This window comes from Zea mays, chromosome 3, assembly GCF_902167145.1.
Source record: "Zea mays cultivar B73 chromosome 3, Zm-B73-REFERENCE-NAM-5.0, whole genome shotgun sequence".
Taxonomy (NCBI): Eukaryota; Viridiplantae; Streptophyta; class Magnoliopsida; order Poales; family Poaceae; genus Zea; species Zea mays.
This window is the reverse complement of record NC_050098.1, coordinates 83,235,830-83,307,918: the sequence shown is the minus strand read 5'-3', so window position 1 is coordinate 83,307,918 and position 72,089 is coordinate 83,235,830.

Here is a 72,089-nt window from a genome sequence, read left to right as displayed (position 1 = left end):
GCTCTGGCGCGGGCAGAAGGCGTCGAACACGTGGAGGTGAGTTTCTTCCAGTGTTCAAACGTCTCCAGAGATCACAAACGTGCGAATCTCGCCATGAAACCGGCACAGACCTCCTCCTGGCACCTAGGGCTATCTCACATGTGTGAGTTCCAAGGGATGATACGCCCTAGATCGGGAGATAGACGGGCGCCAAATCTGGCTTGTCTCTCTGCCCACTCAGCGACAAAACTGATGTCAAGTGCTGTCAAACGTCTGAGTCTCGGTCTCAAATTTTTCCAGGGGGTGCCTTAAGTGGTATACCACATTTTTGGTATAGAACCCAAGTGGTTTTGGCGCCATCTTCAAAGTGAACACGGCTGGTCTTTGGATTAGGGCTAAAATGTGACTTAGAGGGAAATAGAGAGCTCTAGCTCTCTCTCCACTTGGAGATTTGAATTGGGGTTTCTCCAGGGGTCTTTTTGCAATATTTCCCTCCCTTAATTGATGGTTATAATGTTGCTTAGGGTTTGGGCAAAGGTTACACACACTTTGCACCCTTGTTCACTCTCTTTCCCCCCCCCCCTTACTTAGGGTTTTGGAAGATAGGGTTTAGGAGAGGTCTAGGGTTCTTCTCCCCTATTATCCAAGGTAGTAAGTGTGCAAGGATTAGAGTAATGCTTCTTTTGTCATTGGCAACTTGATTAGCACATGATCTCCAAAGTTCTTATGTGGTGCCCTAAGTCTTTACCCTTGTGAACACAGCTTCTAGTGCCAAAGTGGCTCTAGCCAAGGTAACACCTGGGGTGTTACAGCCCTCCCCCCTTAAAGGAATCTCGTCCCGAGATTTAGGTAGAGTCCCTTGGAGGGGTGCTTGATGGTGTGCTGGTGTTGTTTTTCCTTTACACTTAAGTTTCTCTTGTTAACTGCTCTTCGAATGTCATCCTCTTTGCAACTTCAGAAGGAAGCCCTTCTTAAGTTAATTCCACAACTTAGACTATCCTTGTTATCTAAGTTTTTCTTATAATTGATTTCAAAGGGCAGGTGGGGGTGGGGTTTTGGGGTTACATACCGACTCCTTTGGGTAGAAAGTCGGGGAAGCGAGAGCGTAGAAATTCCTCCGTCTCCCATGTAGCTTCTTCTGCTGAATGGTGACTCCACTGAACCTTGCACATTCTGACCGACCTTGCCCGAGTTGATCTCTCCTTTTGATCTAATACCTTGACGGGGTACTCTTGGTAGGACAAGTCTGGTTCTATCTCAATGTCTGGTTCCGGTAGCACTTCAGTGGGTAGACGAACGCATTTCCGCAGCTGGGATACATGGAACACATTATGAACTGCTGACATGTGAGGTGGTAATTCCAATTGGTAGGCTACGGGTCCACAGCTTGCCTTGATCTTATAGGGTCCAATGTAGCGAGGAGCTAACTTGCCCTTGATCCCGAATCTCTGCACACCCTTTGTGGGTGATACCTTAAGATAGACATGATCTCCCACCTCAAACTGTAGAGGCTTCCGCCTTTTATCATGATAGCTCCTTTGCCTAGCCTGAGCAGCTTCCAAGTTCTTGGTAATCACCCTGACCTTTGCCTCTGCCTCAAGTACCAAATCTGGCCCAAAAATTTCCCTTTCTCCTGCCTGAGACCAATTTAGTGGGGTCCTACACCTTCTCCCATACAATGCCTCAAAAGGTGCCATCTTCAGACTGGACTGATAGCTGTTATTGTAAGAAAACTCCGCCAAAGACAGACACTTGTCCCAATCCTTTCCATAATGTAGTGCATATGCTCGCAACATGTCTTCCAAAATCTGATTCACCCTTTCTGTCTGGCCATCCGTTTGAGGGTGATATGCTGAGCTTCGGATTACTTGGGTCCCAAGTGATTCTTGCAGTTTCTCCCAAAAGCGTGCCACAAATAGTGCTCCTCTGTCAGATATGGTCTTCGGAATACCATGCAATCTTACTATCTGATCAACATAAATTTCAGCGTACTTCTCTGTCTTGTGGGTGGTGTGTACTGGCAAGAAATGAGCAGTCTTGGTCAATCTGTCCACGATAACCCAAATAGAATCATGGTGCCTGGAGGTATTGGGTAATCCCACTATGAAGTCCATGCAAATGTCCTCCCATTTCCAAGATGGTATGGGAAGGGGTTGCAAAGGGCCTGCTGTCTTCAAGTGACTGGCTTTAATTCTCTGGCAGGTGTCACATTCGGATATGTACTTGGCAATTTCCCTTTTCATTCTAGTCCACTAATAAAGAGATCTGAGATCATGATACATCTTGTTGCTGCCAGGGTGCATAGAGAATTTGGAAAGGTGAGCTTCATCTAGGATCTGCTTTATGAGCTCAGGGTCCTTGGGAACAACCAATCGATCTCCAAACCATAGAATTCCCTTGCTGTCCTGTCGGAAACACTTGTATTTTTCTGCCTTTTGCTTAATCATATCCTTGATAACCTGAACACCCTTATCCTCAACCTGTGCCTTGACTATTTGTTCTTGCAACGTGGGCTCCACCGAGATATAGCTTAGGTCACCCGAAGAAACAACTTCCAGGTTCAATCTGCACAATTCATCGCACAGGGTGGTCACTCCCACATCCATGCTCATACAATTACACTGGGCCTTTCTGCTCAAGGCATCTGCCACGACATTGGCCTTCCCTGGGTGGTAATGCACCTCCAAATCATAGTCCTTGATTAACTCTAACCATCTCCTTTGCCTCATGTTCAGATCTGCCTGAGTGAAGATGTATTTGAGACTCTTGTGATCAGTATAGATGTTACAGTGAGCTCCCATCAAGTAGTGTCTCCATATCTTAAGAGCATGAACCACAGCTGCCAATTCCAGATCATGAGTGGGGTAGTTCTGCTCATGGGGCCTGAGTGCCCGGGAAGCATAAGCAATCACTCTGTTCTCTTGCATCAAAACACATCCCAAACCAGTACCAGAAGCATCACAATAAACTTCAAATGGCTTGGTGTTGTCAGGTTGGGCCAGCACTGGGGCTGTTGTTAGATGCTGCCTCAAGTTATGAAAGGCATCCTCACACTTTTGGCTCCACTCAAATTTGACTCCCTTCTTCAACAATTCAGTCATTGTTTTGGCAATTCTGGAGAAATCCGGAATAAATCGTCGATAATACCCTGCCAATCCCAGAAAACTCTGAATCTGCCTTACTATAGTTGGGGGTTTCCAATTCATTACCTCCTGCACCTTCTCAGGATCAACAGATATCCCATCTTGAGAAATTGTGTGACCCAAGAATTTAATCTCCTTCAGCCAGAACTCACATTTAGACAACTTAGCATACAATTGATGGTCACACAGTCTCTGAAGTACAATATGCAAGTGTTTGATGTGCTCGGCTTCATTCTTGGAATAAACCAGAATATCATCAATGAAAACGACCACGAACTTGTCTAACTCTGGCATGAATACTGAGTTCATCAAGTACATGAAATAAGCCGGGGCATTGGTCAGCCCAAAAGACATCACCAGAAACTCATACAGTCCATATCTGGTAGAGAAAGCCGTCTTGGGAATATCGCTGGCACGGATCTTGATCTGATGGTATCTTGAGCGAAGGTCTATCTTGGAGAATACCTTGGCTCCTACCAACTGATCATACAGAACATCAATGCGGGGCAGTGGGTATTTGTTCTTGATAGTCACCGCATTGAGAGGACGGTAGCCAACACACATCCTCAAACTCTCATCCTTTTTCTTCACAAATAATGCTGGACATCCCCATGGTGAAGTGCTTGGACGAATAAACCCCTTGTCCAACAACTCTTGCAATTGCTTCTTCAATTCTGCCAATTCCGCGGGAGGCATCCTATAGGGTCTCTTGGAGATAGGAGCGGTCCCGGGTTGCAATTCGATGGCGAACTCAATATCCCGGTCAGGTGGCATCCCTGGCAATTCATCCGGAAAAACATCCGGATAGCCACAGACCACTGGGATCTTTTCCACTGGGGATTCTAACGTAACAAAAGCACAAGATCGGGTACAACCCTGGTCAGGCAAATACAGTGTGGTCTCACCACAAGTTGGTGAGTGCACCTTAATGGCTCTGGCCGCAATATCCATCACCGCCTGATTTCTGGTTAACCAGTCAGTTCCCAATATAATATCCACACTCTCCAAACCCAAAATGAGAAGGTTGGCTTTAATTATCAGACTACCAAACTTTATAGGTACATTCTTGTTAATTTGGTAAGTGGCAACTCTGCCTCCTGGTGTTGAAATTGTAATGCCCCCATCGGTGTGGTGAAAGGGCAACTGGCATTTGGCACTAAACTTTGCACTGATAAAACTATGCGATGCACCAGAATCAAATAGAATAATAGCAGGATAATTCAAAACTGTAAAGATATGAGTCATGACGGGTGCTCCCTCTGGAATATCAGCCATGGTGGTGAAGTTCAGCCTGCCTTGCCTCACTTGCACCTTCTGCCTCTTGCCTTGGTTCTGATTAGCATTCTGCCCCTGCCTCTGCTGGTTCCTGGGGCAATTCTTGGCATAATGCCCAGTGTTGCCACCAGTGAAGCATCTGTTGTCATTTGCCTGGCGGTACTGCTGCTGCTGGTTATTCCTCTGAGCTGGAAACTGGTTGCGGTTGGGTGCCTGCTGCTGCTGCTGAGGTCGGATTACCCATCGCCCTTGCTGCTGCTGGGGTCCCATGCCCTGGGTGTCGGACACAATCCTGAAGCGCTGGGGCTGAGCTGAGGGTCCGGCCACAGGGGTCTTCCTCTTCTTCTCTGCCTGTCTAGCTGTAATGCAGTCCTCTTGGGAGATAGCCATGTTGACCAACTCGTTGTAGCTGTTGGCCCTGACGGTGTTGAGACGATCCCGGAGCTTAGTGCTGAGCCCCCTTCTGAATCTGTCCCTCTTCTTCTCATCTGTATCTGCATGATATCCCACATACTGGCACAAGTCATTAAAGGCCTGGGCATACTGCAACACTGCCCTGTTGCCCTGAGCGAGTGCCAAAAACTCATTGAGCTTCCTGTCCATGATCCCGGCTGGTATATGGTGTCCTCTAAAAGCTGCCTTGAACTCCCTCCACTCCACCTCTCGGTCCTCTGGCTGCATAGCAAGAAAATGATCCCACCAAGTCCTTGCAGGTCCGCGAAGCTGCTGGGTGGCAAACCTGACTTTGGTGACCTCTGAGCAAACTCCATGGAGCAGTGGGAATTTGGATTCCACTACTCGTAGCCACACATCTGCATCAAGTGGGTCCTCCGCCCTTGTGAACAATGGAGGTTGGGTGCTAAGGAATTCCTGGTATGTAGCTGCCGCGGGGTGACGCTGATGGTCTCCACCACCATAATGCTGAGGTGGGGGCTGACGTTGAGCCAGCTGCCTCAGGATCTCATTCTGCTGAGCCATGAGCTCCTGCAGAGTGGGAGGTGGTGGCGGCGGTGGAGGAACGCGCTCGTTCTGGCCACGACGCTGCCTCCCGGCCATCTGAAAAACCACATACATACTTAACACCACAGTTCCAATTTCAAGATTTTATCACGGGGAAAAAGTTAAAACAGCATGATAGACTCCGACTTCAACAAAAGGGGATTTTAAGAGGCATAAATTCCTCCTTCCAATTTAAACTGATAATAGCATACATCAAACAAGCTCCCAAGAGAGTTTAACACGATTACATCAAATTGTTCCAAAATGACTCAACTCTATCTAGCCTAGTACCCCAAGGGTGCAAAAGCTAAGCTAGCTGCGAGGAGTCCGACTATCCAACTTCTAAGCCTACCCTGGACACCTAGTGAGCGAACGAATCAACACTCGACTCGGGGGAAGGTGGTCTTCAAGAGCCAGCAGTGTCCACACTGGAGGCAGGCTCATCTCCTCCCTCAATGTCGACGTCCTCGTTGGCCTCCTGGTCCTGGATCTCCTGGTGGTGCATGTCCAGGTGCTCGTTAGCCTCAGCAAGCTGCTGCTGAGTGTTAATGAGCTGATCCTCTAGGACCTCGATGGTGTTCTCCCTGGTGCCTACCAGCTCCTCCAACTCCTGAATATCAGTGGATAGCTGCTCCACCTGCAAGTCCTTCTCCACCATTTCTTGAGATAAATCATCCACGAGCTCCTCTCTGTTATCTAGCGTGATCTTTGTTGCCTCCAGCAGTGCCATCAGATGGGACATTGCCTCACCACACATCACCTGCAGACGGTACAGAGCATTCATGCACCGTACTGTCAATTGCGCAGTCTGACCTGGGTAGATGGCCCAGATGTCCTTGGCATGCTCCACCCGATCCTTCCACATCGGGTCGTCCTCCTTCTCAGCGGGGAACAAGCCAATGGGGTGGGTAGCCAGCTCCAAGGGATGGAATCCGCAGAAGGTAGTCAATCCATGCAGAGCGATCGCCTCGATCGTGTCCTCTGCCCGGTACCCGAAAGACTCGGAGTCCAAGGAGCGCCATCCTGGCTGCAGGGGATGAGGCTCCAAGGTCATCCTCACCCTACAGCGAGGCACTCGGTGCTTCTCGAACTGCTGCACCGCGTACTGAGGGGGTGTCGTGTATCCGGCCCCCTGAAGTACTTCCCACAAAATGCGGGGAAAGCCCTCTCGTGTAAGTCCGTCAGTGTGGGTCAGTGCATTTCCGTCATTGGAGGATCCGTGGGAAGTCATCTGTGTACGATTAAGCGTAAGTAAAAGAAAAAGAATTATAAAAGAACAAGGAAAAATAAAACTCAGCCCTTCTTTAGTTAATGAAAAGGCACTGGAGACCTAGTTGGTTGTTATCTTGTTTTTAAGTCCTTTACTCAGTTATCCATTTGCTTAATCATGAATGCATGCATGCTCGTCCTAAACGACCTCACAATAAGATAAAAGGAATAGGGAGGAACTCCCATCCCGTAAAAGTGGCCTGTAGGGCCTAGTTAACTTAGCCACCTAGCTACCCTTTTATTAACCTAAGGCTTCACGTCCTAGGTCTATCCTGCTTGTCCTACTATCTATCCAACCTTGTTTCTATCAAGTTTTATTTAGAAAATTGATGGTATTTATATTTTATTGATTCCTCTGTGGTGGTACAAGCTCCGATACCAGCTGTGGCGGAACTGCCCGAATTATTCCAACTTAAGTGCCCAAGTCCCGCCTTAGAGGCTAGACCACACTTAAATGGGAATAACCCGTCAATCCCTCGGATCTAGTCCGACACGGCCACTGACAGGATCAAGTACCACAATCTCACTCGAAGGTGAGTCACAGAGCAAATACAATAAAGCATAAAACCATACATGTCACAATGTTAAATTATTACATCACCATCATCATCATCGGAGTTTTTGCAAAAGTAACCATCATTGTTCGAAATGCAGCGGAATAAAACTAACGGTAATTAAACAGAGAGATGGGGAAGCCTGTCCCATCACTCCTCATGCTCCTCCTCAGCCGAGGCAGGGTCCCACTCAACAGTCCAACCCGGTGGCAAGGTGGACGGCCAAGTTATCCCAGCAACCATCTCCTCCAGAGAACCTGTAAAAAATTATGCCACAAGCAAGGCTGAGTATACTAATACTCAGCTAGACTTACCCGGTGTGAGGAGTCTACTCCTCTACCTCTAGACATGCAGTTGTTTGGCTGTGGGGTTTGGTTGCCAAAAGCACTAGCTGAGTTTCTAAATCAAGATTTTAACTTAGTCAAAGTTAAGTGTGACTCTCTTAAGGCTAAAAGTGGACTATCTACTCATACATGGTAGCAGGCATTATTAGCAATCAACATCTTATCTCAACTCATCAGACTTCCACTTATTACTCAATGCAGTACAATGGATCAAGCAGTCTCATTAGCTGCGAGAAGCAGACGATTCGAATCGAGTTTTTATCCTTGCAAGGTAAACCTAAACACACGACATGCATGGGCACTCCGTCCCCACACACATCAACCGTCCCCATCGATTCCCTGGCAACAGATCAGGGCTCACCGCCTTGGCGTACAATGCCCCACTGACCCCGACTGGCCGTCGTGCAGTGACCGCACTTGTACCCACCATAACCGGAATGGGAGACCTCGTCTCAGGTCGCGTGAGGGGATATGTCTGCGGGCAGGTTCACTCAGGTACTAGGCTTACCGATTTACCATATTTCTCGGTATGTGTTTAGTACGTTCAAACGCTTGACACAGGTATCCGCACGTTAATCCTTATTCCATTTTCCATCTCGGGAACAACCAATCCCCATGGATTGTTGTCCACCAACTAGTATCATGACAGTGTGAAAGTGGGTACAATCAATTTCCTGATCTCGCGCGAGTGCTAGAAAAATCACTCGTCTTCTACCGAGATCCTAATTAAATAAAGCAACTACTCGACCTGTCATACTAGTATTCATCTCAAAAGGATTCCTGAGATCATGCAACTAGGGTTTCAAACAATTCCTACACCTAAGTGCACAATCAATCCTACAATCATTAAGTGAAGTAAAATAGCATAAATAACAGGTTATGCATAAAACCGGGGCTTGCCTTCCAAAGCAGTGGCTGGCAGGTCCTCTGGTGCAGACTCGGGTGCTGGATCTGGGGCTACCTCCTGAGCAGCTCCTTGCTCCGGCACGAGGATGTACTCTCCGTCAGCAAGATTACAGTCTATCGAAATGCAATGAACATGTATGTCATGATTATGCAAGATTTAAGAACATTAAGCTAAAGAAACTAAGTTAAGAAGTAACTTAGGGTTTTCTTAGTCACGCGGGGCTTCTAGTGGTATATATATATAGATACATAGACTTATGACCCTTTAAGCTTAGGTTTTCTTTTAGGATAACATAGTGGTTTGGTATTGCCTTGATACATTTTAGTGGACAGATTACAAAGGTTTTAGGATAACCTTAATTCACATTATTCTTTTTCCTTTCATTAATTCCCATTTAGGGTTTCTAGGGTAGGTTTGAACTACAACAGGGTTTTAATAATTTCCAAAAAAAAATTCTGTAAAAATTACAGTGGGTTGCCCTTTGCTATTCTAACTTGTTTTAAGAAGTTGAGGCTTTAAGTACAAAGGCTAGGCTTTAAACAAAAATAACAAGAGTTAGGCAAAATGGGCCACTTTACACTACACCTCTTAGTTAGGGGTAGGTTCTGTCCTAAAGGTTATTTTTGCTGGCATCCCATAGTAATAATAGGTCTTTGTGCTAAAAATCACAGAGAACTAAGGGGTGGTTATTTAGTTATGATTTTCTTAAGTTTAATGTCAAAAAGGCACTTTCTACTACATTATTATTTGAAAAATGTCAAACAGCAGATTTCATATTTTTCCTAAGTTCTCTCTAATAAAACAATAGTTATCCCAAGGGTGGGGGTGTTTTTACCTTGGGGTTATTTTTGTAGAGTTTTTCTAAGTTTCACTTGTTTTATTAAAACAAAAGAGATCTCACTTATTTTACACTAAAACAGGGTATGATATATTTTTCCAGTGAACTATATTGAATAAGTAACCTAACAAAAATAGAGGTACTCTCTGGTTCATTAATTAAATTACATTTTCTATTTTCCCTATCCTTAAGCATATTATAGAATAAGGGGTAAAACTAACTTAAATGGAGTGGACAGAGAGGTTCAACATTTTTAAACAGGTTAGTAGGTAATTATAAACTTCCCCAATTTTTCCTAACCCTAGTCAATTAGCCTAATTATTTTTCTTACTATTATTTAGCTTTTGGCCAAAACTAACATTAAATCAGAACTTTTAAGTTTTCTACAGCACCAAGGGGTTTTATATTTTTCTTAAATAGGTTACATTAATTGGAGTCTGACAAAATTTGTTTGACCAAATTTGGATGAACTAATCATAAGTTATGAATTTTTTTTAAAGCCTCTGTTCAATTTAAAATAGAATTTAAAAAGAGTTTCCTGGAAAAAACAGTTTACACCGAGGTCCCTGGGTTTAAACTAAATCCACCTTCGCAAATCTACCCCCACGCCACTATTCCCCTGTGTCTCTGACATTTCACAAAACCCCCTGACCTTCTCTCCCTCTCACCCGCAGTCCTTCCCCTTATGCAAACAGTAACCGCGGGAAAGAAAAGGGCGGCGCGGCTTACCGGCGGCGAGGGAGGTCCGGCGAAGGGTGGGGTTGGCTCGGGGAGACTCTGGCGGTCACGTCGAGGTACGGCTCGACGTCGGAGATGGCCGGAATCGCCCGGTCCACGCGTGCAGGCGGGTGTCCTCGTCGGCGGCGAGTATACCGGCCAAACCACGGCGAACTGGTTCAATCCGAGGGCACGGTGAGCTTCACGGGGTCACGCAGCGACTGTGTGCACAAGGAATCGAAGGATGGTGGAGTGGTTTACCCGGTCCACGTAATCCGGCGGGGTCGAGAGCTCCGGCGAGCGTGGACTAGCTTCTCCGGCAAAGTAAACTCCGATTCCTTGCTCGGGGAGCCTCACGGAGGTGTGCACAAGCTTCTCCGAGGGCTGGACGGGGTTGGGAATGGCTCTATTGGCCGGTCTATGGTGACAGAGGGATTGGGCGGCCGCGGACTCGCTGCGCACGGGCAAACGGCGACGAGCTAACTCCGGTGAGGTGTGGAGGGTGCGCGGAAGGGTGTAGTCGAAGCCTGGGAGGGCTTTATAAGCTCGGGCGCGGGCCACGGCGCGGGTTTGGCTCGGGCGCGGCGCGGGGCATGCGGGGAACGCGCGCGAGCGTGCTCTGGCGCGGGCAGAAGGCGTCGAACACGTGGAGGTGAGTTTCTTCCAGTGTTCAAACGTCTCCAGAGATCGCAAACGTGCGAATCTCGCCATGAAACCGGCGCAGACCTCCTCCTGGCACCTAGGGCTATCTCACATGTGTGAGTTCCAAGGGATGATACGCCCTAGATCGGGAGATAGACGGGCGCCAAATCTGGCTTGTCTCTCTGCCCACTCAGCGACAAAACTGATGTCAACTGCTGTCAAACGTCTGAGTCTCGGTCTCAAATTTTTCCAGGGGGTGCCTTAAGTGGTATACCACATTTTTGGTATAGAACCCAAGTGGTTTTGGCGCCATCTTCAAAGTGAACACGGCTGGTCTTTGGATTAGGGCTAAAATGTGACTTAGAGGGAAATAGAGAGCTCTAGCTCTCTCTCCACTTGGAGATTTGAATTGGGGTTTCTCCAGGGGTCTTTTTGCAATATTTCCCTCCCTTAATTGATGGTTATAATGTTGCTTAGGGTTTGGGCAAAGGTTACACACACTTTGCACCCTTGTTCACTCTCTTTCCCCCCCCCCCTTACTTAGGGTTTTGGAAGATAGGGTTTAGGAGAGGTCTAGGGTTCTTCTCCCCTATTATCCAAGGTAGTAAGTGTGCAAGGATTAGAGTAATGCTTCTTTTGTCATTGGCAACTTGATTAGCACATGATCTCCAAAGTTCTTATGTGGTGCCCTAAGTCTTTACCCTTGTGAACACAGCTTCTAGTGCCAAAGTGGCTCTAGCCAAGGTAACACCTGGGGTCTTACATCGTGCGCACGACCGAGTCCATCGTGTCACCCCGAAACCACCTGAACCCTTCCCCCGCGTCCCAGACCCTCGGCGTGGGTGCGCCCTTGCCTCTGGTGAAACTCCGCCGCGGGGTTGGGCGGCACTGTCGCTGGCAGCCAGGGAGACCCTGCCCAGGCTTGCCGCGGGATCCCAGTCGTCCGTCTGCGATCAAGTGGCCCATATTCGATTAGCGCAGATCTAATCCTACCCGTCCGATTCGGATCCGCTCCCTCACTCGCGCCCTACAGCTAGGCCTCGCCATTCTGATCCGCTCCCTCACTCGCGCCCTACAGCCCACGTGTCCGTGCGCGTGCTCCCTCGCTCAAATCTGATCATGACCGTTCGTCTGTGAACGAATGGATGAGATTACCCCGTACCCCTTCGCGTGGTAGTTTTGTTAAAGAGACCCTCAGTTCTTTTGGAATCAACCCACCATCCCTGGTTTTTGCGCATAGGCCCCTAAGTTTTTGCATAAAAGCCCCTAACCTTTTAGTTTCTCATAGAAATAGACCTAATTTTGTATTTTGAATTCCAAAACTTGTTTATTTCATATCTTTTGCATATGAACTCCAAATTGAGTGATTCAAATTGCAAAATGTTCATAAGACTATTCTTCATCTGTTTAAATTGTAATATTTCACTGTCTGCATGTATTAACTTTATGTCTAGACTATAGGTTAGTTTAAGTGATGGTTTATTTACTAATAGGAAAATAAAAAGGAAAACCCTAATGGTAATTAGGTGATTAACTTTGTGAAGTTAATATCATGTAATGTATGAACCCATCCCTGGTATAATTTTAAGAATTCATTAAGATAACTATAGTAGGTTATGTAATCCACTGAGATAAGCAGTACTTAGAGAACCACAAACCCCTAAGTGTATTTGTTTACCCTAGAATCTAGATTTCACTCTGGTGTTTGTACTTTTCTATTGAACTTGTGTTCACTTGATTGCACATGTTTGGTGTACTATTCCTTTGTCATTTCCCAAATGTGTTGAATGAATGATTGCTTTACGTAGACAACGAGTAGTCCGTGATTCCTAAGTGTGTTGCCGGAGACTTCCCTGAGCAACAACCTGGTGAAGGCAAGTGTCCTCTGACCCATTATGTCCTACTTACTTCATAATTCACTGTCCCGCATTACTTAATTGAAATCTAAGGATTGACTAGTTTGTATTTACCTTGTCCTTGATTACCTTTTGGGTTATTATGGTTAGCTTCATGCTATTGCTCCACTTTAATCAATAAACATGATGAGAATATTTATGATATGATGATGTTATCTTGATTATGATGATGATCTATGAAAGTTCAGGGAACTTAGGCTATTTCTTGAGTACCTCTCCGTAAGGACCTGTTCATTGAGAGACCACCCAGGATAATAGTACAACCATGAGGGTGGAATAGGACGCCCTTAGTGGATTAATTAGAGGAACATGAGGTGTAGTCAGCTTCGCCATAGGGCCGTCAATGGGGTCCGGTCAAAATACTTGCTCTGTCGAGGCTGGTTGTCGAGGTTCTTTCGATTTGGTTTTGTTAGTCACCCTTCCTGTGGGGAGAAGTACTGTGTTTATCAAACTGGAGAAACCTAACGGGCGGTTATGACCTCTAGGGAATCTTTGTAAAGGTTACGTAGTGTATCCCTACCCATTCACCTTGGTAGTGAAGACCGGGTCTTGAAAACCCAGGCTGGAAAGGGATCACGACTCGTTGGTAAAGTGTGCAATCTCTGTAGTGTTAGAAACTGGTATATCAGTGGTGCTCACGGTTAAGAGCGGCCTTGGGATCCTCTTTGATTATAGTAACTCTGGATACTTTTATGATGATTAATGGTGATGGTTATAATTATGGTTTCAGGTATTTCCTCTAAGAGCGAGTACTTTTGGGTAATAACTAGGTTTAGTACTAAAACTTGGCTTACTACTAGTAATAAATATCTGATCAACTAAATGCAACAGCTTTAACCTTAACTCCACATATAGCTAGTCCACTTTAGCCAAATGGGACATTTGCTGAGTACGTTGATATGTACTCACCCTTGCTTCAAAAATCCTCCAACTCCTAGGTTGTCCCCATTACAATCAGTGCTTACATGGAGGACTTTGAGGAGTTTTAGGACTACGATGAGTTCTAGTTGTGTTTAGTGGCAAACCCCCAGTCAGCTGCCTGTGAAGGCCTTATCCTCTACGTTTCGTTTTCCGCACTTTCATTATGACCAAATGCCAAGGTGAGAATAAGGGTATATAGTCCTTAGGGTGACCATTCTAGTCTAGGTTAGCGGTCCTACAGTCAGCAAGGCTTTGATACCACTTATGTCACACACTATTTTGGAAAGCAAACCGAATGCGAACCATATACGTGCCAGGATCAGAAACTCACGTACACAACGATTAGATAGTTGGACATCCTCACACATTGCTCAAAATAAATAGCGGAAATAGTATTTTATTACATCAAGATGTCCAAGACATCCACAGAGTCATTAACTTAACATAGTCATAATCATAATCAAAGTGCGAAAAAATGAAACAGTAGTTCTAGAGGCAGTTCCCTCAACAGCAGCAGCAGTACCTTCAGCACAACCAACTAGGAGGAAGTTGGTACCAGCGGTAGAGTAGCAAGGCACCTCGCCTTCCTGCCTCGCCACCAATTATAGCAACCAGGCAGCGCCAGCGCAAGGATGAGGTCGTGTATGTTTCCATTATGGGGAACAAGGCCACTGAGCGAATCATTGCCCGAAGAAAGCAGCTCAGCAACAGCCAGCTTCCAACACCTCAGCAAGACAAGGAGCACCACAACAAGCACCAGGAGGCCGTGGCTAGGCCTACAACCGTGGAAAGGTGAATTACTTGGAGGCTGAAGCAATCCAAGATGCACTAGATGTGGCAGTAGGTATGTTTCCAATCGAATCCCATCCAGCAAAAGTACTATTTGATACTGGTGCCATGAATTCTTTTATTTCTACATCATGAGTAGAAGCACATAAAATCCCCATAGAACCAATGAATGTTTCGTTTTCCGCAATTTGATTATGATTATGACTATGTTAAGTTAATGACTCTGTGGATGCCTTGGACATCTTGATGTAATAAAGTACTATTTCCGCTATTTATTTTGAGCAATGTGTGAGGATGTCCAACTATCTAATAGCTGTGTACGTGAGTTTCTGATCCTGGCACGTATATGGTTCGCATTCAGTTTGCCTTCCAAAACAGTGTGTGACATAAGTGGTATCAGAGTCTTGCTGATTGTAGGACTGCTAACCTAGACTAGAATGGTCACCCTAAGGACTATATACCCTTATTCTCACCTTGACCTTTGGTGTCACTTCAAAAATTGGTCATCTCGACCAATTTTATGTTATACTTCTATCTATATACTTAGCTTACAAAATTTTTATCTTACTTTGCTTTTGGTTTACTTGTTGGTCATATAGTTCTATTCTCACTCTTGTGCTTACGATGTCTTTTATAGATGGCCCGTCTTAGATGCACTTCACGTAAGTCGGTGATCCCTTTCTTGCCCTCTCTTCTTACAGAGCATCCACTACGCCGCATGGTGATAGGACAGTCGAGCCACCTGGAGAGGCTGCATCGCCGCCTGCATGAGGAGCAGGAGCACCGATGCCAGGAGCAGGAGCAGTAGGACTCTTCCCCCTCGCCTCAGTAGGAGGTGGAGTTTGGGAGGCAACCCTCCCATGCGCCTCAACCAGAGGTGCTCCCAGCACCACCACAGGGCACCCCAGATGCTGGAGGAGACCTTGACGGAGACGACGACGACAGTGGCAGTTCGAGCCACATCATGGAGCTTTCGGAGGAGTAGGAGCCAGAAGGATGGATCACCCGACCCATCACTCATGACGCTGCTCGCGGTTGTCATTTCCACGACGCTCTCGACACCTTGCTGTGTCGGGGCCTCGATCGTCACACTTGGTCCATCGAGTACTGTTGTGTAGTCTATCAACATCGTTGCGGGTTATACCCGGACCAGTGGGAGACTACCTGCCTAGTGTGTCATCCGAACGGTGATCCCCAGGGTGCAGAGGCCTTCTCAGAGCATTATTCTATCACTGAGTGGGACACTGCCGAGGTGCCCATGCAGGATGCTGCACGGTGTGCGCTTTCGTAGTACTGTTCGTTGTTCAGCGGGGTAGCTGATGGCCTCGACCTGAAGTACTACTCCCGTCGTTCGACTGGCTATACCGGAGGTGTGATTGTCTCACCCATTAGTGAGGGCAATCCCAGATTGAGCAGCATGGTCAACCTGGTCACCGTGCTCAACACCGAGCTGGACCACACCCTTGACGAGTTGGGCAAGGCTCGAGTGGAGATTGTGGAATTGTGTGCTAAGCACCCGGAGCGCCGCCATTAGGAGGATGGTTCCCCCACCCCTGTTGGGACTCAGCACCCTTATCGCTCACCGCCCCGTGGTCATCATGCTTATGGCACCCCTGACTGCAGGACCAAGATAGACCTGGAGCTCTACATCGATAGATTCGGAGTTTGTAATAAATGTTTAAATCGGTGTCTTAGTCACGGTGAGTCTTAGTTAGTTTAGTTTGCTTATTAGGTGTTTCTATGCTGGTCTGATGACCTCGTGATGAAATTGGCTCTTTGTAATGATTGTCACCAAGGTGTGGGTATCCCCTATGACTTGGTGTAATTATTAATAAAGTTAGTCATTTAGTTGGGCAACCTTTTATTTCCACTTTCCTCTTTATCTAAGAAGCTATGTTTGGCTGTGTTGAGAGTCAGTGAAGATGCTCATTTGTTCAGTATTGTGAAGACTTCTATATATCTTTTCTTATGCTGAAAGACGGCAGGGTCAGATCTGATGTGTGTGTGTGCTTTCTACAGATGTCTGACAATAGGCGCCGAGGTGGAAGGCGTGCGCAGCAAGAGCAGTGGCACCCTAGGATGACGCACATCAATAGCAGTTGCCCCCACCACCCCAATGACTATTGAGCAGATGTTTCTGATGCAGACTCAGGTAGTCCAAGCGATTGGCCAGACACTAGCAGCTATGCAACAGGTGGAGCAACATCAACCACACCTCAACCTCAAATGCAAGTGCAGATGTCGTAGATGCCTAGGGACAAGCGGGTGGAGTTCATGAGGAGTCATCCCCCTATGTTTGCCCACTCTATAGACCCCATGGACACCAAAGACTGGCTGCACATAGTGGATCGGGAGCTGCATACTGCTTAGTGCAATGATCGCGAGAAGGTTCTGTCTGGTCCCCGTCTACTAAGGGGAGCAGCCCAGTCCTGGTGGGAGTCCTACCTCACCACCCATGCCGACCCTAACGCCATTACTTATGAGGAGTTCAGAAACAACTTCTGCCAGTACCACGTACCTGAAGGTTTGATGATCGTGAGGAAGGAAGAATTCCTGGCATTGAAGCAAGGGCCCCTGTCTGTCAGTGAGTACAAGGACAAGTTTATGCAACTATCTCGTTATGCACCTGAGGATGTCAACACTGATGCCAAGAGGCGGTACATGTTCTTGAGAGGTTTGGTTGACCCCCTTCACTACCAGTTGATGAACCATACCTTCCCTACCTTCTAGCATTTGATCGATAGAGCTATCATGACTAAGAGGAAGCGCTGAGAGATGGAAGACCAGAAGTGCAAGATCGGTGAACCGCAGGCTGGGAGCAGCATCCGTCCCCGTTTCTCAGGCAATCCACCCTAGCAGTTCAAGCAGAGTCACCCTCAACGACACCAGCACCAACATGAATGTTAGCATCAACAGTAGTTCCAAAGGCAGTTCCCTCAACAACAGCAGCAGTACCATCAACACAACCAACTAGGAGGAAGTCAGTACCAGTGGTAGAGTAGCAGGGCACCTCGCCTTCCTACCCCAGCCACCAATTAGAGCAACAAGGCAGCGCCAGCGCAAGGAGGAGGTCGTGTATGTTTCCATTGTGGGGAACAAGGCCACTGAGCGAATCATTGCCTGAAGAAAGCAGCTCAGCAACAGCCATCTTCCAACACCTCAGCAAGACAAGAAGCACAACAACAAGCACCAGGACGTCGTAGCTAGGCCTACAACCGTAGAAAGATGAATCACTTGGAGGCTAAAGCAATGCACCAGATGTGGCAGTAGGTATGTTTCTAGTCGAATCCCATCCAACAAAAGTACTATTTGATACTGGTGCCATGAATTCTTTTGTTTCTACATCATGAGTAGAAGCACATAACATCCCCGTAGAACCAATGATTCCACCTTTAAGAGTAGTAGTAATGGGTACTCAATGGTCAGATGTCATCCTAGGGATGAATTGGCTGTCAGCTGTGACAAGAGGACAGTAAAGTTAGTGTCCCCATCTGGGAAATAAGTAGTAATGAATTGTTCATGCCTGATCTAGAAGAAGGAGCATGTCACCTTATGTCTGTAGATGGTATGGAGGCCATACAAAGTTCAGACTTTAAAAATCTTCCAAGATGTCATGACAAGGCGCAAAGTTGTTAATCAAACTGTTGTCTAGTCGAGTGTGCATTCTCGAATAAATTTTTGTTTGATTTCATTGAAATCAAGTACTAACTAAAATATCAATGCTAGTATCGTTTTGATTTGGCTCTAGGGATGGCAACAGGTTTAAAACCCGTGGGTACAAAGATTACAAACCCATACCCACGAGATTAATGTTAAACCCGTACCCGCACCCGCTACCCGGGACGAGTAGCGTATGTTATCCAAACCCGCTACCCGCGGGTTTATGGCACCCGCGGGCACAGTCATATAATAAATATTTATTAAACTGATAGCACATAATAACAAATATTTATTAAACTAATAAAAACATGTACCGATCTTAACCAAAAGTTCTACGAGTTCCCTGGCGCCTGTAGTCTTCTTTTATATCATTTGATTGGCTCCGCTCGCTCAAGCTTTTGGGGTGGCACTAAATTGAGATGCATGTGCTCTACAGTCTACACAGACACACACGCGGGCATGCGGGTTTGCGGGCACGGGTACAACATTTTTATACCCACGAGAAAAAACCCGTCGGGTTGAGAATCAAACCCGTACCCGTACCCACAGGTACAAACTCACACCCAAACCCGCACCCTATAGGTTTTTACCTGCGGGCACGCGGGTAAAATGTGCCCGTTGCCATCCCTATTTGGATCGATCCAACTTAACTCAAACTCTTATCCTTGGACCCAGAAATGGTTTGCAATTTCTTTTGTTAAGAAAAGATTGGAGAAGGAAAATCTGAAAGCTCTATCCTCTACATGTATATCTCCCTCTATTCCTTAATCTTTATCTTCACTTGGGTATTCTTCTCAAAATATCCCCCATTGTGCCTTATCCCCCGACCCCCATGGTTCCTCCACCTCGCTTGTCTTCTTTAGTTGCCAAGCCATCGGCTTCCCAGGTGCTCGCCCCTCCCTCTTGGCTCCCATCAGGTCGGCGCCCCATCCCTTCCCTATCTTCCTCCAGCGTAGGCCGCCATGGCGTCTTCCCCATCCCTCCCATGGCGCTCGCCATGTTCCTGCCGTCGTGCACCGCAAGGGGCAAGCCCTGTTTGCTCCTCGCTGGCCGCCACGATCCCTCTACGTGTGGGAGCTCGCCCAGCGCCCTCTGCGCCGCCACGCGCTCTCCCTGGTCCGGCCACCATCCCTAGCTCACCCTCCTCCTCTCTACATGCAGGAGATCCTCCCATGGCGCCCTAGATGCCAGCCGTTTCCCTTGGTGGTCGAGCAAATCTCCCTGTTCGCCCCCCTTTCTTTTCCCCTCTATGTGCATCAGCTCGTCCAGCCCCATGGCGTTCCCTCCTTCTCGGGTCCCTTGCTCCCTCCCCGTGGCATCCCCCTCTAGATGCTGGTGAGTTGTTCCCCATGGCACAGGCCGATGTTCTTCCCTCCCTACAGCAGTGCCTTGGTGGTTGTCGAGCAGCACGTCGTGCTTGCACAACCTCGGTTGCGACGTCGTCCACCCTGGTGAGCCCCCTTGTTGTCCCCACTTGCTTGCATTCTTTGTATTCGATGAAGTGACTGGATCAATAAGCTACCATCGTTTCTCGTAGCTAACCATTGACATCGAACCTCGCGTGCCATGTGGTCGATGGAACACCTAAACTCGTGGTCTATCGTCGTCGTTGTTCTGTTCGCCAGCAGTAAAATCCATTGTTCGGGCTCTATTTGTTCTCTCTACTCAACGTTGGTGCTGCGATAATAATTATGTATGTTTGTGTGTGCTCGAGGCGAGAAATCTAGGGAATTTAGGTGAAGAAGAAGCGATGCCCGTCCATCACACACCCGATGCTCGACATAATGGTTGAAATGGTATCGTCGTAATTTCCACAATCGATTGTAGTTGTTATGAACCGAGTCGATATTATTGTTAGTTGGTTGGTTAATGAGTTGAATGAATGAATGTATATATATACACGACGGCACTAAAATGCACCCATGTGTATTTTATTTGTGGATGCACAGACCCCAAGACTCCCTGTCCGACCAGAGCACCTAACACCCCGAGCACGCCTCCCCATAAGAGCACGCCCTCGGCCCTCCTGTACTCGTGCCTCCTTGCCCCCCGTCGCCGCCACGTGCCTCCCTGTCCCCTTGCGTTGCAACTAATGATTGCAACTGCGTGGTTTGTTGATTTTCTGTTGCGACGTTTGTTGCTAGTTGATTGCAACTAGGGGTATCCTCTAATTGCAAACTTGAGTCTCTGTTTTTAATCCTTGATTACTATTGCATGGTGTGTTGTTACTCTAGTTGCAACGTTTGTTGCTTGTTGATTGCAACTAGGGGTATCCGCTAATTGCAAACTTGAGTCTCTGTTGTTGCTCCAGTTGCAACGTTTGTTGCTTGTTGATTGCAACTAGGAGTTATCCTCTAATTGCAAACTTGAGTCTGAAGTGAAAAGGTTATGTCGGGAGCGTGCGGGAGGGACAAAGACGAAGCGTCGATTCGTCCTGGGTGGGGCGGTTGGCTCGGACCAGGTGCTCCTGGCGCGTAGGTTCGGCCTAGGTGCATTCTCTATATTGAATGCACCCAGGTGTAATATATAAATATAGTATATATATATATATAGTAGTCATGATAATTTCTTGTTGTAGCACATGTGTGTGGTGGTGATTGTGTCCAGAACCATTGTTGTGCCTGTGTGCTGGTCCTCCGTAAGCTGTAGGAAAGGAACTTCCTCTCCTCTTTTCCTTTTGTTATTGTCATTGTAATTAGATTTTGTTGGAATGCTTTGGTGAGAGTGTTTCCTCTCTTTTGTTTTGTTTGTGTGTGGATATGTTGTATGGAATGTGCTTGATGGATATAGGTGTATGGATATTCACTACAGGAATCAGGAAGATTCCCGTCAGCCATTTTAATTCCCGTCGGCCCGAGCTCGGGCCGACGGGAATTAGATAACTCCCGTCGGCTCAATTCCAGCCCACGGGCTTTATTTTAACTCCCGTCGGCCAGCCGCCAGCCGACAGGCTTTATTTTAATTCCCGTCGGCCCAGCCTCCAGCCGACGGGCTTTAGTTTAACTCCTGTCGGCCCAGCCGCCAGCCGACGGGAGTTAACTAATTCCCGTCGGCCCTGACGCCAGCCGACGGGAATTAATTCTTTATGTGCCGACGGTCATCCCGCGCGGCTCATTTTCTCGCTTCCTCTCTCTCGGTTTCACGCCGCCGCCGCTCACCATCGCCCCCGACGCCGGCCGCCGCTCACCACCGACGCCGGCCAGCCGCCCGCGGCCTAGGAGCGCGCTCGCCGCCGCCCCCAACCGTCACCGCCCCGGAGCGCCGTCCGCCGCGCCGCCTCCGCCCCCGTAGCGCCGCCGGCCCCATAGCGCCCCCCGCCGCCCGCCCACGCCCCCGGAGCGCCGCCCACCCACGCCCCCGGAGCGCCGCCCGCTCCAGGAGCAACGACCGCCGCCCGCCCCGCCTCCGGAGCGCCGTCCGCCGCGCCGCCGGCCCCGGAGCGCCGTCTGCAGCCCGTCCCCGTTGCGCCGCCCGCCCCCGAAGCGTCGCCCGCTGCTCGCCGCCACCAACGCCGCCACCGCGGAGCGCCGCAGCCGCCCCGGACCGTTAAGGTATATTATGGTTTGAATTATAATGTAAATGTGAGTGTTATTGTTAAATGTGTGTATAAATGTTTATTTTCGTCGGTTTTTATGGCCGACGGGAGTTAACTTTCATGTGATTAGAGTTAGTTTAGGGTGTGATTAGAGTGTAATTAGAGTTAGTTTAATATAACATGTGATTAGAGTGTGAATAGAGTTAGTTTAATATCACATGTGTGCCTTGATGTTACGTATAAGTATTAATTCTATTATTATAATAAATTTAACTTATTCTATTAAATTGTTGAATTTGATGTTATTCATTGAATAGATTTAACTTATCATATTAGGTTGTATGAAGGTTTCGCTATTGATAAATTTAATGTTATTTATGTATATAACTATATATTTATGTATATATATAGTTTTATGTATATATATAGTTATTTATGTATATATATATATATATAGTTTTACTACTTACCTATAGATGTATGTGTTACGTTTAGAAACGTGATATTGTCTCACACACTCTTTACTCGTACACACAGCCGCAATAATGGGTGATAGACGTGATTGGATGTATGAAGGTTTCAAGAAGGGTGGGTGTCACACAAGTGAATGGTTTGCCAAGACGCAGATGTTTCTGGACCATGCAGCTGCTTTGTCACAAATAGATAATATTAGGTGTCCATGCAATAAATGTAGAAATATGACGAGCCACACCAAGAGGCAGGTCACACTACACCTGTGCTCGCATGGTTTCGTGCCAGGCTATAAGGTCTGGTATCTCCATGGTGAAGATGCTGAACGAGCAACAGAAGTAGAAGTTGATGACGGTGAAGATGATGTTGATAGGATGGACCAGATGCTTGAGGATCTGCAGCCTGAACTGGCACCAGATCATCATGATTCACCTACACCGGAGGTTCAGAAGTTCTTCGACCTACTTAAAGCGTCAGAAGAGCCTCTTCACGGGCACACTAACGTGACTGTGCTCGAATTCGTGACCCGACTGATGTCAATCAAGTCCAAGTTTGCATTTTCAATTAATTGTTACAAGGAGCTTGTGGATTTGATTAGCGAGGTTCTTCCTACGGGTCACAAGATGCCCAAAGACATGTACCAGTCCAAAAAATTGCTTGAAGGTCTTGGTATGGAGTATGAGAAGATTGATGTTTGCCAAGACAATTGTATGCTTTTTTGGAAGGAACATGGCAGAGAACAGAAATGCTTAAAATGTGGGAAGTCGAGGTACGTGGAGCTTGTAAATGAAGATGGTGAGAAGGTGGTGACAAAGGTTGCACATAAACAGCTTCGGTACATGCCTCTCACTCCTAGAGTGAAACGTTTGTTTCTCTCGAGGAAGACCGCTATGCACATGAGGTGGCATAAAGATTGTACGGACAGACAAGATGGGTTAATGGTGCACCCGTCAGATGGTGATGCATGGAAGGCTCTTGACAAATTTGATCCAGATTTTGCCAGCGATGCAAGAAACGTTCGTATTGGCTTGGCAACTGATGGTTTCACGCCGTTCAATATGACCGCTGTGTCGTATTCATGTTGGCCTGTCATTGCCATACCGTACAACCTTCCACCTGCTCTTTGCATGAAATATGAGTTTATGTTCCTATGTCTTGTTATACCTGGGCCTGAGCATCCTGGCGTACGCCTCAATGTGATGCTTCAACCACTGATTGAAGAGTTAAAGAAGCTATGGCAAGGTGTGGAAGCCTATGACTGCTTCAAGAAGCAGAAATTCAATCTTCGTGTTGCATATCTGTTCTCGGTTCATGATTTTATGGCGTATGGTATTTTCTCTGGATGGAGCGTGCATGGTAGATTGACGTGTCCTTATTGTGCTAAAGATACAGATTGTTTTCGTCTTAGTGCTGGTAGCAAGATATGTTACTTTGATTGCCATAGATGTTTTCTACCCTTTAATCACCCCTTCAGAAGGCAGAGAAAGGAATTTAGGAAGGGCACCATTGTCACGAAGGGACCGCCCAAGCGACGTAGTGGGATAGAAATTACAGAAGAGCATATGAAACTTGTCCTAGACGAGAGTGGGAAAAGGTATCAAGGTTTCGGTGAGGAGCATAACTGGACTCACATATGTGGCTTGTGGGAGCTTCCTTATGCAGGTGAAGGATGCCATATACTATGCGAGAATTCAGGCTACAAACCTGTATTTTCAAAAGCATCCGGAAGAAGCAGGCCCCTTGAATAAAAAGGAAGGGTCCTCAAAGATATATTTGACTGAGGACCAATATCGTGAGGTTAGTATTCAATTTGTTTTACCCTTTATATTTATTGTCGTGATTGATATAATATGTAACATTGTGTGTGTGCAGGTGATGGTTCCATGGATGGCGCCCGTGCCTGATGCGTACTATGCTTGGTGTCGATATTGGGCTTCCGAAGGCTTCAAGAAAGCGTCAGCGCATCACAGACAATGTCGAGGAACCAATCCTAACCACAAGTTTGGCGGTGACGACATGATACGAAAAGCTAAAAGAATGGTAAGTTTCATCTTTCTATGTCGATCAACAAATAATACGATTGCTTATGAATGTTTTTTGTTTATACAGGAAGCTACGAGTGGCCAAAAGCCTAGTGACATTGAGGTCTACCAGGAGGGCCACAAAGGACCAGACCCGAACAACCCTGACCAGCTCTGCAGCCAGACAGCCACGGATCGCTTGGTGAGTTTTGGCTCAAAAGTTCAAACGTTTAAAGTATATAAATTCCTGCATTTGTAAGGTTGTGAATGATGTATAGGCGGCATATGGGGAGGAGATGGTTCGTCGCCATGGCCCTGACTTCGACTGGCGCCATGAACCGGTGGATCCCTCTGTGGTGTACGCAAGTGGTGGTGGCAAAGCGCATGGACGGTAAGCTCTAACTTATGAAATTATATGGTTGACACTAAATTGATTATGCAGTAATCACTTTTGAATCACTTATAGATACGCACTCTTCGACGGATTCATTGACTCGTCGTCGGTGAGATCTCAGAGGACGGGTTCATCTTCCCGTAGCTCATGCTCTCGTCGACCGAACGAGCAGGAGTTGGAGATTATGAGGATGCGTGAAGAGATGAGACAACAACGCGAATTTATGGAGGCTTGCAATGCACACAACCAAGCGATGTATCAAGTGAGTACACATAATCCGAACTCTAAATTATTATATTTCAATACAACATCTTCAGTAGTAACACATATGTGTTTAACAGTTAATGCAGCAACAGGGCATGACATCAAATTTTCCACCGCCACAACAATGGAGCCAATTTGCAAACACACCAGTTCCACCACCACAGTTCACCACCCCTCCGACACATATACCTGCACCTGGAGATAGGGTACGTTTGATAACTCTCCATTAATTTATACACTTGTATACTTTTTGATATTTGCATTTAACGTGTTGATATTTGCTAACTTGCATAGGTTACGCCTGAAGCGGGTGGCAGTGGGTCTGATCCAACAGTAGGGACTGGATTTATTGACTCGCTCTTCGCGTTCCCTCCTCCTGGTGGTGAAGGCGGCAGCGGTCAAAGCTCTAACCACCCAAGTGGTGGTTATCTCTAAACACTTAAACTTATGTTTGAAATGTCGTACTCGTTGGTGGATGTTATGTTTCAATACTATGTCGTACTCGTTGTTTGATGTTGGTGAATGTTAAGTTTGAATACTATGGCGTACACGTTGGTGGATGTTAAGTTTGAATACTATGTCGTACTCGTTGTTTGATGTTTCAATACTATGTCTAAATGCATGTGTTTGTGGATGTCGTATCTCTACATGTGTTTGTAATGTGGCTGTCATATGTGATTTATGTTATGTTTGATATATGTTATGTGTGCAGAAATAGTGACATAATTTAGTGCTGTTTTTGTAGCAGTATAGGGTAATTCCCGTCGGCCCAGTTAATTCCCGTCGGCTATGGTCGAACCGACGGGAATTAGCTACTAACTCCCGTCGGCCCAGTTAATTCCCGTCGGCCACGTAAGGCCGACGGGAATTAATTAATAATTCCCGTCGGCCTGGGGAACCGACGGGAATTAACTAATAACTCCCGTCGGCCTGGGGAACCGACGGGAGTTAGCCTTAATTCCCGTCGGCCGCTTTCTAGCCGACGGGAATTAATTATTCCCGTTAGCCGCCGACGGGGATAACCTTATCCCCAACAAGGGACGCCTGTCGGCCTGAAACCGACGGGAATAAGCCCTAAACCGACGGGAATTACTAATTCCCGTCGGTTTAGGGCTTATTCCCGTCGGTTTCAGGCCGACGGGAATTAAGTGAATTCCTGTAGTGATTGTGATTAATTGGTTCTTTGTTTGCGTCATGTGATAGCAAGGTTTAAAATACTAGATTATGTGAAGTGAGTGGATTCATGGTTGTGAAGTAGTCAAGTCATGTGTTGAAGTTTAGTTCTTAGGTGCAAGTTATGGAAGGTGTCATGGTAGAAATATATACAATGTTGTGGTGGGATTCTTAATGGTGGAATAAATATATCATGTGCATATGGTGTTTGTATTAGTTTCATGTCGTGAAATGGGTGCATTAGTATTAGGAAACCGAAGTATTATTTGATCTAAAGATTGGTTTATGGTGCAAATTAGGTAAATAATGCTTTGATAAAAGAGTTGGTAAGGTGTGGTTAAGCTAAATAGGAACTAAGTTAGGATTCTTATTGTTTAGGGCTGTCGCTACAACATTAATTACACTAGTTTAGGGAAGTAAATCTTGTTTTTTATAGAAGTGGTGTATACAAACGTTGTAGCTAACTTCTTTATCTTGCTTGTGTTAAAATTTCATGGCCATAGGCCCAATAATATGGAAGTTATGTTTCTCTCAATCCAGTCTCGGAATCTATCCAAATATAAATTATGTACAGATTTTGAAGGTGACCTTGTTTAACCAAGCTAAACTGTGAATCAGTTCTTAGTAATTATTGGATAATTGTAGTACTCTTCTTAAGCTTTCCAAAAAGTTTTGGATCACCCTTTTTGTGATCTAGAGGTCATGTTATAGCTGGTTGAAGTGTGATGCCCGACTCTGTCCACATCTGAACAGTAGCGCCTTTCTAGTGTCTTCTGACCTTGATACTTAAATCAATCTAAGATACTTATAAAAAAATTTTTCGGTACCCTGAATCGGGGGTACCCTCTTCTACAGCATGAAGACCCTGCACCCGCACAACACTTCTGGGCCACACAGAGAATGGCACTAGACCCCACCACATGGGCAGGTCTAAGGGCACTATGTGGGAAGGAAAGATAATACATCCTAGGGTGTATCAATGGGTCTAGACCTCCACAGAGGCACACCAGACCTGTTGGGGGCCTTCGGCTTACGAAGGTCCTCAAAAACAGGATTTAACAGTATTTCTGGAGTATAATGTGTGAACAGGTATCTTCGGACTCGAGTCGGTATCACAGCAGGAGAAGACCAAAATAATACGAAGGTTGATACAGCGCCGAAGATGTGAGCGGGAAAGCTTCGGTGTGGTAGCAGAAAATGAAACCGACTTAAAGATGAAAAGGCTATTCAGACCTCGGTGGATTACTATAGAATTATTATCAAATGTAAAGGGCATGAATGTAATTTTGTATGGGTTGTGTCCCGTGCCTATAAATAGGTGAACAGTACCCCCGTACTGTTCACGCTGATTTGGCATTTGCTTTTGCGTCACACTTGTACTTTCATCTCCTTCCAAGCTGAAGGTACATTTGTAATTCAATGTCATTTCTGTTTCTTCATAATAATAATGCAAAAATAAATTAATAATACATATATGTTTATCTATGTTATCCTTCATATTCCTTATGATTCCTTCTTCGCTATTATATGCTGTGTTTATGAAGGTACGTCCTTCATAACCTTCGTCCGAAAATCATTATATCCTAAGGGAAATAATGCTTCGAAGGACGAAGGACATTAACATTTAACATTTTATGTTGCCTTGTTCTTAACTCTTAGCATTTGAGAACAAGTCCCCAACATTGGCGCCCACCTCCGGTGAACTCACTTCCACTCTTTGAGTTTTTGAACACCTTCGGCGATCATAAACCTTCGCTATGGTGCCGAAGAAAGCTTCAGCAACTGGGGCTGCAGCTCTGCAACCGCTGGACCATAATCAGGAGACAGTCTCCCTTCGGGAGGCCCGAAGCCAGAAAAGGAAGGCTGTTAGCCTGACACTGCCAGAAGATGAGATAGATCAAGAAATCAGAGATATGGAGATGCTTCATCAACAGGTGCAGAGGAAGAAGGAAAAGATGGCCAGGCTAGCTGAGCTGCAAAGGCAGATAGACGAAGCCTCTGAAGAAGTTCGTCATCTTACTCAGGATGAACAACACCGAAGGCCTCAGCACCAAGACCTTCATCAGGAGGGTTTCCTCAACGAAGATGACTGGTATGGCAATTTCCATCATGGGAATTTTGTTTTTGATGATGCTTCTCCTCTGTCCACTGAGCTGCAGGCTACACCTTGGCCTCCGTCCTACAAGCCACCCCAGCTTCCCATATTCGATGGCCACACAGACCCGAAGCAGTTTTTGATGAGCTACGAAGCAACAGTATCTTCGTATGGTGGCAATACTGCAGTCATGGCCAAATCTTTTGTTATGGCTGTCAGGAGTGTTGCTCAAACCTGGTATTCCTCCCTTCGACCAGGAACGATCACTTCATGGCAAAAGCTGAAGGACTTGTTGTTAACCAGCTTCCAAGGGTTTCAGACGAAGCCAGTCACTGCTCAAGCTCTATTCCAGTGCACCCAGGATCACAAAGAATACCTTCAGGCGTACGTCCGAAGGTTCTTGCGTTTGAGGGCACAGGCACCAACAGTGCCCAACGAAATTGTCATTGAGGCCATGATCAAGGGGCTTCGGCCAGGACCTTCAGCTCAGTACTTTGCTAGAAAGCCTCCTCAAACTTTGGAGAAGCTGCTCCAAAAGATGGACGAGTATATTCGAGCCGATAATGATTTTCGTCAAAGAAGGGAGGAGGCTTTCAGGTTTTCTGAAATGACCAGGGGCTTCGGAGGGAGGTTCTATCCGAGGCACGTTAGATCAATTCACAACTCTACTCAAAATGATGATAGGGGGAGCCAGCAGCAAAGGCCACAGTGCTCCTCACAGGCTTCGGGGCAACAGCAAGGCTCCTTCCGACCACCAGCTCCGAGAGGCAGAGGCGCCAGGGGCTTCGGCGGAAGATTTGGCGATCAACCAAGAAGAATTTTTTGCTTGTTCTGTGGTGAGAACAAAGGCCATACCACCAGGATGTGCCATGCTACCATCCAGAAGCAAAAGGAAATAGCCGAAGCTGCAGCACAATAGGCTCAGCCGAAGCAGGTCATGCACACTGCTTCGTATCATTCACCTTACATCCCAGAATATGTAGGCAACCACCCTGCAGTTTCTGTTGCTTCGGCGAGTCAACCTCAAGCTTCCTGGCAACAGCCTCCGCCTCCACCACCGCTGCAACAAGGCCAGCAGCCAGAAGGGAGCCAATATGCTCCACACCAAAGGGACTTCAGAGAACAGTCAGAAGCTCGCACAGTCAACAGCACAGTGCCAGAATCAAAGCACATCTATTGACAAATATCCTACCTTGATAGCAGTTTTTTTCATTCAGTTTTATTTTCTGTGTAATAAAAGACATTGTTTAGATTTCATGTAATAGTTTCGTTGTTTGCCACAAAGAAAATATATTTTCTCCACAGGCTTAAGTTGTTGAAGCTTAAAGATTTGCGATAACGAGGAGGACCTTCGAATTATCAAAAATTCGTCGAAGCAACAAGAAGTCGTTCTAAAGAACGCAGAGTAAGTTTGCCGAAGTCACAAAAAGCCGTTCCAAAGGGAGCGCAGCGTAAGTTTTCTGCTCCAAAGTCGTTCCAAAGGGAATGCAGAGCTTACAGCGAAAAGTCAACGCTTATACCGCCTAAGTAAAAGGCGAAGCGCGAAAAGTTAACGCGAATACCGCTGAAAGTAAAAGGCGAAGAAGCTCCTAAGGGAGGCTTACAGCGAAAAATAAACGCTGATTCCGCTGAAGTAAAAGGCGAAGAAGCTCCTAAGGGAGGCTTATAGCAAAAAGTTAACTCTGATTCAAAAAGATTATGTGTTTTATCGCAGGGATGTGTGTGTGTCTTCGGAATAAATATCATCTTGCATAGCATAACATCATCACATCATTTCGCATAGCATAAGCATCATACATCATGCTACATATGGCACAAGAAGGGGCACAATATCGAACTCCAGAAGAATGTTTTGAAAAAGGAGAAAATCATACTAAGTTGTAAGGAGATACACTATTGATCTTCGGAAGTGTAGCTTCGGAAAATATCTTCACGAAGCTTGGATATTATTCATTAGAACACTACGGATATTGTTGCGATAAATAAAAATTCTTCTTCACGAAGCATGAAAAGAAGGGAAGGTGTTTTTTCGTCAAAGACTCAAAAACGGTACGTATGTAAAATTTCATGCATCGTAAAGAATTGAACAATAAAAACAGGTATATTATATTCAGGGCTACAAGATGTTACACATGTTACATTTCAGAAGTTTCTACAATAATACTTAATCTTCTCTCAGAACAACTTCCGCAGCTTCGTTCAGGAGCCGATTAACAACTTCATCCATGATGGCTTCAGCCATCTTTTTAATTTCGTCATCTCCTTTCGGGTGAGGGCCCAGAGACGCTGTAGTAGGATCTGAAGGAGGACAGGATACGGCTACATTGCTATTACAAATTGCGAGCAAAGTTTAAAACCAAAAATTACAACACAATAAAAACCATTAGTTAATACCTATTTGCCCTTCGGGCTCTGCGCTTTTTTCAGCAGCCTCAGCTACTTCTCTAGCATCGTGAATGCCCTTCTCGCTTTTCTGGATAATTTCTCGAGCCATTTCTCGACCACCATTATCCCAGACATCGGTGAAAAATTTTCCACCAACCATGCTAGCTTCGGCTGAAGGATCTCTCGCATCTTCGAAGGACATGGTAGCTTCGGATTGCGCTAAAATTTTTACATGTTCGTAGCCCTTTTTCTCCAAAATGGTGGCAATTCCCCTGGCACCCGAGAAAGCACATATGTCTCCGCGGCTATTTAAAATTTCCTCGAAGGCCTCAGCTTCGTGATTAATCCATTCGATGGGACCTTCGGGGTTGCCTCTTGTAAAGTTTTCTTCGCTCGAGAATGCGCCGACGCTAGCGAAGCTAGCTTTTAACTTCTTAACACACTCTATAGATTTGTTATAGCATCTTTTCTTGGATGAACGAAGCTCTTCAACAGTTCCCTCTAAATGATTGGCCCATTGGTCGCTGAGTTCTCGCTTCGTTTCTTCAAGTATGCGTTCCTCTTTGGCTTTGGCTAGTTGTTTTCGAAGATCTTCAATTTCACGCTTCTGAGCCTCAGCTTGACCCTTAAAAGTAGCTTCGTCTTCTTTTATTCTATTTATCAATGAATGTAATATTTTATCTTTTTCGAGACCTTCGTTCCTCAGTTCAATTACTTCGGAACGAAGGTTGCTCAGGGCTATAGCGCAACCTTCGTCTTCGACATCTTTTTGGGCCCTGAGGGCATTACTAAGTATAAGGCCCTACAAAGAAAAATGTATGTGCGTCAATAGATCTAAGCAAACAAAAAATTTTGGTTTCAAGAAAAAATACAAAGATCTCATTTTTTGCACCTTTAAGCTATTGTATGCCAGGCTGTCGGCCAGGTCGTTTTTCGATAGTACCGAGAGCCCGTCTTCTAGTGTTGGGAATCTGAAGCTCTTGCTCATCTCCCGACAGACAGAAATCTCCTTGATGTCAGGGAGACAATACAAAAAGTCTTCTTCTCCACTGCCGTTGAATATTAACGCCCCCTTTGGATACTTCAGTTTTTGGGCGTAAAGCTGGGCCTCTTGTTTTTCTTTTTCCGATAATTTTTTCCCCGAAGCATGACGAACAATATAATCAAGGACTTTGGGGGATGCTTCGGGGGCGACGGCACTGATTTCTTCAACAAGAATTGGCTCCGTTATTTTTTCTCCCTCGGTTTCCAAGGATTTTACTTTCGTGGGCTCTGAGGGCTCAACTTCAGCTTCAGTTTCTCGCTCTGGAGCCTTAGTATCAGAAATTTCAGTTTTTGCTTCGGAAGTTGCAACAGTCTTCTTCGGAGTTATGCTTGAAGACTTAATTGTTTCCAGAACATCTAACACATTGACCATTCTCTTTCTTTTCGGAGTTACCGCTGGCCCCTTTTGGATTTTTGTTGACTCAACATCTGCTGAAGGACTTAAAATCTCTGATATTTTTGATCCTTCAGCTGGTCCTTTTGCTTCTTCCATTTTTTCTGACGATGGCGCTTCGGCAATCTCTTTGGTTTCTAATAACAAAATTTTTGGTTCTTCCGATTCTGTTCTTGTTGGCGCTTTGGCCATTTCTGCGACTTCTGGCAGCAAGGTTGGCTTGGTTGGCTCTCCAGCTTCGGTAGCCGAAAAGGTCTCTCCGGTGAACTCAGGTACCGAGGCTGGTTCAATATAGCGTGGCCGGTGTGTGAGGACCTTTATCCTTTTTCTTTTCGGTGCTGGCTCACTAGGAGCAGGTGTAGCTTCTTCTTTCGCAGAGGTTGTGTTTTTTCTTTTCTGCCCTCGAATGGGATATCGATAGTCGGGGTAGACGAACCCGATTGCATCAAACACCCGGTTCAGTCTTTTCTTTTTTCGGCCTCCAAAGGCTGCTGAGAGTGCAGTATCTTCGGCCTTCGAATAAGCCCGAAGCAGTTCATCACTTAAATTTTCAATGCTTTTTAACCAGTCATCATCTGGCTCAACGAATTTATCTCCGAACTTGAAAGTATACTTCAGCCTAATAAGTCCACCTTCGTCGGCCTCCTTTATGGTTTCTTGCGGCATTTCCCATTTCTCCGCGAGCGGCCATAGTCTGAAGGCAATATGCTCTTGTACCAAATCTCTCGTTCCAATAAAAGAACAAATAACACCGAAGGCTCTCTGTCATTCTTCGGCAGCGTCATTCATTTCAACCTTCGGCCTCCGCAGGCCGAAGCTTTGCCAAATAGGGCGCATAATTATACCTTTGATATCTTCCCGTACTGTCAGGTCATTCTTCACATAAAACCATTCTGTCATCCAGTCGCCGGGCCATCTCTTCCGAAAGGTTGGCACGGGACAGCTTGACCCAGACCGAGAAACGAAACTGTAGCAGCCAAAATTATTATGATACTGTTCTTTACCCCAAGGTTTTGTCTCGTATGATAATTCGTGTATATTGCAGAAACTTTTCGCATCAGGCTCCAGACCTTGGCTTCTCACGGCCCACACGAAGATATTCAGCCTTATGATTGCCTCGGGGGTAAGTTGGTGAAGATAGACTTCGAATATTTTCAGCACCTCTACGACAAAGTTGCTCAGGGGAAATCGTAGTCCAGCTTTCAAAAAGCTTCGGTACACTACGACTTCATTCTCTTCAGGGTTTGGACAAGTCTTTTCTCCTTCGTCGGCCCTCACAATGGACAAGTCCCGGAAATACCTTCCTCTCATGTTGACAAGATGATTTTCTTTGATAGTTGATTTGCCGAAAACCGCATGGCTTGGTCGCCAAGGGCGATCTTCGGAGTCTTCACCACCACTGTCCACATCATAACTGTCGCTGTCACCAGTATCTTCAGACAAACCTTCTAAAATCTCTTTGGTGATTTTTTCTGTATTGGTCTTCGACATTGCTATAAGAAACCCCAGATTCTTCTCTTCATCGAGACTCAGCTTCATCTCGGTAGCAGCCTTCTTATCTTCAGACATCTTCGGAAACACTAAAAAACTGTTTTCAATGCCGAAGCTTCAAAACTTAAAAGCTAAGCAAATCTTGGTGCGCAAGAGCTAAAAATTGAGTGAGCGGGAGCAGATGGCAAGAGAGCGTGCCAAATGAGCTTGCGGTATGATCTTATTTATACGCCCAGTGCGTTGAAAATTGAAAGACCCCGCCTGTCAGTGAATGTTGCTATTCTAGCAAAGGGAAGGTGTTTTTTCGGACCTTCGGCTTAAAGCCTTCGTCCATGTCGCAATCTAAATTTATTATTTTAAACAAATTGATATTGCGAGGGGCTACTATTGGGGGCCTTCGGCTTACGAAGGTCCTCAAAAACAGGATTTAACAGTATTTCTGGAGTATAATGTGTGAACATGTATCTTCGGACTCGAGTCGGTATCACAGCAGGAGAAGACCAAAATAATACGAAGGTTGATACAGCGCCAAAGATGTGAGCGGGAAAGCTTCGGCGTGGTAGCAGAAAATGAAACCGACTTAAAGATGAAAAGGCTATTCAGACCTCGGTTGGTTACTATAGAATTATTATCAAATGTAAAGGGCATGAATGTAATTTTGTATGGGCTGTGTCCCGTGCCTATAAATAGGTGAACAGTACCCCTGTACTGTTCACGCTGATTTGGCATTTGCTTTTGCGTCACACTTGTACTTTCATCTCCTTCCAAGCTGAAGGTACATTTGTATATCAATGTCATTTCTGTTTCTTCATAATAATAATGCAAAAATAAATTAATAATACATATATGTTTATCTATGTTATCCTTCATATTCCTTATGATTCCTTCTTCGCTATTATATGCTGTGTTTATGAAGGTACGTCCTTCATAACCTTCGTCCGAAAATCATTATATCCTAAGGGAAATAATGCTTCGAAGGATGAAGGACATTAACATTTAACATTTTATGTTGCCTTGTTCTTAACTCTTAGCATTTGAGAACAAGTCCCCAACAGGACCCCTGTACGTACAGGTCCGGAGCTCCCAAAAAGGCATGTCGGGTCCCCCGGGTGGGTCCCAGGTCCCCCCGAGTGAGGTCCGGGCCTTAGCAAGGTCCCGGGTCGGAGAGGACCTCGGCACAGGCAAGGGTCAGGTGCCGACACGTGTCCAGGCCTTGCCCTACGCTCCCCGCTCACGCGGAGACCCGCCGCAGCCGTGTGGCTTGTGGGTCGTGACATAAGCCAACGGGCCGAGCCTGACACAAGGCCCATATGGCTGTGTAGTCTTTGCAATTATTGCGGAGAGGATGCGCCGCCTGCCACCACACTGACGGGCGATGCGCCCTCTCAGCATTTAATGCGTCCTGTCCAATCCGCCGGCAGACGACGTCAGGGTCACCCAGCAGACGGTGCGCCTGACCAATCTGTTGGGGAACAGTGCGCCCGTGCCGAGCGACGCACAATACTCATCATCCCTTCTACAAGAAGTTTCCCCTGCACGCTGAGGATACGAAGATCTCGTGCGTCAGGGCACAAGAAGATTGCCCCATCAGCAAACATTTGTGGCTCCAAGCGCTATATTCTTTATGTCCCTGGTCCCACATGTCATGTCCCAGTACCTTTGTGGATGCCCCCTTCAACTATAAAATGGGAGGCATGCGACGTTATACACAAGCTCAATCTTCCAGATCCAACATTAGTCTCACAAGTTCATACAAGCTCTCAAGCAATACATCACACAGTGGAGTAGGGTGTTACGCTCCGGCGGCCAGAACCACTCTAAATCTTTGTGTGTTCTTGTGTTCTTCCCACTTTTCCAACTAACAAGCAAAACGCTTAGGCCCCTCCTCATCTTAGGATTTAGGGCGGGTGCACTCCGCCACTCGGCCGAAGATTTGCTCTCCAACATTTGGCACGCCAGGTAGGGGCTGAGGCATTAGGTTTTTGCTTGTTTTCCTTGTCCAAGCATGATGGTGCAGATCATTGAGCACCGCGCAGAGACTTCGGTGGATTTTGTGGTGGAGGGAGAAGCTACTTCCTCCACACCGCAGGTTCCCAATCGTCCAGTGCCAGGCACTGCTGCTGTGCACGCCACACGGCAGCACACGGCTGCGCAAGCGTCGCAGACTCCGTCGAGGGCATCTCCAAGGGCGTTGTCGGCAGCCAGAGAGTTGTTGCGACACCCTCCAAGCTCCACAGCCTCAACAGGGGCCATGAAGCAATGGTGGGACGACGTCGACCAACTACTCTATATGGCACATTCTACCTTGACCAGGTCGAGGACACGGTCATCCCGGCGCCAACACGAGGCGTTAGCATCTGTGCGCTCGCCCTCAGTAAGGGGTGCACAGACCAACGACCTCCGGGCAGAACTCAACCGCAGGCGTGAGGGAGAGGATGCCCGGGTCTCTTTGGAAAGGTCGAGCGAGCGCCGCCAAAACATCGATGGTCGCAACCTCGATCAAGACTTTGCTGCGGTTGCACCGAAGACACCAATGGGCACCCGGTCCCAAACGGGTGTCCCCTTTGCTGGTGTGGGCTGCGCCACTCTTGCAGATCATCTCCACGCAGCATCATGGCAACCCAAGTTTCAGCCGCACTTGCCGAAAAAATACGACGGAACATCGAACCCGTCGGAGTTCCTGCAGGTGTACGTTACCACCATCACAGCAGCAGGTGGAAACACCGCTATGATGGCAACATACTTTTTTGTGGCCTTGTCTGGACCTGCCCGGACCTGGCTCATGAACCTCACCCCGGGGTCAGTCTACTCCTGGGAAGAGCTCTGCGCGTGGTTCGTTGCGAACTTCGCCATCGCTTACCAGCAGCACGGTGTGGAGGCCCACCTCCATGCAGTGAGGCAAGAGCCCAGGGAGACTCTCCGGAAGTTCATCTCCCGCTTCACCAAGGTGCGAGGTACTATACCTCGTATTTCTGATGCTTCCATCATCACGGCCTTCCAAAAGGGACTACGTGATGAAAAAATGCTAGAGAAGTTGGCCACACATGATGTGGAAACTGTCCCCACAATCTTCGCTCTGGCCGATAAATGCGCCAGAGCCGTCGAGGGTTGTGCATTGCACTCGGCCCCACAAACCGGAGCTGCCCAGTCGGGTGGATCGAGTGCCGTCCCCCGGGACGGAAAGAAGAAAAAGAAGAAGGACCGCGACTACCAGAGGCCACGATCCACCGCTCTGGTGGTCGCAGCCACGACCGGGGGCCAGGGCGACCGCAACAAACGCCCACGACCGCAGAGGGGTAACAGCGGCTCATGCCCTATGCACCCCAACGGTCGCTGCAGTGCCGCGGAGTGTCGCGAGATCATTGACCTCGCGAAGCGTGTCAGTGAGCGGCGCGAACAGTCTTCCAAAGATAGCTCTCCATCTCGCCGCTGACCTGGCAAAGAAAAGGTGGACGATGGCGAGGTGGCCACGGCTGAGCGCGATCTTGGGTATCAGTCACCCGAGGGGGACCTGAAGGATGTCTTTGCCGGGGGCTCCTACTCCGGTGAAGACAACTAGGCAGACCCCAGGGGGACCTCGTGCTCCCCAGCCTACGGAGCTGAAGCATGCCTTCCTCCGGAAACCCTTCTGGATCCCCCGCGGGTCCAGGCCTTCGACAGGTACATACAAGAACAGTCGTAGCCAAAGACGGGGGCTCCCGTGTCAAATGCAGATGAGGACCCAGGGTCGGGACCTAGCCTTGCGGCAAGTACCGAACCAAGAAGGGCTCCGCAACTCTCCCCCAGCTGGGAAGGACCCTCCAAGGTAACGGGAACGCACCGACCCGAGGGTAGCCACCTAACTACGACTGAAGGAGTACCTTACCCCGATGCCGAAACATCTCTGTAAGTTCTATCCATAGAGCAAGTCTGAGGGGTCGAATCTATTTCCCTTTTTTTGTAACTAGGTAATGCATACGTGTATGACAATCCGGTGGGGTCTGTCCCCATAAGCCCGGTCTATTGGTCTGCACACATGCAAGACAAGTTATAAAGAAAAACTGCCCCCTCAATTGTGCCCCTATGATAGATCCACCTCACGGCTGCATGGTCTTACCTTGCAGATTTTCAGATAATGCTTTTTATCTAACCCACCCGTATGGTTCCTATCGGTCCTAACGTTACAACGTCTGAATTGAGCAGCCAGGCTTGCAGTCTAGGGCCCCCGATACGAAAGTTGGGAGGTTCGACAGCCTGGGAGCCGGCCCTAAAGAACGGGACCCTGTTCCATGGGGTGGTCCGGAGCCCGTGTAGTCGCTCAGCTTGGTCCTGTACCGTGGGCCTGCATGCTCCACCACTCCGTGACAGGTACTTAGTATTTGGAGCTATAAGTCCTGTGGGTCCGACAACCTCGAGACCGGAGCTAGAGAATGGGCATTAGTCTCCTGGGGTGGTCCGAAGCCCGTGCAGCCGCTTAGCCTGGTCCCGTACCGTGGGCCTGCACACTCCACCGCCCTGCGACAAATGTCCTAGTATCTAGAACCGCGACCCAAGGGGGTCCGGACACGCAACTTGGCCACCCAGGCTAGAACCTGCGAGTCTCGAACATGTATCAAAGGATGGCTAATGTTAGACAGGGAATTCTAAGAGGTGTACTACTAATGCTTCCTAGCTAAAGCTGTGTACAGATCCAGATCCCGGCGAGGCTGCCTCCCGAGGATTGTTGACAACTGTCACACCCGGGTTTTAGGGGTCCAAAGCCCGGGCGCGAACATAAACACCAGGTATGCTGGGACCAAGTCTCACACATATGATGCATAGTGGCACAGGATTGAATGTCACATCTTTACTATATAACAGGAGTTCTATACAAAATAATTAAATAATTACATTATAAGGAGACAACGGTCCAGCAACCCAAAGTTGACTGGGAGACGACGGCCTAGATCTCTCTCACGAACTCATCGCAGCATCCTCCATGCGCCTCATCCTGCGGTACCTATTCTTGACCTGTGGGGGGTGTGAGACAGCAAGAGTGAGCTCACATACGTTCATCGCTCAACAAGTTGTGGGGAATAATGTGCATGAACTCGCCAAAGGTGGGAGCTCACGTGAAGTGTAAGGCTTACCAAAGAGGATGGTTAGAGCTGAGCATTGTTTTTAAAGTTGGTCAAAATTTTATTAGCAATTACTAAGTATAAGTAAATACCAGCCCAATTAAGTAGTAGAACAAAAGTAACAACCTCACCTGCGATGCAATGCATATGACAAATTGAGTTTAGGTTCCATAATTTAATCATGTGAGTGTCCGAGCCGCTCATGATCGTGAGCACGGCTAGTATACCAGTTTTACACTCTGCAGAGGTTGCGCATCTTTACCCATAAGTCATGTTACCCATCTGCCAAGGGATCGCGACTTCCCATACACCTCTACCGAGGAGGCGAGGCAGGGTAACACTACGAGGCCTTTACAAAGTTCCACTAGCTTCAGAAAACCCGCTACAGTTTATAGGAAGCTCCAATGCAGGAATCCCTTGCAGGACCGCCATCGCTGCAAAATCCTCCCGAGGGCCTCCCTACACTGACCACTCCCCTACTGCCCTTGCCCCTTTCGGGTAAGGTAGTCTTCCACTAGCTTTCCTAATTAATCGGCCAAGGGCGTCCCATTAAACCCTTGTGGTAGCACTGTTTTCCCGGGTGGTTCTCCATGTTCCAATTAACATAATGATCTTATCATGAACAGTAAATAACAATTGATAATAAAAGTGTAATCATGAATAATGTATCTCCATACCCAAAACCACATATAGCACTAGCAAGTACTACTCAAAAAGTTTAGTGGAGTCAAGGTATAAAGATAATCAAACTAGGGTAAACTGTTGGGTCCCATCAAAATTAACCTATGCAGATCATTATGATTAATCAGAACATGACTGGGTAAAAAGAAGTGGTCAAGGGCACAACTTGCCTGGCACTTGAGATTCCAGGTACCAACTTGCTCTTCGGATGACACGTGTCCTCACTACTAAACGTATGAATATAGACAAACATGGTATAGGCAAAAATTAACATTACACCAAACATATATGCAAAATACATATTAATAATCTACATATTTAAATAAGATCACAGGAACAGGAATTATTAATTTTGGAGTTCTAGATTTTAAGTTATGGATTTCTAAAGATTCTATGTGCTTGGTACAAGATTAATTAGGATATCAATTTTAATATGGCTTTCATGTCAAAACAGTGACACAAAATGATAAACAATAATATTACAAAATTTTAGAAACTGGAATGGCTCAATTTGGAGTTCATATGCATTTTCTATGAATTAAACAAGTTTCTAGATTTATTTATGCACTAAAAATTGATTTCTGATATTAATTTCTGATTTTTAATGCTCTCTGGATCGGGCCTCAATTACAGGAAACTGCAGGGACCCCGGGGTGAAATTTCTTAGACACAGACTGCAGTGATCGTGGACTGCGGGTTGGTTTCCTAAAAATAGGAGGGCTCTTATGCAAAACAGGTGCGACGAAGGGGTACCGAGCATCCAGGGCCGCACGATCAAGATCCGGTGCACCAGATTAAGTCGTCAACATCCTAAACCAACACGCGGAAATAGCCATCGGATTTCTGTTCCACGGTTTGGATCACAAGCAGGTTCCGATCAACACCAGCCGTCCGATCCCAAATCTATGGACGAGGCACAACACCCAGTGATCTAATCACCACCGTTGGATGAGAATCCGATGGCAAGAACATCATCTCCCTCCCCAAGCACCTGGGCACGGCGGAGCCCATTCTTGTGGCGGACACGCGCCGGTGAGCAGCATGCACGGCGCCCCGGCACGACATACACCCTAATTAATCGGTCCTACGCTCGGTGGAGGCGACAAGGAGATTCCAGGAGAGTCTTACCGAGGTCCAGCAATGTGGAGGTCCCGGTTCGTGCGGAGACACAGCTTGGCGGCTGTCGTCCCAAGCCGGGACCAAGACGCGCGGCGAAGAAGCTCTATCTTCCTCGGTCAGCGCACACGAACGGAGAATTCGCCTGACGCGCAGCGCACGACCCAGGCGGAGCGCCCTGGCCTGCCAGCGAGACCCCACCGACGGCGCGATTTTCTTCCCCCCGAGACAACGACCACACCAAGCAGCCCAGACTCCTTTGGATTCGGTTTGGATGGAGGAGCAAGGAGGACGGCTGTCGGGTTTTATACCTGCATTTCCCCCAACCGAATGCGCCGGGATCAACGGATGCGTCCCCCAGGCTCGGCGAAATCCGTTGTGCCATCCACATTACGCGGCGGGCACATCGGTCGATCGTTGAAGAGGAAGAAGCTGTCCACCGGGACCCACATGACAGCGGGGACAGGGAGACAAGTCCGCACGCTGGAGCAGTCTCGCCCAAGCGCTTAGGGTCACTTGGCCAGGGGGCCCACACGTCAGTGCCGCGGTGGAAAAAGAAAAAGGGAAAAGGGAATAGAGTGGGCCGCGCGAGGGATTCCTTCAGGTGGGCCGAATTCAACGTCAAGGCCCAGTCATGCTTCCTATTCGTTTTTCTTTTTATTTTTCTTTTATATTTTCATTTTTCCTTTCCCTCTTTTCCAAATTCAAATTTAAATTCTAGTTTCAATTCAAACTTGTGACAATTTTATCCTTAGATTATATTGTGCCATGAAAATTCCCATTTGGAGATATATTTATATATTATTTATATTTCTATATCACATAATATTTATTTGCTTCTCTTTTCTAAATTATAGAATCTCTTTTAAGTTTTGAATTCCACTTTGGACCCTTTTTTTACTATATTCCTTATCACAAAATGCACACACAAAAACAATATCCAGCATGATGCATAATTTAGTAGTATATATTTTTATTACTTGTTTTTAAAGATGGTGTTCACATGTGATGATGCATAAAAGTCAAACTCACATATCGATGAAGTGAAATTGTGTCCCCTTTTTCATTATCTCATAACAATTACAATTTGGGTATTACAACAACCTTTTCAGAAACGCTGGTATCCAACCTCAACACATCAAGCCTGCATCCCAGGCGGTGGGCCAGGTACCAAGGACGAGTCAACAATATCGCACACAACAGGAACAAGTTGAAAATAGATAAGTGCTAATACTGCTTAACAAATAGTACTCTTGAGTACCTTACAAAAAGCAAAAGTATTACATCTATTTTCAAGTGGAGCCCTAGTTCCATCTCTACTTTGCAGGAATAAACTACCTCCACACCAGTAAGGACCGCGGGATAGCTAGCTCCGAGCGGCTCGCCGACGGAGGCGACCACATCAGCACCGACGGTGGTGGCCACCTCTGCACCGACAACTCACCAGCAGCGGCGATCACCTCAGCATGTACGCCGCTGTGGAAAGGTCCTCGCCCCCGTCTCCCTACAGGGGCGACAACGAGGCCATTAAAGCCAAAGAGCCGGAGGTCCGGTATCAGGTGGCACTGATGGTATCGCCAGCAAAGGCAACCACCTCTGCAGTGGGCAGCCTCACCAGCGGGAGCGACCACCTGAGCCCCACCAGCGGCATTGACCACCTCTGCACCGATGGGCGGCAGCTGCCCCAGCACGTGCGAAGAGGTCCTCGCTCCCGTCCTCGCTGCGGGAGTGAAGACAAGACCATCCAAGAACGCTGCCGCAGCCCCCGCGGCGTATGACGTCTTGTACGACCCCCCCCCGGTGTGGCCGGCGGCGCGGGAGAAGCCGTGGATGTGGCCAACCTGCGCACGGCGCAACCGTCGCCCGTGCGGTGGACGGACAACCACGCCCCATCCAAGCGGCAGGAGGCAGCGCCGGAGGCGGCACCAAGGCCACCCAGGCCGAGGAGCCAGGCACGCGGTAGCTAACGGCGCCTCAGACGACCGACCCCGCGTAGCCGAAGTTTGCCTCCTTCGCAAGGCTGGCGAACGCCCTTCTCCCCCGAATGCTGGAGGAAGAAGCGGGCCGCCAGCCCACGTGAAAGGCGCAGCCCCGACTCGGCTCGCCCTCCTCCCCAGCGTGGATGATGAACATCCTTGAAGCTGAGGGCAGGGGGGAGGCCGCAGGCCGGCTCGCTTCTCTCCACCACAAGACTGGTAGTCATCCTTGTGGATGACCACCGGTCGGAGGTTGCGACCGGGCTGCGTGATGAAAATCCTTGAAGCCGAGCGATGGCGGAAGGATGCCAACCCCCATGAGGTTGCACTCCTATATCAACAACAACAAGAAGACATGATCGGCGGCACCACCACGAGCGCGAGCTCCTCGGCGATGAGATCGCCGGAGGAGACGGCCCTGACGCGAATTCCTCCAGAGAACACCGGCGCACCCCATCTAGAGGCCCAGAAGGCGGAAGGGCGCGATGGTCGCAAGAGGAGCGAGGCATGTTTACTGCCCAGGAGATCGACCCCTTTTTAAAGGCAGATCTCCCCACTCGCGCCCCCGAAGCGTCATGGGCAAAGTCTCCCCCGACGTGCACCAAGGTTCCCACCTTATGACACGGGGGCCAGACCCCACATGTCATACAGACTGACCCGAAGAAGGAGCATGCAACTACCTCGTGGTTATGTGTCCCTCCATTTTCGAGGCAACCAGCGGTCAGGAAGGCAAACTGCCGCACAAGGGGCATGCAACCGCCCCGCGGTTAAGCGCCCCTTCATCTTTGCCATAACCAGCGGTCAAAAAGGCGAACCGCCACGCAAGAAGCCTACAACCGCCCCACAGTTGTGCGCCCCGTCAGCTTCGCTGCAACCGGCGGTCCAACACGGCGGCCCAGGCCCACATGTCATGCAACCGGCGCGCCGGTCACTGAGTGCAGAAAAACGCACCACCGCTTGCGCCAATGCCACATCTTCTCGGGGCCGTCGCAGAAGTCTGAAAGGATAAGCTTTTCAGAACCAGTGCAGCAACTCGAGGCACCCCGCGCATGGCCCAATAGTGACATTAAGTACGATGGTCATGGGCCAGTCAGCCATGGGAATAGGCGTGGCAGTCGGCATGACCATCGGCGGGCCGGCTGTAATTGCGCCAACGGGCGCATAGGAGCAGCAGGCCAACCACAAATCAAACTCTGGCCCACCTGCAGGCTCGCATCCTCCCCTGAGGTGGGCCCGGGGGCCACTGTCGGTACCCTGAATCGGGGGTACCCTCTTCTACAGTATGAAGATGCTGCACCCGCACAGCACTTCTGGTCCACACGGAGAATGGCACCAGACCTCACCACATGGGTAGGTCTAAGGGCACCACGTGGCAAGGAAAGATAATACATCCCGGGGTGTATCGATGGGTCCAAACCTCCACAGAGGGACACCGGACTCCTGTACGTACAGGTTTGGAGCTCCCAAGAAGGCATGTCGGGTCCACCGGGTGGGTCCCTGGTCCCCCCGAGTGAGGTCCGGGCCTTAGCAAGGTCCCGGGACGGAGAGGACCCCGGCACAGGCAAGGGTCCGGTGCCGACACGTGTCCAGGCCTTGCCCTACGCTCCCCGCTCAGGCGGTGACCCGCTGCAGCCGCGTGGCTTGTGGCTCGTGACATAAGCCAACGGGCCGAGCTTGACACAAGGCCCATACGGCTGTGCAGTCTTTGCATTTATTGAGGAGAGGACGCACCGCCTGCCACCACGCTGACGGGCGACGCGCCCTCTCAGCATTTAATGCGTCCTGTCCAATCCGCCGGCAGACGGAGTCAGGGTCACCCAGAAGACGGCGAGCCTGACCAGTCTGTTGGGGAACAGTGCGCCCATGCCGAGCGGCGTACGGTACTCATCATCCCTTCTACAAGAAGTTTCCCCTGCACGCCGAGGATACGGAGATCTCGGGCGTCAGGGCACAAGAAGATTGCCCCAGCAGGAAACATTTGTGGCTCCAAGCGCTATATTCTTTATGTCCCTAGGCCCACATGTCGGGGCCCAGTTCCTTTGTGCATGCCCCCTTCAACTATAAAAGGGGAGGCATGCGACGTTATACACAAGCTCAATCTTTCAGACCCAACCTTAGTCTCACAAGTTCATACAAGCTCTCAAGCAATACATCACACAGTGGAGTAGGGTGTTACGCTCCGGCGGCCCGAACCACTCTAAATCCTTGTGTGTTCTTGTGTTCTTCCCACTTTTCCAACTAACAAGCAAAACGCTTAGGCCCCTCCTCATCTTAGGATTTAGGGCGGGTGCACTCCGCCACCCATCCGGAGATTTGCTCTCCGACAAAATTGTATATAATTTTATTAGATTTCGAGAATTATAGAATCACCTGTTTTGAATGCCTAAATCTCTAGTTATGGTTAAAATCATCAATGATTGCAGCGCTGTCCAGAAATCTGCAATTGTTAAGTGCTTGAAATTACTCTTGGTTGGCTAAGTAGGATTAGTAGTTCTTGTTTGATGAAGACTTGTAAGTTCTAAAACTAAAGTAAAAATGTGTCTCATGACTGATGTGCATGAAAGGTTTGGGTTGAGATGTCAACTATTTATAGTGTGGTAAGTTTAGTAATTGAAATGTTTGCGAGTAAGTGTTATTGGAGTTGCGAAGATGACTTAATTGTATTGATGAATATGCATGAATGGTTTTAGTAATGTGATAGAAGGATTTAGTAGGTTTTATCGGTCGCACTGGTGATACCATGATTTTGTTTAAATAGTGAAATTGATGCTTCACCAGCCAACTCAAAAGTGTGATTGTATTTGACTTGTGTGTGATTCAAGTACTTTAGAGAAGTAGTTAGAATACTAGTGGAACTGTTTTCATCCATATTCTAAGTTTTAAATGTCCAAAAGGGTGAGACTAGTTTTTTTAAGTCTTGTATTATGCTCTAGTCAAGGAAAAGTATAGAACTCGTGTTGACCTACTGTTTTCCTGATAAATGAGCTAGGTCTTGTTCAATAAGAAGCATAAAAGGGATGTGCTTGAAAATTGTAAGATTGTAGCTTTAGTGCTCCAAAAGTTTTGGAATGTAATTAATATGCTATTTGCATGATTCTTGGTATTTGAGTTGATCCAGTCGTCTTGTGGTTATAAGTGTGTTGTAAGTGCCTTGTAATTGAGTAGTAAAAGGTTGAAATATTTGCTATGCGTAGAAGTGTTTTAGATCTTTAATGTAACACCCTAGGTGTACTCAGGGTGTCCACCCAGGGCTACCCCATTTAACCTATTATTGCATGTGGATTGGTTTGAGCAAAGTACATCAAACTTAGAATTCAAGGTCCTAAGCAAGTGCAACCCATCTTGGATATCATACCCTAGCTTGTCATGGGCCCCTAAAGGAGAGAATTGCCCAAAACTCTAAAACAAACCCCTTTGGATAATGGGAACCCTAAATGAAGATAGGATCAAAAGGTTATGTAAACCTTATGATCATGGCTTGGGCCAAATATAAAAGTTGTAGTATACTTCATAACCTACAAATAATAGTAAGGAAGTAACCCCAAAAAGATTTCAGAAAAGCCCCAAAAAGTTCACCAAAGGTTAAGCACAAGAGAAAATTCAGAAATTGCCTATGTCTAAAAACTAACCTTTGAACAAAGATCCCACATGTTCACCCTAATCCAAAATTCAAAACACTTCGACCCAATTGACAAAGTGGCGCCAAATTAACCCTAGAATGCCCTGGAAAGAGGTGACACCTACCCTAGGGCGTTTGACACGACTTGGCACCATTTTTGTCTCGGCTTGGACCTAGCTGACATAGCCAACTTCTCACCCCTCTATCTCCCTACCCCGACCATATCTTGACTTGGAACTCACAGCAAAAAGGTAGGATATGGAGCAGGGAAGAGACCGTACATAGTGACTTTGCCAAGATACGCACGTTAAGGTGCTCAAATCTGCCGTTGAACCAAGGCAGAAGCGAGCTCCCACGTGTTTGACGCGGGCTGACACCCGGGGGCACGCTCAGAGCACGCCCGTGCGTGAACCCCCGCGCGCCCGCGGCCGCCCGTGACCACGCCCATGCCACGGCTATAAAGCCCGTCCCAGTGCTCGGCTGCCTTCCCCGTTGCCTCCTCCGTACCACGCCTAACTCCCCCGAGCCCGCCCTTAGCTCCGGCGACCTCCCCGCGACCCGCCCGAGAGCAACCACCGTGGCCAGCCTCTTTCCTGTCCTCCTCCGTTCGATCCAAGCCTTCAGATAGCTTCCTTGTGAGGCCGTGAAGCTTACACAAGCTTGAACCGAGGACCCGCGTCACCGGAATAGCGAAACCGTGCTCGCCGGAGTTCATCACCCCGCGCGGCGCACGTGGACCGGGTAAATCACTGCGCCATTTTTCGATTCAATGCATAGATAGCCTCTACATCACCCCAGGAAGCTCACCATGTCGTTGGATTGGACTAGGTCGCCGTGGTTTGGCCGGCACACCCGCCGCCGACGAGGACACCCGCCTGCGCACGTGGACCGAGCGATTCCGGCCATCCCCGCCGTCGAGCCGTACGTCGTTGTGACCGCCAGAACCTCCCCGAGCCAACCCTACCCCTCGCCGGACTTCTCTCGTCGCCGGTAACCGCGCCGCCCCTTTCTTCTCTGCGGATACTGTTTACACCTGGGGAAGTCACACAGAGGAATAGTGGCGCAAGGGTAGGACTACGAAGATTAACTAGGAAAGACCCTGGGGACCTCGGTGTAAACTGCTTTTCCAAAAAACCTTATTAAATCTGATTTTAAATTTGAACAGAAACTTTAACAATCCATAACTTCTGTTTAGTTCATCCAAATTTCGTCAAACCAATTTTGTCAGACTCTAAATAAAGTAAACTATTTAAGAAAAATATAAAACCCCTACGTACTATAGAAAACTTTAGGGTTCTGATTTAATTATAGTTTTGGCCAAAAGCTCAATAATAGGAAGAAAAATAGTTGTACTATTTGACTAGGGTTAGAAAAATTTGGAGAAGTTTATGTCCACCTACTGACCTAATTAAAAATGCTAAACTTCTTTGTCCACCCCATTAAGTTAGTTTTTACCACTTATTTTACAATATGCTTAAGGTTAAGAAAAATAGAAAATGTGATTTAAATAATGAACCAGAGGGCACCCCTATTTTTGTTAGGGTACTTATTCAATGTAGTTGACTGGAAAAATCTATCATACCCTAGTTTAGTATAAAATGAGTAGGATACCTTTTATTTTAATAAAACAAGGAGAACTTAGAAAAACCCTACAAAAATAACCCCAAGGTGAAAACACCCCAACCCTTGGGATAGTTAATGTTTTGTTATTAAGGACATAGGAAAAATATGAAATCTGCTGTTGGACATTTTTCGAATAACAATGTAGTGGAAAGTGCCTTTTTAGCTTTAAACTTTAAAAAATCATAACTAAATAACCATTCCTTAGCTTACTGTGGTTTTTAGCACAAAAGCCTATTATTACTGTTAGATGCCAACAAAAATAACCCTTAGGGCAGATCTCACCCCTAATTAAGAGATGTAGTGCAAAGTGGCCTATTTTACACAACTTTTGTCATTTTTGTCTAAAGCATAGCCTTTCTATTTTAAACCCCAAATTCCTAGAGTAGCCTATAATGACCCTTGACAACCCACTGTAATTTTTACAGAATTTTTGGAAAAATATTAGACCACTGTTGTAGTTCAACCCTACACTAGAAACCATAAATAGAAAATAAAGAAAGGGAACTATGAATCATAGAAAAATTTGTGTCATCCTAAAACTCTTTATAACTTGTCCACTGAAGTATATAAAGGCAATACCAATACCCTAGGTTTATCCTCACAAAAACCTAAACCTAAAAGTGATAAGCATAAACTACTAAAAGCCACCTATGACCCGGAAACCCTAAGTTACTCTTTAACTTAGTCTTTCTTCTCTTAACATAATGTTATTAAATCCTGCATAATCATGACATACATGTTCATTGCATTTCGATAGACTGCAACCTTGCTGACGGAGAGTACGTCCTCGTGCCGGAGCAAGGAGCTGCTCAGGAGGTAATCCCAGATCGAGCACCCGAGCCTACATCAGAGGATCTGCCTGCCACAGCCTTGGAAGGCAAGCCCCGGTTTATGCATAACCTGTTATTTATGCTATTTTACTTCACTTAATGATTGTAGGATTGATTCTGCACTTAGGTGTAGGAGTTGTTTGAAACCCTAGTTGCATGATCTCAGGAATCCTGTTGAGATGAATACTAGTATGCTAGGTCGAGTAGCTGCTTTATTAATTAGGATCTCGGTAGAAGTCGAGTGATTTTTCTAGCACTCGCGCGAGGTCAGGAAATTGGTTGTATCCACTTTCTATCATAACGGTGCTGGTTTGTGGACAACAATCCATGGGGATTGGTTGTCCACGGGATAAAAATTGGAATAAGGATTAAGGTCTGGTACCGTGAGTCAAGCGTTTGAACGTACTAAGCACATGCCGAGAAATATGGTAAATCGGTAAGCCTAGTACCTGATTGAACCTAGCAGTAGACTTTACCCCTCACGCGACCTGAGACGTGGTCTCCCATTCCGGTTATGGTGGGTACAAGTGCGGTCACTGCACGACGGCAGTCGGGGTCAGTGAGGCATTGTACGCCAAGGCGGTGAGCCCTGATCTGCTGACGGGGAATCGATGGGGACGGTTGATGTATGTGGGGACGGAGTGCCCCTACATGTCGTGTGTTTAGGTTTACCTTGCAAGGATAAAAACTCGATTCGAATCGTCTGCTTCTCGCAGCTAATGAGACTGCTTGATCCATGCTGCTACATTGAGTAACAAGTGGAAATGTGATGAGTCGACAAAAGAGGTTGATTGCTATAAATGTTTGATACCATGTATGAGTAGATAGTACACTTTTAGCCTTAAGGGAGTCACACTTAAATTTGACAAAGTTAAAACTTGACTTAGAAACTCAGCTAGTGCTTTTGGCAACCAAACCCCACATCCAAACAGCTGCATGTCTAGAGGTAGAGGAGTAGACTCCTCACACCGGGTAAGTCTAGCTGAGTATTAGTATACTCCGCCTTGCTTGTGGCATAATTTTACAGGTTCTCTGGAGGACATGGTTGCTGGAGTGACTTGGCCGTCCATCTTGCCACCGGGTTGGACTGTCGAGTGGGACCCTACCTCGGCTGAGGAGGAGCATGAGGAGTGATGGGACAGGCTTCCCCATCTCTCTGTTTATTTACCGTTAGTTTTATTCCGCAGCACTTCGAACAATGATGACTACTTTTGCAAAACTCCGATGATGATGTAATAATTTAATACTCTTTAATGCATGGTTTTATGCTTTATTGTATTTGCTCTGTGACTCACCATCGAGTGAGATTGTGGTACTTGATCCTGTCAGTGGCCGTGTCGGACTAGATCCGAGGGATTGACGGGTTATTCCCATTTAAGTGTGGTCTAGCCTCTAAGGTGGGACTTAGGCACTTAAGTTGGAATAATTCGGGCAGTTCCGCCACAGCTGGTATCGGAGCTTGTACCACCACAGAGGGATCAATAAAATATAAATACCATCTTTTTTCCAAAGTAAAACTTGATAGAAACAATATTGGATAGATAGTAGGACGAGAAGGATAGACCTAGGATGTGAAGCCTTAGGATGATAGAAGGGTAGCTAGGTGGCTAAGTGATTAGGCCCTACAGGCCACCTTAAAGGATGGGAGTTCTTCCCTATCCCCTTTACATTGCTGTGAGGTCGTTCAGGACGAGCATGCATGCATTCTTTAATTAAACAAATGGAAAATTAGTAAGGACTTAAATAATGACCAACTAAGTTCCCCAGTACCATTTTATTTAACTAAGAGAAAGGTTGAGTCTTATTTTTCTTGTTCTTTTTATAATTCTTTTTCTTTTACTTATGCTTAACCATACATAGATGACTTCCCACGGATCCTCAGATGACAGAAATGCACTGTCCCACACTGACGGGCTTGCACGAGAGGGCTTTCCCCGCATTTTGTGGGAGGTACTTCAGGGGGCCAGATACACGACACCCCCTCAGTACGCGGTGCAGCAGTTCGAGAAGCACCGAGTGCCCCGCTGTAGGGTGAGGATGACCTTGGAGCCTCATCCCCTGCAGCCAGGCTGGCGCTCATTGGACTCTGAGTCTTTTGGATACCGAGCTGAGGACACGATAGAGGCGATCGCTCTGCACGGGTTGACCACTTTCTGCGGATTCCATCCTTTGGAGCTGTCTACCCACCCCATTGGCTTGTTCCCCGCGGAGAAGGAGGACGACCCAATGTGGAAGGATCAGGTGGAGCATGCCAAGGATATCTGGGCCATCTACCCAGGACAGACTGCGCACTTGACCGTACGGTGCATGAATGCTCTGTATCGTCTGCAAGTGATGCGCGGTGAGGCGATGTCCCATCTGATGGCACTATTGGAGGCGACCAAGATCACTTTGGACAACAGAGTGGAGCTTGTGGTTGATTTGTCAACTGAAATGGTGGAAAAGGACTTGCAGGTGGAGCAGCTATCCACTGATATCCAAGAGTTGGAGGAATTAGTGGGCACCAGGGAGAACACCATCGAGGTTCTCAAGGATCAGCTCATTAACACTCAACAGCAGCTTGCTGAGGCTAACGAGCACTTGGATATGCATCACCAGGAGATCCAGGATATGGAGGCCAACGAGGACGTCAACATCGAGGGAGGAGATGAGCCTGCCTCTAGTTTGGACACTGCTGGCTCAGGGAGACCACCTTCCCCCGAGTCGAGTGTTGCCTCGTTCGCTCACTAGGTGTCCGGGATAGAGTTAGACGTCGGTGATGGTAGGACTCCTCGCAGCTAGCTTAGCTTTTGCACCCTTGGGGTACTAGGCTAGATAGAGTTGAGTCTTTTTGGGACCATTGATGTAACCATGGTAAACTCTTTTGGAAGCATGATTGATGGATGCTGTTAGTTTTAAATTTGGAAGGAAAATTTATGCCTTTTTAAATCCTTTTTGTTTAAGTCAGAATCTATCAATTTGCTTTTGACTCTTTTTGCCGCAAGTAAACCTTGAACTTGGAAATATGGTGTTAAGTATATATGTGGTTTTTCAGATGGCCGGGAGGTAGCGTCGTGGCCAGAATGAGCGCGTTCCTCCACCGCCGCCACCGCCTCCCACTCTGTAGGAGCTAATGGCTCAGTAGAATGAGATCTTGAGACAGCTAGCTCAGCGTCAGCCACCACCTCAGCATTATGGTGGTGGAGACCATCAGCGTCACCCCGCGGCAGCTACCTACCAGGAGTTCCTCAGCACCCAGCCACCATTGTTCACAAGGGCCGAGGACCCACTTGATGCAGATGTGTGGTTGAGAGTAGTGGAATCCAAATTCCCACTACTCCATGGGGCTTGTTCAGAGGTCACCAAAGTCAGGTTCGCCACCCAGCAGCTTCGCAGACCCGCAAGGACTTGGTGGGACCATTTTCTTGCCATGCAGCCAGAGAATCGAGAGGTGGAATGGAGGGAGTTCAAGGCAGCTTTCCGGGGACACCACATACCAGCCGGGATTATGGACCGAAAACTCAACGAGTTTCTGACACTCACTCAGGGCAACTGTAACACCCCTGGTGTTACTATAACTAAAACTTGAGCATGGCATCATGAGCATTGACATTGCATATGTTTGACACACCTAGAGTGCATTCACTAGGCAAGAATTTCAAACAAGTTGTGTTGTTTTAGTGTTTTGCAACTAGAACCCTGGTTAAGGAACTTAACCCTAAATGGGGATTATAGGGGTAAAACTTTACCCAAGTTAAGAAAACCTAAATACTTTAGGGTAAAAGTCATAAAATGACCCTAAAAATAAACTTGAATCACTTTTGTACCCCTGAGATACCAGAAACCCTAATTGGAACCCTGGAAAACCCTAAACCAAACCCTAGGGGCTTATATGCAAAATTAGTCCACTTTTGGGCTAAAGTGCAAAAACCAAGTCAAATAGGTTTCTTAAGTCCCTTGGTTCACAAAAATGTGTACTTGAAAGCAAAACCCAAAGTTTTGGACTTAAATGCAAAATGGACCTCATTTGAGTTTTGTTCTAAGTCTGAAAATCAGTGAATGGGCTCAACTTTGGGGTTTTGTAATTTACAAAGCATAGGGTTTTTGCCCTAGGTTACCACATCAAAGTTGAAGACCAATTATAGGAGAACAACTTTGCTAAAGAGTGTGAGCTTAGTTGTTATGAGAAATTTGGAGAAAACCAAGCCTAAAATTGGGCTGTCAGGCTGTTATGTCTGAATTTTCAGACTAGCAGTGAACTGACCTCGACTTCAAGCTGGGTTTTGAGCATGATCCAATGAGTTTTTGTGGCATCATCATATTACAAAGTTGTAGAGGGCATATTGCTCTACACTTTTGCTGCAGAGCTCGACATATGTTGACATTAGAAATTAAGAGAAAATGATGCTCCAAGTTCGGCTGACAGGCTGTTGAATGGAATGCGCCATGGTACAGTACGGTTAAACTGAAAAAGATCCCCTCCCGTGCTCGTCGCCGGTGGACGTCGTCGTTGATTGCCGGTCGCGGAGATTCGTGCGTCGTGGCCAACGGATAAGTTCCGCTCGGTAAAAATCTTTGCCGCCGGTAAGCTGGATGCCACCTCGGCCCGCCGTAGTCCATTCCCCCTTGCTCACCAATCCCTCGGATAAGGATTTCACCGCCGTTGAGCCATTACCGGCGTTCGCCGCGTGGCTCTGTCTTTACACCGTGCCGTCGTGACTCCTCTAAGCCATCCCATCGTCGACGGGGAGCTCGCCACGCCATTTGCCACGAATTCACCGCACCCAGGTTCTTCTTCACCTCCGGCCGCCAGCGCTGCTCGGTCAAATTCGCCACCGCCGCTTACCCTCGCTATAAATTGACCCCTCCCCGAACTCCGTAGGCTAGTAAGCTGTCCAGCCACCACGAATCAGCCACAGTCATTCACTGGAATCCGCGAATTTGGAGTTCTCCCCAAATCAAGTTTCTGCCACCGCAAGAAACTGCTCACCGCGGTCAGCCCTTTCTAGGTCCGTTCAGCCCTCACCCTCCCTTGTTTGAGCACTCTTGTCACCCTGTGATGCTTACCGAGCCTCCAATTTGAACTAAGAGACCCCCATTCGTCGGGAACACGGTCAAACGATCATGGTCTTCGCGGTTCTCGTGGGCAGGCTAGAATAGGGCACCAATTGTGCAATTAACTTAGGGGAATTACTCGGGGTAGCTTGGATTTGGTGTCTGCCGCTCGGGTGCGCCGGTCATCACCTCAATCGGCCGGTGCAGTGGCTCGCCGGAGTTCCTCCGTGCGCTGCCGCCGTCGAGGGCGTGTCGGGTAAAGAAATAGAAGAGGAAGGGTTTTTCTGTGATTTGTCAGTGACTTGCGAAAACAGTAAACGACCCTGTTCTGGTTTAGTCAAAACGTCGAGGGCCTCTGCGCAAAGTCTCCCTCGCGGGTGCGGGCGCGCCCCGTTTTCTCTGAGGCTTGGGCCGTCTGGGCCAGAATCGGCCCAGTTCTGTTTATCCCTTTTTCTTTTTCTTTTTCAGGAAAACTTTAGAAATGGGTAGAAAAATGTAGAGAAATGCTAAAATTGTGAAACCAATTTTCCTAGGTTTGTTATTTTCTCTAGAATTTAGTAAAAATAAGTTTGTGATTTTTAGTGGAAGAAAGAAATTTTAGGGTATTTAAAGTAGTTAAAAGTCTTGGTTATAGATTTTTAGAAAATAATTGGTAAGTCCTAAAATGCCCAAAATTTTTATATGAGTGTGATACATTATTTAGAAGCCTTGGGTAAAGCTTGAATTGATTTGGACCTTGTTTGATCACCAAACCCCAAAACACCCCCCTGCCCTATGAACTCCTTTACCGACTCCGGAAACCCTAAGTTCCCGGAACTCCGTGAAGGAAAGTTGTACTCAAGACATAACTAATAAGTTTATGTTATCTTTGCATCCTCATGAGCATCCCATGGCATCCATTTTTATACATATGTATGGTTATGATTAGAACGTGAAGAAGAGGTAGAAGTAACTGAAGAGCAAGTACAACCACCTTTGGACACTCAGGCCGGGAATAGTTTCTACTTCGACATTTGTGGATCCGAGCCTGAATCACCTGTTAACGAAGGCAAGCCCCGGTGCATTTGCCACCTCCCTTGATGTTTTAAAATTTTTCTCACTTGCTTGCTGCATTAAGTTATAGGAATTGATTGTTAAACAATTCCTGCATTACCTTCCTTGATCTTGATTACCCCCCCCTTGAAATCCTGTTTTTACAAAAGGTTTTACTATGCTTAGTATTGCTTTAGAAAAACAAAAGGATTTGTTTTACAAAAGATGTTTGGCAAAAGTGGTTGGGATGTTTTCAAAAACAAAACTTGATGGTGGATCCATCATGGCCATGATGGGTCCAACATCGGAAAAGATGTACCTCTGTCAGGTACCAAGTTTTTGGGTTAAAAGATCAAGCTGAGACCGGGCGGGTGACTTGCACGAGAAGAGAGTCTCGGTGTAGTGTCTCCGTCTGAGTCGATTAAGGACCGTCTCGATGTAGGCCTGCTGACCGAGGACCCTTTAACTGGTCACATGCCTCGTCATGGGTAAGCCTTGCCTCGGGCAGACTAAGGCCGGAATAAGATAACACGAAATGGGCGTGGAGCGGTGGCGAGAGTAGCGTGTACCCTCCGTGGCAAGAGGCTGGACGGTGGTGTATCTGTGCTCTCGGTTTGCGTGAACCTGATCCGGTCTTAAGAACCCCGGTGGCGGGTTGACATATGCAAGGGTTAAGTGCTACATATGTCGTGTGATTGGAGATCCTCAGCTGAGTATAATCGATTCGGATCGCCGTACCTCCGCGGTTATGGAGACTTGGCCACTGACTTACACGTAGCATTCCACTAAAGACGATGGGCTCTTGTTAAGAAATTGGCTAGTGCAGGACAAGTGATTGAACTAGGGTAGAAAGAACTCTAGTGCAGGTAATTTTACTTAACTTGACAAATAAAACTGGATTTTTAAGGATCCACTTTAGTAAGCATTTCTGCAAAAACAGAGTCTTTGAATATTGAAAAGCCTTACCTTGACTCCCATATAACCAGCATACCCTTGAGAGTCTTTTCTTTAGTCGGGTAAGACTTGCTGAGTATTCCATACTCAGGGTTTATCCCTTCGTTGTTTTTAGGTGAGGAAGTAGCAGACTTTTGCTGCTTCTGTGCCAAGGTGGTTCCAAAAGAAGAAAATCAAGACTGAAGTGCGGGAGGACTCGGTCCTCCACTTAAGATCTTTTGCTTTTGTCTTCTCGGGAGGAGTTTGTGCCTCCCTGGTCTGTATAATATTACTCCTATGCACTCACTTATAGTCTGGTCTGTAATAACCTAACTCAAGCTTGCTTTTGAAATAAAATGTAAGTTTATGTAATTCGCTTCCGCATTTCTTCATCTCCGATGTTCTGTAATGTCTACAAGATGGGTGAGACGTTCCTGGTAAGGTAAGGAAAGATACCGAACTTGTCAAGTAGTTTAGGGGCACCTACAGGGTTGTCTGATGTCCGTTGGACAAGGACAACTGTAGGTGGGCCTAATTACTTGGGAGGTTCCGTCACAGCTGGTATCGGAGGGTAGCCCTTCTTGGCAGATATTATGAAGCATCTTCAAAAGGATTTTTAAAAGTCTTACCTAAAAATTCTTTTCTCCTCTTACCTAAGTATTCTGAAGAAGTCTATCTTAAAGACCAGATAGGAAGAGTGCAACATATAGAAGGTTGAATCGACTAAGGTTGATTCTGTAATTATACATGCATCATGCTAAGAATCTTACTAATAACATTTTCCCCCTTAGAAAAGATGCCGCCACGTACCAGGCTAACGGCACGCAAGTCCACGGGACCAATTGGGGTGCCTCGGCATCAATTGGCTCCCCGACATGAAAGTAGCAGCAGTGGAAGCAACGACCCGATCGGAGACCTTGAAGCTCGTGTGAGTCGACTTCAAGCAGCACTTCAACATAGGACTGATGCTTGGGTCGCTGACGGTGATAGAATCAACGAACTGAGAAGGGACATCCGACACTTGCAGGATCAACTCACTGATCGAGACTTAGCTCTTGACTGGGCCGTCCAGTCTCGTTTGCTAATGTGTGCTAAGGAAGCAAGGGCTCAGGCCCGAGTTAAAGAACTTAGCTCGACTGTTGATAACCTGCAGGTTTACTGCAACACTTTGCACGAGGAAGTCCATATATTATACTCACAACTACACCCAAGTGAGCCTGCACCACCTGCTGAGGCACAAGCTGGACCATCTCACGTTGCGGGACGTGCGCTGGGTGGGGAGTTAGGCCTTTTTGAGCCTCCTCCTTCTTTGAGGTTGGTTGATGTCTGGACTCCCACACCTGACGATGAAGCCGCCAAGACTGATGGCAAGCAGGAATAAAGGTGTAATAGAAGTAGAGTAGTGTATGGTAGGGTATTGTAGGGTGTATTGTTGTATAATGGGTATTGTATCCTGTTATGTAATATCGAGTCTGTATCATTACTTTTTATAGTAATGTAAAATGGAAGGTTTTCTCTGGCACATTATGTTTATTTCAAATGTTTTTGCCACAGATGCCGACCAGGACTCGTGGACAGGATGCAGCCGGAACATCCGGGGGTCGGGACGTTACCCCGAATCCGCCTCCCGTTCCACCCACGCTTGCCGAGGCAATTGCTGCCTTGGTGAACGCCACAGCCGACAACACCCGCTTCCTGAGGGAGATGGCGGGTCAGCAACAGCTTCAACAACAAGCAGGAAGAGGATTCCAACAAGGTCCCCGTGAGACCACTTATCTGGATTTCTCTGAGACTCGTCCGCCTCTCTTCATCAAAGCAGAAGACCCGCTCGAGGCCGACGAATGGATACGGGTCATAGAGCAGAAGTTTGGCCTTCTACGCTGTTCGGAAGTACAGAAGCCACTGTTTGCAGCACAGCAACTCCGAGGACCTGCCAGTACTTGGTGGGGGAACTTTGTGGCCATCCAGCCGGACAACCATCAAATTACATGGAACGAGTTCAAGGCAGCTTTCCGTGAGCATTACATTCCTGAGGGAGTGCTGCACATGAAACAAGAAGAGTTTATGAAACTGAAGCAAGGGGGAGATACTGTTAATCAGTATCTCAACAAGTTCAATCACCTGTCACAATACGCAATTGATCAGGTGAATACGGATTTGAAAAAGAAGAATTGTTTTATGAGAGGACTAAACGACCGGATGCAGCGAAAAATGGCTGCATGTATTGATCTTACTTATGGAAAGGCTGTCAGCACAGCCTTATCTGTGGAAGCTAAATATGCAAATTCTGGGAAAAGTAAGGGATTCAGTGGTGATCGGCCTAATCAGGGCCAGGCGAAGAAACCACGGTTTGTGATTCGACCCTCAAACCAGAATCGCCCTTTTTCTCGTCCACCTTCATTTCCCTTCAAGCAGCCTATTATTATCCGCCCCAACAATGCCCCCACTACCCCAAAACAGCCGGGTGCCCCAGGCACTCGATTCCCTGCGCTGCCAAGTTCTTCAACTGGATGTTTTAACTGCGGCAAATCTGGGCATTTTATTAAAGATTGTCCCTATCCAAGGCAAAATCAATCTAATGCTTCGCAAGGATCAGGAAATTCAGCTCCAGGCAAGGGAAGTACTTCGGGCAAGAATACCAAGAAAACGGGGCGAGTATATTATACGCAAGTGGCTACCACACCGGAGGGAGAGCCGGTGATGATGGGTACGTTCCCTGTGGCCAGTCACCCTGCAATAATTCTTTTTGATTCTGGTGCTTCGCATACCTTCATTAGCAAGAAGTTTGTGGAACAACATCATATTGCATACCATGAATCAAAGGAGGGATTTAAAATTCATTCACCTGGGGGACACATTTATACTAAAGAAGTGGCCTATGGAGTGCCAGTAACAATGGCCGGACGGAACTTTCCTGCTAACATGATTGTTCTGAAGGGCCAGGATATAGATGTAATTTTGGGAATGAATTGGCTAACCCAATATAAGGCAATCCTCAACACTGAACTCAGAACCGTCAGGTTGAGTTATAACCAAGAAGAGATTCTTTTGACTCTCCCCGCAACCAATCCAGCCAAAGCTTCTGGTAGAGTCTATGAAGCCATTGTACCGGAGATCAAGAACATTCCGGTAGTATGTGAGTTTCCAGATGTATTTCCGGAAGATTTGCCTGGACTACCCCCTGAAAGAGAGGTAGAATTTGTGATTGAGCTAAAGCCCGGTACGGCTCCGATTTCCCGAAGATCGTACCATATGCCCCCTAATGAATTGGCAGAATTGAAGACTCAATTGCAAGATCTACTGAATAAAGGATTCATCCGGCCAATCTCGTCTCCTTGGGGTTGTCCCGCCATCTTTGTGAAGAAGAAGGATCAAACCTTGCGCATGTGCGTGGACTATCGGCCCCTGAATGAGGTCACTATCAAGAATAAGTACCCCCTTCCCAGGATCGACATCTTATTTGATCAACTAACTGGGGCGAGGGTATTTTCTAAAATTGATCTCAGGTCGGGCTATCATCAGATCCGTATTCGGCCCGAGGATATACCGAAGACCGCATTCACTACGCGGTATGGATTGTTTGAATACTTGGTGATGTCTTTCGGGCTCACAAATGCTCCTGCCCATTTCACTTATTTAATGAACTCGGTGTTCATGCCCGAGTTGGACAAATTTGTGGTAGTCTTCATCGACGATATCTTAATATATTCCAAGAATGAAGAAGACCATGCTCAGCATCTACGGATTGTATTGACGCGCCTAAGGGAACATCAGCTATATGCCAAGTTCAGCAAGTGCGCGTTCTGGCTGGAAGAAATTCAATTTTTGGGGCACGTATTATCAGCTAAAGGAATTGCGGTAGATCCTAGCAAGGTCAAAGATATTCTGGAGTGGAAACCCCCAACAACTGTTCACCAAGTCCGGAGTTTTCTTGGACTAGCCGGGTATTATCGCAGATTCATACCAGATTTTTCTAAGCTTGTGAAGCCAATCACAAGTTTGTTGAAGAATGACATTAAGTTCAATTGGTCTTCTAAGTGCAATGAAGCCTTTGAGCAACTGAAGACACTATTGACCACTGCTCCGGTATTAGCTCAACCGGACATCACTAAACCTTTTGACGTATATTGTGATGCATCTGGCAGTGGGCTCGGCTGTGTACTGATGCAAGAGGGCCGAGTGATTGCGTATGCTTCAAGGCAGTTGCGCCGGCATGAGGAGCACTATCCAACTCATGATCTGGAGCTAGCTGCTGTGGTTCATGCCCTAAAGATTTGGCGTCACTATCTGCTGGGAAATATCTGTCACATATATACAGATCATAAAAGTTTGAAGTACATCTTCACCCAGTCAGAGTTAAATATGAGGCAAAGACGATGGCTTGAGCTCATTAAAGACTATGAATTGGAGATCCATTATCACCCAGGCAAGGCCAATGTGGTGGCAGATGCATTGAGTCGTAAGACTTCCTGCCACTGTCTTATGGCGAAGATCTTCGAGAACACTTTGTGTCAAGAAATGGAAAAGCTAAACCTGGGGATCATTCAACAAGGGACTCTAAATCAGTTAAGGCTTGAGTCAATCATTTTGCAAAGAATCATTGATGCTCAAAAAGATAATCTGGGTATGAAGCACATTCGAGAAAAGATAAAGGCTGGAGTAGCCAAGTGTTTCAAAGAAGACGATCAAGGTGTGATATGGTTTAAAAACCGCATAGTTGTGCCAAAGAACGAAGAGCTCCGCCAGCAAATTCTGGATGAGGCACATCTTAGTCGTTATTCTATTCATCCCGGAAGCACTAAGATGTATCAAGACTTGAAGCAACATTACTGGTGGACAAAAATGAAGATTGAGATTGCACGCTATGTGGCGAAGTGTGACACTTGCAGACGTGTCAAGGCCATACACATGAAAACTGCCGGTCCATTGCAGTCATTATCAATACCAACATGGAAATGGGAAGACATAAGCATGGACTTCATTGTGGGATTGCCCAGGACCGCAAAAGGATATGACTCTATTTGGGTGATTGTTGATCGACTTACAAAGATTGCTCACTTTCTGCCGGTCAAGACAAATTCCCCGGTTACTGTCTACGCCCAATTGTACATTGCTCGTATTCTTAGTTTGCATGGTGTTCCAAAGACCATAGTGTCGGATCATGGACCTCAATTCGTATCTAAATTCTGGGAAGAACTTCATAAATTCCTGGGTACTAAACTGCTCCACAGTTCGGCCTATCATCCTCAAACCGGTGGACAAACTGAGAGAGTGAACCAAATACTTGAAGATATGCTGCGGGCATGTATCTTGGATTTCTCACTAAAATGGGATGAATGTTTACCTTTGGCGGAGTTTTCATACAATAATAGTTATCAAGAAAGTATTAAGATGGCACCCTTTGAAGCTTTATATGGACGACGGTGTCGGACTCCGCTAAATTGGTCTGAACCTGGAGAAAGATACTTCTTTAGACCTGATATGGTGAAAGAGGTTGAAGAAAAGGTTCAGAGAATTATCCATAATATGAAGAAAGCTCAAGCACGGCAAAAGAGTTATGCAGACAAACGGCGAATGCCCTTATATTTTCTGGAAGGAGACTATGTCTACCTGAAGGTCTCACCAATGAAGGGTGTATCGCGTTTCGGAGTTAAAGGAAAACTTGCACCACGATATATTGGTCCTTTTCTTATTCTGGAAAGATATGGGCCAGTGGCGTATCGACTTCAGCTCCCCGAAACATTGTCTGCTGTGCACAATGTGTTCCACGTGTCACAATTAAAGAAATGTCTTCGGGTTCCTGATCGAACCGTTGAAGTGACTGATGTTGTCCTGGAACCAGACTTAACATACTCGGAACATCCTCTTCGAGTTCTGGATCAAAAGGACAGGGTCACCCGAAGAAAGACTCTCAAGTTCTACAAGATACAGTGGAACCAACATTCGGAAGATGAGGCTACATGGGAAACCCAAGACTTCTTGGATAAGAATTTCCCAGGCTTTCTAGCCTCATGTAAATTGTAAAGCCTGTATAGCTGTTGTAATAAAGAAGTAACCCCCACATCACCCCTGTCTTGTACCAAAATTAAGGAAATAAAAATATTCCGCGTTTCCTTTTCCATTACTTACCCTAGGACTTTTAATCTCGGGACGAGATTCTTTTATGGGGGGAAGGATGTAACACCCCTGGTGTTACTATAACTAAAACTTGAGCATGGCATCATGAGCATTGACATTGCATATGTTTGACACACCTAGAGTGCATTCACTAGGCAAGAATTTCAAACAAGTTGTGTTGTTTTAGTGTTTTGCAACTAGAACCCTGGTTAAGGAACTTAACCCTAAATGGGGATTATAGGGGTAAAACTTTACCCAAGTTAAGAAAACCTAAATACTTTAGGGTAAAAGTCATAAAATGACCCTAAAAATAAACTTGAATCACTTTTGTACCCCTGAGATACCAGAAACCCTAATTGGAACCCTGGAAAACCCTAAACCAAACCCTAGGGGCTTATATGCAAAATTAGTCCACTTTTGGGCTAAAGTGCAAAAACCAAGTCAAATAGGTTTCTTAAGTCCCTTGGTTCACAAAAATGTGTACTTGAAAGCAAAACCCAAAGTTTTGGACTTAAATGCAAAATGGACCTCATTTGAGTTTTGTTCTAAGTCTGAAAATCAGTGAATGGGCTCAACTTTGGGGTTTTGTAATTTACAAAGCATAGGGTTTTTGCCCTAGGTTACCACATCAAAGTTGAAGACCAATTATAGGAGAACAACTTTGCTAAAGAGTGTGAGCTTAGTTGTTATGAGAAATTTGGAGAAAACCAAGCCTAAAATTGGGCTGTCAGGCTGTTATGTCTGAATTTTCAGACTAGCAGTGAACTGACCTCGACTTCAAGCTGGGTTTTGAGCATGATCCAATGAGTTTTTGTGGCATCATCATATTACAAAGTTGTAGAGGGCATATTGCTCTACACTTTTGCTGCAGAGCTCGACATATGTTGACATTAGAAATTAAGAGAAAATGATGCTCCAAGTTCGGCTGACAGGCTGTTGAATGGAATGCGCCATGGTACAGTACGGTTAAACTGAAAAAGATCCCCTCCCGTGCTCGTCGCCGGTGGACGTCGTCGTTGATTGCCGGTCGCGGAGATTCGTGCGTCGTGGCCAACGGATAAGTTCCGCTCGGTAAAAATCTTTGCCGCCGGTAAGCTGGATGCCACCTCGGCCCGCCGTAGTCCATTCCCCCTTGCTCACCAATCCCTCGGATAAGGATTTCACCGCCGTTGAGCCATTACCGGCGTCCGCCGCGTGGCTCTGTCTTTACACCGTGCCGTCGTGACTCCTCTAAGCCATCCCATCGTCGACGGGGAGCTCGCCACGCCATTTGCCACGAATTCACCGCACCCAGGTTCTTCTTCACCTCCGGCCGCCAGCGCTGCTCGGTCAAATTCGCCACCGCCGCTTACCCTCGCTATAAATTGACCCCTCCCCGAACTCCGTAGGCTAGTAAGCTGTCCAGCCACCACGAATCAGCCACAGTCATTCACTGGAATCCGCAAATTTGGAGTTCTCCCCAAATCAAGTTTCTGCCACCGCAAGAAACTGCTCACCGCGGTCAGCCCTTTCTAGGTCCGTTCAGCCCTCACCCTCCCTTGTTTGAGCACTCTTGTCACCCTGTGATGCTTACCGAGCCTCCAATTTGAACTAAGAGACCCCCATTCGTCGGGAACACGGTCAAACGATCATGGTCTTCGCGGTTCTCGTGGGCAGGCTAGAATAGGGCACCAATTGTGCAATTAACTTAGGGGAATTACTCGGGGTAGCTTGGATTTGGTGTCTGCCGCTCGGGTGCGCCGGTCATCACCTCAATCGGCCGGTGCAGTGGCTCGCCGGAGTTCCTCCGTGCGCTGCCGCCGTCGAGGGCGTGTCGGGTAAAGAAATAGAAGAGGAAGGGTTTTTCTGTGATTTGTCAGTGACTTGCGAAAACAGTAAACGACCCTGTTCTGGTTTAGTCAAAACGTCGAGGGCCTCTGCGCAAAGTCTCCCTCGCGGGTGCGGGCGCGCCCCGTTTTCTCTGAGGCTTGGGCCGTCTGGGCCAGAATCGGCCCAGTTCTGTTTATCCCTTTTTCTTTTTCTTTTTCAGGAAAACTTTAGAAATGGGTAGAAAAATGTAGAGAAATGCTAAAATTGTGAAACCAATTTTCCTAGGTTTGTTATTTTCTCTAGAATTTAGTAAAAATAAGTTTGTGATTTTTAGTGGAAGAAAGAAATTTTAGGGTATTTAAAGTAGTTAAAAGTCTTGGTTATAGATTTTTAGAAAATAATTGGTAAGTCCTAAAATGCCCAAAATTTTTATATGAGTGTGATACATTATTTAGAAGCCTTGGGTAAAGTTTGAATTGATTTGGACCTTGTTTGATCACCAAACCCCAAAACACCCCCTGCCCTATGAACTCCTTTACCGACTCCGGAAACCCTAAGTTCCCGGAACTCCGTGAAGGAAAGTTGTACTCAAGACATAACTAATAAGTTTATGTTATCTTTGCATCCTCATGAGCATCCCATGGCATCCATTCTTATACATATGTATGGTTATGATTAGAACGTGAAGAAGAGGTAGAAGTAACTGAAGAGCAAGTACAACCACCTTTGGACACTCAGGCCGGGAATAGTTTCTACTTCGACATTTGTGGATCCGAGCCTGAATCACCTGTTAACGAAGGCAAGCCCCGGTGCATTTGCCACCTCCCTTGATGTTTTAAAATTTTTCTCACTTGCTTGCTGCATTAAGTTATAGGAATTGATTGTTAAACAATTCCTGCATTACCTTCCTTGATCTTGATTACCCCCCCCCCTTGAAATCCTGTTTTTACAAAAGGTTTTACTATGCTTAGTATTGCTTTAGAAAAACAAAAGGATTTGTTTTACAAAAGATGTTTGGCAAAAGTGGTTGGGATGTTTTCAAAAACAAAACTTGATGGTGGATCCATCATGGCCATGATGGGTCCAACATCGGAAAAGATGTACCTCTGTCAGGTACCAAGTTTTTGGGTTAAAAGATCAAGCTGAGACCGGGCGGGTGACTTGCACGAGAAGAGAGTCTCGGTGTAGTGTCTCCGTCTGAGTCGATTAAGGACCGTCTCGATGTAGGCCTGCTGACCGAGGACCCTTTAACTGGTCACATGCCTCGTCATGGGTAAGCCTTGCCTCGGGCAGACTAAGGCCGGAATAAGATAACACGAAATGGGCGTGGAGCGGTGGCGAGAGTAGCGTGTACCCTCCGTGGCAAGAGGCTGGACGGTGGTGTATCTGTGCTCTCGGTTTGCGTGAACCTGATCCGGTCTTAAGAACCCCGGTGGCGGGTTGACATATGCAAGGGTTAAGTGCTACATATGTCGTGTGATTGGAGATCCTCAGCTGAGTATAATCGATTCGGATCGCCGTACCTCCGCGGTTATGGAGACTTGGCCACTGACTTACACGTAGCATTCCACTAAAGACGATGGGCTCTTGTTAAGAAATTGGCTAGTGCAGGACAAGTGATTGAACTAGGGTAGAAAGAACTCTAGTGCAGGTAATTTTACTTAACTTGACAAATAAAACTGGATTTTTAAGGATCCACTTTAGTAAGCATTTCTGCAAAAACAGAGTCTTTGAATATTGAAAAGCCTTACCTTGACTCCCATATAACCAGCATACCCTTGAGAGTCTTTTCTTTAGTCGGGTAAGACTTGCTGAGTATTCCATAATCAGGGTTTATCCCTTCGTTGTTTTTAGGTGAGGAAGTAGCAGACTTTTGCTGCTTCTGTGCCAAGGTGGTTCCAAAAGAAGAAAATCAAGACTGAAGTGCGGGAGGACTCGGTCCTCCACTTAAGATCTTTTGCTTTTGTCTTCTCGGGAGGAGTTTGTGCCTCCCTGGTCTGTATAATATTACTCCTATGCACTCACTTATAGTCTGGTCTGTAATAACCTAACTCAAGCTTGCTTTTGAAATAAAATGTAAGTTTATGTAATTCGCTTCCGCATTTCTTCATCTCCGATGTTCTGTAATGTCTACAAGATGGGTGAGACGTTCCTGGTAAGGTAAGGAAAGATACCGAACTTGTCAAGTAGTTTAGGGGCACCTACAGGGTTGTCTGATGTCCGTTGGACAAGGACAACTGTAGGTGGGCCTAATTACTTGGGAGGTTCCGTCACAGCAACAGGACCGTGTTGCAGTATGCTCAGGCTTTTAATGACTTGTGCCAGTATGCTGGGTATCATGCAGATACGGACGAGAAGAAGAGAGACAGGTTCAGGAGGGGGCTCAGCACTAAGCTCCGTGACCGTCTTAACACCGTCAGAGCCAACAGCTACAACGAGCTGGTCAACATGGCTATCTCCCAGGAGGACTGCATTACAGCTCGACAGGCAGAAAAGAAGAGGAAGACCCCTGTGGCAGGACCCTCAGCTCAGCCACAGCGCTTCAGGATTGTGTCCGACACACAGAACAGGGGACCCCAGCAGCAGCAGCAGGCACCCAACCGCACCCAGTTTCCATCTCAGAGGAACAATCAGCAGCAACAGCAGTACCGCCAGGCAAATGACAACAGATGTTTCACATGTGGCAACACCGGACATTATGCCAAGAATTGCCCCAGGAACCAGCAGAGGCAGGGACAGAATGTTAATCAGAACTAAGGCAAGAGGCAGAAGGTGCAAGTGAGGCAGGGCAGGCTGAACTTCACCACCATGGCTGATATTCCAGAGGGAGCACCCGTCATGACTGGTATCTTTACAGTTTTGAATTATCCTGCTATTATTCTTTTTGATTCTGGTGCATCGCATAGTTTTATCAGTGCCAAATTTAGTGCCAAGTGCCAGTTGCCCTTTCACCACACCGATGGGGGCATTACAATTTCAACACCAGGAGGCAGGTTTGCCACCTATCAAATCAACAGACATGTGCCCATAAAGTTTGGTAGTCTAATAATTAAAACCACCCTCCTCATTTTGGGTTTGGATAGCGTGGATATTATATTGGGAACTGACTGGTTAACCAGGCATCAAGCAGTTATGGATATTGCAGCCAGGGCCATTGAGGTGCACTCACCAACCTGTGGTGAAACTACATTATATTTGCCCGACCAGGGATGTACCCATTCTTGTGCCTTTGTTATGATAGAGTCCCCAGTGGAAAAGATCCCAGTGGTCTGTGACTACCCGGATGTGTTTCCAGATGAATTGACAGGGATGCCACCTGACCGAGACATTGAGTTCGCCATCGAATTGCAACCCGGGACTGCTCCTATCTCCAAGAGACCCTATAGGTTGCCTCCCGCGGAACTGGCAGAACTGAAAAAGCAATTGCAAGAGTTGTTGGACAAGGGGTTTATTCGCCCAAGTACTTCACCATGGGGATGTCCTGCCTTATTCGTGAAGAAAAAGGATGAGAGTTTGAGAATGTGTGTTGACTACCGCCCTCTCAATGAGGTGACTATCAAGATCAAATACCCACTGCCCCACATTGATGTTCTGTTTGATGAGTTGGTAGGAGCCAAGGTATTCTCCATGATAGACCTTCGCTCAGGTTACCATCAGATCAAGATCCGTGCCAGCGATATTCCCAAGACGGCCTTCTCAACCCGATATGGGTTGTATGAGTTTTTGGTGATGTCTTTTGGGCTGACCAATGCCCCGGCTTATTTTATGTACCTGATGAACTCAGTGTTTATGCCAGAATTGGACAAGTTCGTGGTCGTTTTCATTGATGATATTCTGGTCTACTCCAAGAATGAAGACGAACATACCGAGCATCTGCACATCGTGCTTCAGCGGCTGCGCGATCATCATCTTTATGCTAAGTTGTCTAAATGTGAGTTTTGGTTGAAGGAAATTAAATTCTTGGGTCACACAATTTCTCAGGATGGGATATCAGTTGATCCTGAGAAAGGTACAAGAGGTGATGGATTGGAAACCCCCGACTACAGTGAGGCAGATTCGGAGTTTTCTAGGATTGGCAGGGTATTATCGACGATTTATTCCGGATTTCTCCAGAATTGCCAAACCAATGACTGAACTGTTGAAGAAGGGAGTCAAGTATGATTGGGGCCAAAAGTGTGAAGATGCCTTTCACACTTTGAGGCAGCATTTGACAACAGCCCCAGTGCTGGCTCAACCTGACAACACCAAGGCCATTTGAAGTCTATTGTGATGCTTCTGGTACAGGAATGGGTTTTGTCTTGATGCAAGATAACAGAGTCATTGCTTATGCTTCCCGAGCACTCAGACCCCATGAGCAGAACTACCCTACTCATGATCTAGAATTGGTAGCTGTGGTTCATGCTCTTAAGATATGGAGACATTACCTGATGGGAGCTCACTGTAACATCTACACTGATCACAAGAGTCTCAAATACATCATCACTCAGGCAGATCTGAACATGAGGCAGAGAAGATGGTTGGAGTTAATCAAGGACTATGATTTGGAAGTACATTACCATCCTGGCAAGGCCAATGTTGTGGCAGATGCCTTGAGCAGAAAAGCCCAGTGCAATTGTATGAGCATGGATGCAAGAGTTACCACCCTGTGCGATGAGTTGTGCAAGATGAACCTGGAAGTTGTTTCTTCAGGTGACTTAGGCTACATCTCGGTGGAACCCACATTACAGGAGCAAATAGTCAGGGCCCAAGTTGAAGATAAGGGTGTTCAGGTTATCAAGGAAATGATCAAGCAAAAGGCAGAAAAATACAAGTGCTTCCGGCAGGACAGCAAGGGAATTCTATGGTTTGGAGATCGATTGGTTGTTCCCAAAGACCCTGAGCTCAGAAAGAAGATACTGGATGAAGCTCATCTTTCAAAATTCTCCATGCACCCTGGTAGTAACAAGATGTACCATGATCTCAGATCTTTATATTGGTGGACCAGAATGAAGAGGGAAATTGCTAAGTACATAACCGAGTGTGACACTTGCCAGAGGGTAAAAGCTAGTCACTTGAAGGCAGCAGGCCCTTTACAACCCCTTCCCATACCATCTTGGAAATGGGAGGACATCTGCATGGACTTTATCGTAGGATTGCCCAATACCTCCAGGCACCATGATTCCATTTGGGTTATTGTGGACAGATTGACCAAGTCAGCTCATTTCTTGCCAGTACACACCACCCACAGGGCGGAGAAGTATGCGGAGATCTACATTGACCAGATAGTTCGTTTGCATGGGATACCAAGGACTATAGTATCAGATAGGGGAGCACCATTTGTGGCACGATTTTGGGAACAATTGCAGGAATCACTTGGGACCCATGTCATACGAAGCTCAGCATACCATCCCCAAACCGATGGCCAAATAGAAAGGGTAAACCAGATTTTGGAAGATATGTTAAGGGCATGTGTACTGCACTACGGAAAGGATTGGGACAAGTGTCTTTCCTTAGATGAGTTTTCCTATAATAACAGCTACCAGTCCAGTCTGAAGATGGCACCTTTTGAAGCTTTATATGGGAGAAGATGCAGAACCCCACTGAATTGGTCTCAAGCAGGAGAAAGGGAAATATTTGGGCCAGATTTGGTGCTTGAAGCAGAGGCAAAGGTCAGGATCATCAAGAAGAATTTAGAAGCTGCTCAGGCCAGGCAAAAGAGCTATCATGACAAGAGGCGGAAGCCTCTACAGTTTGAAGTAGGAGATCATGTTTACCTTAAGGTATCACCCACCAAGGGTGTCCAGAGATTCGGGATCAAGGGCAAGTTAGCTCCTCGTTACATTGGACACTACGAGATCAAGGAAGCTTGTGGACCTGTTGCCTATCAACTGAAGTTGCCACCCAGCATGTCAGCTGTTCATGATGTATTCCATGTATCTCAGCTGCGGAAATGTGTTCGTCTGCCCACTGAAGTGCTACCGGAACCAGACATTGAGATAGAACCAGACTTGTCCTACCAAGAGTACCCCGTCAAGGTATTAGATCAGAAGGAGAGATCAACTCGGGCAAGGTCGATCCGAATGTATAAGGTTCAGTGGAGTCACCATTCAGCAGAAGAAGCTACATGGGAGACTGAGGATTTTCTACGCTCTCGCTTCCCCGACTTTCTACCCAAAGGAGTCGGTATGTAACCCAAAAAACCCCCACCTGCCCTTTGAATTCAATTGTAAGAAAAACTTAGATAACAAGGATAGTCTAAGTTGTGGATTTAACTTAAAAAGGGCTTCCTTCTGAAGTTGCAAAGAGAATGACATTCGAAGAGCAGTTAACAAGAAGAAACTTGAGTATAAAGAAAGAGTAGCACACCAACACACCTTCAAGCACCCCACCAAGGAACTCTACCTGAAATCTCGGGGCGAGATTCCTTTAAGGGGGGAGGGCTATAACACCCCAGGTGTACTCAGGGTGTCCACCCAGGGCTACCCCATTTAACCTATTATTGCATGTGGATTGGTTTGAGCAAAGTACATCAAACTTAGAATTCAAGGTCCTAAGCAAGTGCAACCCATCTTGGATATCATACCCTAGCTTGTCATGGGCCCCTAAAGGAGAGAATTGCCCAAAACTCTAAAACAAACCCCTTTGGATAATGGGAACCCTAAATGAAGATAGGATCAAAAGGTTATGTAAACCTTATGATCATGGCTTGGGCCAAATATAAAAGTTGTAGTATACTTCATAACCTAAAAATAATAGTAAGGAAGTAACCCCAAAAATATTTCAGAAAAGCCCCAAAAAGTTCACCAAAGGTTAAGCACAAGAGAAAATTCAGAAATTGCCTAAGTCTAAAAACTAACCTTTGAACAAAGATCCCACATGTTCACCCTAATCCAAAATTCAAAACACTTCGACCCAATTGACAAAGTGGCGCCAAATTAACCCTAGAATGCCCTGGAAAGAGGTGACACCTACCCTAGGGCGTTTGACACGACTTGGCACCATTTTTGTCTCGGCTTGGACCTAGCTGACATAGCCAACTTCTCATCCCTCTATCTCCCTACCACGACCATATCTTGACTTGGAACTCACAGCAAAAAGGTAGGATATGGAGCAGGGAAGAGACCGTACATAGTGACTTTGCCAAGATACGCACGCTAAGGTGCTCAAATCTGCCGAACCCCCGCGCGCCCGCGGCCGCCCGTGACCACGCCCACGCCACAGCTATAAAGCCCGTCCCAGTGCTTGGCTGGCTTCCCCGTTGCCTCCTCCGTACCACGCCTAACTCCCCCGAGCCCGCCCTTAGCTCCGGCGACCTCCCCGCGACCCGCCAGAGCCGCCCGAGAGCAACCACCGTGGCCAGCCCCTTTCCTATCCTCCTCCGTTCGATCCAAGCCTCCAGATAGCTTCCTTGTGAGGCCGTGAAGCTTACACAAGCTTGAACCGAGGACCCGCGTCACCGGAATAGCGAAATCGTGCTCGCCGGAGTTCATCACCCCGCCGGCGCACGTGGACCGGGTAAATCACTGCGCCATTTTTCGATTCAATGCACAGATAGCCTCTACATCACCCCAGGAAGCTCACCATGCCGTTGGATTGGACTAGGCCGCTGTGGTTTGGCCGGCACACCTGCCGCCGACGAGGACACCCGCCTGCGCACGTGGACCGAGCGATTCCGGCCATCCCCGCCGTCGAGCCGTACGTCGTTGTGACCGCCAGAACCTCCCCGAGCCAACCCTACCCCTCGCCGGACTTCTCTCGTCGCTGGTAAGCCGCGCCGCCCCTTTCTTCTCTGCGGATACTGTTTACACCTGGGAGGGACCGCGGGGGAGAGGAAGAGAAAGTCAGGGGGTTTTGCGCATTGTCAGTCACACAGAGGAATAGTGGCGCAAGGGTAGGCCTGCGAAGATTAATTAGGAAAGACCCTGGGGACCTCGGTGTAAACTGCTTTTCCAGAAAACCTTATTAAATCTGATTTTAAATTTGAACAGAAACTTTAACAATCCATAACTTCTGTTTAGTTCATCCAAATTTGGTCAAACCAATTTTGTCAGACTCTAAATAAAGTAAACTACTTAAGAAAAATATAAAATCCCTATGTACTATAGAAAACTTTAGGGTTCTGATTTAATTATAGTTTTGGCCAAAAGCTCAATAATAGGAAGAAAAATAGTTGTACTATTTGACTAGGGTTAGAAAAATTTGGAGAAGTTTATGTCCACCTACTGGCCTAATTAAAAATGCTAAACTTCTCTGTCCACCCCCATTAAGTTAGTTTTTAGCACTTATTTTACAATATGCTTAAGGTTAAGAAAAATAGAAAATGTGATTTAAATAATGAACCAAAGGGCACCCCTATTTTTGTTAGGGTAGTTATTCAATGTAGTTCACTGGAAAAATCTATCATACCCTGGTTTAGTATAAAATGAGTAGGATACCTTTTATTTTAATAAAACAAGGAGAACTTAGAAAAACCCTACAAAAATAACCCTGAGGTGAAAACACCCCAACCCTTGGGATAGTTAATGTTTTGTTATTAAGAACTTAGGAAAAATATGAAATCTGCTGTTGGACATTTTCAAATAACAATGTAGTGGAAAGTGCCTTTTTAGCTTTAAAATTTAAAAAATCATAACTAAATAACCATTCCTTAGCTTTCTGTGGTTTTTAGCACAGAAGCCTATTATTACTGTTAGATGCCAACAAAAATAACCCTTAGGGCAGATCTCACCCCCTAATTAAGAGATGTAGTGCAAAGTGGCCCATTTTACACAACTTTTGTCATTTTTGTCTGAAGCATAGCCTTTCTATTTTAAACCCCAAATTTCTAGAGTAGCCTATAATGACCCTTGACAACCCACTGTAATTTTTACAGAATTTTTGGAAAAATATTAGACCACTGTTGTAGTTCAACCCTACACTAGAAACCCTAAATAGAAAATAAAGAAAGGGAACTATGAATCATAGAAAAATTTGTGTCATTCTAAAACTCTTTATAACTTGTCCACTGAAGTATATAAAGGCAAT